Source organism: Symsagittifera roscoffensis, chromosome 3, assembly GCF_963678635.1.
Source record: "Symsagittifera roscoffensis chromosome 3, txSymRosc1.1, whole genome shotgun sequence".
NCBI classification, from domain to species: Eukaryota; Metazoa; Xenacoelomorpha; order Acoela; family Convolutidae; genus Symsagittifera; species Symsagittifera roscoffensis.
Window position 1 is genome coordinate 72,368,849 of NC_087064.1, and position 71,072 is coordinate 72,439,920.

The 71,072-nt window shown below is 35.6% G+C and overlaps 3 protein-coding genes across 9 annotated transcripts in view; all 3 read left to right on the forward strand.

Moving 5' to 3' along the window:
* The first annotated feature begins 6,821 nt into the window (after nt 1-6,821).
* Nucleotides 6,822-25,305, forward strand: LOC134842021 (ER degradation-enhancing alpha-mannosidase-like protein 1). Of its 2 annotated transcripts, XM_063858160.1 has the most exons (11): nt 6,822-7,411; nt 15,025-15,266; nt 15,513-15,585; nt 16,110-16,213; nt 16,412-16,697; nt 16,929-17,296; nt 17,765-17,903; nt 18,552-18,796; nt 21,742-21,838; nt 23,738-23,923; nt 24,279-25,304. In XM_063858160.1, the coding sequence occupies exons 1-11, from the start codon at nt 7,295-7,297 to the stop codon at nt 24,369-24,371; spliced, it is 1,950 nt and encodes a 649-aa protein (XP_063714230.1). In that variant the 5' UTR covers nt 6,822-7,294; the 3' UTR covers nt 24,372-25,304. The 2 variants fall into 2 exon arrangements, with proteins under 2 accessions (XP_063714230.1, XP_063714231.1); XM_063858161.1 differs by lacking the exon at nt 6,822-7,411 and having other exon boundaries at nt 15,067-15,266; nt 15,542-15,585; nt 24,279-25,305.
* Nucleotides 25,306-27,496: 2,191 nt separating this feature from the next.
* Nucleotides 27,497-41,469, forward strand: LOC134842526 (uncharacterized). The gene is made up of 7 exons (XM_063858908.1): nt 27,497-27,659; nt 30,228-30,356; nt 36,465-36,550; nt 39,478-39,597; nt 39,897-39,989; nt 40,972-41,034; nt 41,148-41,469. The coding sequence occupies exons 1-7, from the start codon at nt 27,608-27,610 to the stop codon at nt 41,208-41,210; spliced, it is 606 nt and encodes a 201-aa protein (XP_063714978.1). The 5' UTR covers nt 27,497-27,607; the 3' UTR covers nt 41,211-41,469.
* An 8,777-nt stretch (nt 41,470-50,246) lies between these two features.
* The window catches only part of LOC134841138 (kin of IRRE-like protein 3), a 27,130-nt gene continuing 6,304 nt past the window's right edge, over nt 50,247-71,072 (forward strand). Inside the window, exons 1-11 of one of the 6 annotated variants that reach the window (XM_063856931.1) lie at nt 50,247-50,944; nt 55,359-55,577; nt 56,138-56,296; nt 56,561-56,746; nt 57,884-58,021; nt 60,719-60,886; nt 61,863-61,958; nt 62,349-62,606; nt 62,877-63,030; nt 69,842-69,993; nt 70,429-70,467. In XM_063856931.1, the coding sequence (XP_063713001.1) occupies nt 50,881-50,944; nt 55,359-55,577; nt 56,138-56,296; nt 56,561-56,746; nt 57,884-58,021; nt 60,719-60,886; nt 61,863-61,958; nt 62,349-62,606; nt 62,877-63,030; nt 69,842-69,993; nt 70,429-70,467 (1,633 nt within the window). In that variant the 5' untranslated portion in view covers nt 50,247-50,880. Of the gene's footprint in view, nt 50,945-54,923; nt 55,578-56,137; nt 56,297-56,560; nt 56,747-57,883; nt 58,022-60,718; nt 60,887-61,862; nt 61,959-62,348; nt 62,607-62,876; nt 63,031-69,841; nt 69,994-70,428; nt 70,468-71,072 lie in introns of those variants that run through there. The other 5 variants (XM_063856930.1, XM_063856935.1, XM_063856933.1 and 2 more) reach the window with 5 other exon arrangements.

Below are 71,072 nucleotides of genomic sequence, written 5' to 3' on the forward strand. Positions count from 1 at the left end.
CTAGCACAATATGATGTTATCAGTCAATTAAAAAGATAGTGTACTCACTACCTAATCAAGCACAAATTATGTTGATTTAAAATCAGAAACAAAAAATATATATAATGACAGAATATGAACATTTCTATAAAAAAACGTATGTTTATTGTACTTTTAATTGGTCGCAGTACAATAGTCGAACTCGTCTGTTAAAGAAAAAGCTTTCCCTGCTCGGTGCTGCACCAAACAGACAACACTTTGAAGGCAGTAATTTTCTCAAGTGGGCGTCGATTGCACCCACCGAGTACTGTGTTACCTATCTGCCTTCAGACTGCCCGAGCTAGACCTACTAAAATCCTCAGGGCAGTCACTTTTCTCGAAAACGTTTTGGGTTTCAATCCACACCAATGAGTTACACACTCTTTTTATAGTTAGACTTAGTGTCGCGAATATCCGAGTTTGGACCTGTTTTGTCTTGGTCTGGTTTTTATAGAAAGGCAAGTTACCAGTGCAGTCACTGATTCCTAGCCTGTCTGCTAATAACCTAATAACTCTCACCGTAACCTTTCTTCTGTTTACCTAAGTCCTTTAATAAAAAAAAACATATCCCTCCGGATTGGCAAAAATAGAACCCTTCCGGATCGGCAAAAGTAGGACCCTTCCGAATTGGCAAAATTTAGACCCCTCCGGATTGGGACCCCGCTGAGTTAGCAAATATAAGACCCCTCCGGATTTGTACCCCTCCGAAATTTGAAAAATTTTTGACCCCTCCGGATTGGGAGCCCTCTGGTTTTGTAAAAGTAGCTTTTCGGAGATTTCCTTCTTTCAACCTATACCCCTCCGGATACGTTCTCCGATGCTATTTTGCTTTTTCAATTAACTAGGAAGGGTATGTAATGCTATCCTAGACCCTTCCGGATTGAAGTTAAGCCTCTTATTTGACAATTCACGCTAACGGTGAAGGGTCTTATCGCTAGCCTAACTTCAGCTCGATTAAGGTTTTCCTGTGCCTTTAGCCTTCCCTTTTCGTCTAGAACAGCCTAAATTACTTTATTCAACCGCTGTTACCTTTTGGTAGGGGTGTAAGGGCTTTTCTTAAAAAAATTTATAAAACGTGAAGGGTCTACCCTCCATATTGATGAATTTGCTAAAAACAATCTCAAAAACTTTTCACGCTTTTTTTTTCGAAAAACTTTTGTCCTTATCAGTAAGCTCAGCTAATTTCTGATCTATTGGTACCAAGATCAACTGGATATGCCCAGTAGTTCCAAAGTTATTAACCAAAACGTCTTTTTTCTAAAGTCAAGAAATTTCTCTCTTATAGGTTCCGCCTAACTTTTTCCGCAATTCTGTTCTTTTCGACCTGAAAATTATTGATCCGAGCTCAGAAGGCCTATACTCTTCTATTTCAATGCAAAAGACCTGATCTAAAACGCTTTAGTTGAAAAAATTTGCAAAAAAACTATGCTACCTATACCCCTCCGGATTGATGAATCCACCAAATCAAACACGTTAAGTTCGATTTCTCTGCAACCCGGAAGGCTTTCGGGTAGCGGGTTTTAAAACTTGTAGATTCACTAGTGGACGTTGTCCGAACAACTATTTTTACTGTCCTAACTCAAAAATTTCAAAAAATTTTCTGAATTTATAATGTTCCGTTTTCTCAAAAGTCTCGAAAATTTGGTTTTTGGTTCCAAAATAGTTTCAACCACTTCCGAACTAAACTTAACCGGTTCTATCTATTATAGTAGTGCAGTTATAATGTAACACACTAATTTAGCGCTTTTTTCCGTTTCAAAAATTATCGATATCTCAAAAATCGCGATTTGTGGGGGGATCAAAATATCGCTATTTTGACCCTAAAAACCGGTCTACTTTCTGTGTTTTTCACTAAAACACGGTATAGGAGTATTAATATAGGCTATATAAGTAATAATATTAGTAATACTATACCCCTCCGGGTTTGTTTAATATCCGAATTAAGGTGCTTAACTCGGATATTCGCAGTTCGGTGAAGGGTCACTACAGCGCAGCACTGTCGAGCCCCCCACAGGTTACTATCTTAATTTTTGTACCAAACTTGTTAACGATACACCCTTCCGGATTGAGCGCAATTTATCATTAACGTGCTTAAATGCTCAAATCACCCTACAGTACAAGCCCCACAAACGGGCTACAAAATTGATCGTAACAATCCTGTCTGATATAAATGCCTGTAACAACAATATATCTATTAACAAAAAACAGGAGGGTCGGATCACATCTTGTCTGGGGGGATGATTTCTACTGATTTTTTACTTTTTTTTTACTGTTTTTGGTTTTTTTTCGGTTATTTTTTATGTTTTTTGTTTTTCTGGGGTACTATGCTACTTTTTGTTTGGTTTTATATACATCTTTAAGTGTTTTTGGTCACAAAACCCTCAGGGAACGAGGGGATGGCCGATCCCCCCACCCTTCCTGATTCGTGAATTTTCGGTCTTAACTAGGTTAAAAAGCTATTCACGGTAATCCGGAAGGCTTCCGCGTTCCGAACTACCCTTCCGCCCCGGCGATTTAGGCCTATTAAGGGCGATAGTGTGAGCATCTGCTCGGCGCCGAGTGCTCGTTAACGGTTCTGCCGGTCATGATGTTAAAAAAGAATAACACCCAGGAGCGCCATAAAAACATCTATGTAACATTCGCCCGGAAGATACATATCAATGGAAAATAATACTAAGTCCTCAGACGACTGGCTAACGTCTTAACAGAGCTTTACATGTTTTTAACCGTCTCTACCAAGCCAGTACTTTCGGTGGTCTTTCTAACATCGGGTCGACAAAAACGTTACTGCTTCCGGCTTCGGTCAAAACACTCAAATTAACTAGATTACATGCAGAAATAGTAAGCTCATGGCTGGGTCTCAGTATCCCCAGACCACCAGGTCACCCCTAAAATCAGGGCTACTACTATTTATTGAATTATTATTGTTTTTGTTCAGGAGATTAAAATCATCATCTCCATCGAAGACGGATCACCCTTTCCCCCAACTTCTAGCTTCTCATCTTAGTAGAATGAATTCAGATGTTAATTAAATTCAACTCCGGACATAATAGGGAAGCTAAATGTTTATATAAGTTAATAAAAGTTTCAGTCCCGAGACCCCTCCGGATTCCTGAGTCCGGGGAAATAAGGCTTTTATTCTCCTTCCGGAAGGCTGGTTTTCCACTCTTCACCGTTGTTCGCAACGGCCTTGCAACTATTGTAGCGACACAATAGTTGCAACTCGGAGCGGTCTCTGCTACTTCTGCAATTCGTTGTTGTTTTTTTTACCACAATCTTTGTTGTTTTCGCTATCGCAACTAATGTTGTTGTGTTTTTCTTCCAGTTTTCTGCCAACATGGCCATTTCTGACGTTTCTCAGAAATATGACGTCATACTTCGAAATTTTAAAAATTTGAAACACCGGAATATTCTGGCCTTCACCGTTTGGCCAATCGTTCCAATAACGCTCTTATTCCTTCAAAATCGCCAATTCGGAAGGTTCGCTGTTAAAAACTCGAATATGCCGAATCTGCATTTTGGTCCATTCTGGTCGAATGTCACACAACTTGGCCTGGATTTAACGAATACGTCTAGGTCGGCAAAAGTCCTGGTCGATTGTTGTTGTCGTTGAGCCCCTTCTTGTCATTCCTTGTACTGCTTGCCGGATCAGTCTTCTCCCAAAACACCTCCGGATTGAGCGCAAATCAGCTGACCCTTCCGGATTGAGCGCAATTTATCATTAACGTGCTTAAATGCTCAAATCACCCTACAGTACAAGCCCCACAAACGGGCTACAAAATTGATCGTAACAATCCTGTCTGATATAAATGCCTGTAACAACAATATATCTATTAACAAAAAACAGGAGGGTCGGATCACATCTTGTCTGGGGGGATGATTTCTACTGATTTTTTACTTTTTTTTTTTTACTGTTTTTGGTTTTTTCGGTTATTTTTTATGTTTTTTGTTTTACTTGGGTACTATGCTACTTTTTGTTTGGTTTTATATATATCTTTAAGTGTTTTTGGTCACAAATCCCTCAGGGAACGAGGGGATGGCCGATCCCCCCACCCTTCCTGTTTGTGAATTTTCGGTCTTAACTAGGTTAAAAAGCTATTCACGGTAATCCGGAAGGCTTCCGCGTTCCGAACTACCCTTCCGCCCCGGCGGTTTAGGCCTATTAAGTGCGTTAATGTGAGCATCTGCTCGGCGCGGAGTGCTCGTTAACGGTTCTGCCGGTCATGGTGTTAAAAAAGAATAACACCCAGGAGCGCCATAAAAACATCTATGTAACATTCGCCCGGAAGATACATATCAACGGAAAATAAAACTAAGTCCTCAGACGACTGGCTAACGTCTAAAAAGAGCTTTACATATTTTTAACCGTCTCTACCAAGCCAGTACTTTCGGTGGTCTTTCTAACATCGGGTCGACAAAAACGTTACTGCTTTCGGATTCGGTCAAAACACTCAAATTAACTAGATTACATGCAGAAATAGTGAGCTCATGGCTGGGTCTCAGTATCCCCAGACCACGAGGTCACTCTTAAAATCAGGGCTACTACTATTTATTGAATTATTATTGTTTTTGTTCAGTAGATGAAAATCATCATCTCCATCGAAGACGGATCAACCCTTTCCCCCAACTTCTAGCTTCTCATCTTAGTAGAATGAATTCAGATGTTAATTAAATTCAACTCAGGACATAATAGGGAAGCTAAATGTTTATATAAGTTAACAAAAGTTTCAGTCCCGAGACCCCTCCGGATTCCTGAGTCCGGGGAAATAAGGCTTTTATTCTCCTTCCGGAAGGCTGGTTTTCCACTCTTCACCGTTGTTCGCAACGGCCTTGCAACTATTGTAGCGACGGCCTTGCAAAAATTTGAAACACCGGAATATTCTAGCCTTCACCTTTTGGCCAATCGTTCCAATAACGCTCTTATTCCTTCAAAATCGCCAATTCGGAAGGTTCGCTGTTAAAAACTCGATTATGCCGAATCTGCATTTTGGTCCATTCTGGTCGAATGTCACACAACTTAGCCTGGATTTAACGAATACGTCTAGGTCGGCAAAAGTCCTGGGTTTGAAAATCAACAGTGCCTGTCTCTTTCAAGCTGGAATTATTCTGGAATTATAAAATTGTCGGCCAATTATTTGTTTGCTTATCCTTTGACGTCTGAGTTTCCACATCTTGAATCGTTTCTTTTGCTGCGCGGTTTTAAAGTTTTAAGTGTTTGATTTACTCCAGGTTGCTTTTTCCAGTTCGAAAAACTAATTCGCTGGGAATTTCGCAGAAAAATACTGAAATTATAAACTTTAAAATCAATACAAACTGAAAGGAAGTACCACCAGCAGGGAGGAGAAAATCACCAAAAAAGGAGAAAAAAGGAAGTTGTAATTTTATGTAACTTGACTTCGTATTTCCTTTTTGTTAATTCTGTTAAAAGTTTTCTTGGCGCACTTTAATTCAATCTATTTTTTATTGGCCCAATGACCTAATTTGGATCTTTTTGGCCTTCCCCTCTGCTATGTATGCGTTACTTGTTCTAATTTTACCACTCAGTTGGTTGAAATTTCATTTTTTTTTGGAAATTTTTTTCACTTTTTGCTAAAATTTCTCGGAAACTTCACTGATTTTCTAAAAAATAGTTTCAAGAGAAAGAACGCCTACTATCCTGTTTGTCCGCATATTCCCCTAGTCTGTTTCATTTTCCCCTCTGTCCATAGCGCCTTCGAAAATATTTTTTTTTGTGGGAGGCAGTTTTTGACCCATGTCTTTTTTTTTACTCGTTTTCTCCAGAACTACCCGTCTCAAATCTGTGTTTTTGGTTTAGATGAACACAAAAGATTCCCCTACGTAAGCGGCTACGTCCGGATTTTTTACTCATAAAGTTATTAGCCTTGGAATATTCAAGTCTTCGAATTTTTTTTACCCTTTTTTGAATCTTTTTGACCTTTCTCGAAAACTAACCTCTCAAATTCGAGATTTTGGGTTCAATGGAGATTAGGAGCAGTGAGACGTCCCACTGCATTAGCCGCCACTCACAAAAATTTTTTCTACGCAAGTCATCGCCCTCGGAAAAATCAATTTTTTGGTTTTTGATCATTTTTTAAAACTTTTTGATTTTTCTCGAGAACTGCTAGATTTTGGGTTCCATCGAAATTACAGGTTGCGTGAATCTGTCATGCAAAAGCGACTACTCCGTTATTTTCTACACAGATATGATTCTCGAAATGTCAAAATTTTTTTTACCGTTCTTTGTGCTTTTCTCGCTAACTATCGTACCAGTTCCGATATAGAACTTTTGACATTTTGAAAAACTTTTTGATTAACCCTTACAAATTGAAGGTGAAAAGTTCAATTGAAAGAAACGGTTGCGATAATTGTTCTCCTTTATTTTTTGTAAGAGAATTGTTATCTCTTGGGAAAATTGATTATCTCAAAGTTTTTCTTTCCTTCTGATTTTGATAGAGAAGTTTTTTTTTCCGAAATCACATATTTCGTCGCGAATAAGTAAAAACAATTTCACACAATATCAAACACGTACCTCCAGCTTTAGCTGGGCACCTAGTTGTTTTTTTATCGAGACATGTTCTCACCTAGTTTTTTTAAACTTTTAAATTTTTATTGTTTTTACTTGCGTATTAATGTTTGTGTCGTATCGCAAATGGTGCGAAGCTCCGCTTCGTTTTTGTTAACATATTCCAAACATATTTGATCTTCCTTAATCAAATTGTGATATCAATTTTTCTATTGATGTTTTTTTTCCACCACGAACTTGCATCAAGATTATGGTTTAGAATGGTTTCACGTTAAGTATGAAGACCAAAAGTGTTTGTCATGAATGGTTTAATTAGTCCGCGTGTCAGTTTTAACGAACATTGTGGACAAACATTTTACTAGTAAAATCCGCAGATGGGGAAACAGGAGCCATTGATAGTTATGTGAGGTTGAAGAAAACTGAAAAAGAATCCAAAATACTCAAATTATTTTGAAGGAGAAATTCGATAAAACAAATTATATTATTTAAAAAATTCTTGGGTCAAGGTGTCAAGAAATTGTTGAAATTACACGTTGCACGTATAGAGATTTCTGGAAGCACGTGAAGAAAAAAAATGTCTTGCAGAGCGATATGACATGACTGGACCTAATCCCTTGAAGAGGATGATGATATTCTTTGTTCTTGGTTTATGTGCTCGAAGACACCATGGGGAAATATTGAATTTCTGATGTTGACTGAATTTGGTTCTGTATACTGTTTTGGATTGTGTGTTAATATGGTACTGTGGAAGAAATGAATTACGAGCAGTTGATCGCGTGTGCAATGTTTACTAGTTCTTTTGCTCACTTCTTCACCAGTATGTTCTTCTACTGTGTCAACAATCCTCATATGTACAGCACTCTCTATAAGGTGAGTTCTACAGTCTGTTGCAACACAGAATCTTATTTTAGAACCCAACTATCTTTTTTGGCTGGGCTCTTCCTTCTCCCTCGCACCTGCGAGTTTTTACAAAAAAAAATAATTTTGCTCACGTAGCTCGATTGTTATAAAAACTGGCCTGTAGACTGAAGCTTATCGTTACTCCTTTAAATATATGCTTATGTTATACGGAAGGGGGACGCATAAGAGTCTGGCTCTTTTCCAGCCCCCCCCCCTCCCCCTTTGATCTATTCTGAAATTCAATAAAAGAAAGTCTATTTAAAATGACTTTTTATGTAATAAACTGCGTTAAAACGTGTCAGCGTGAACAGTTGAACAAATTTGTACAGCATTTTTAACATGCAAAATGCCGTGTGAACAAATTTTGAACAGTTGTATTTTGTAATTTTTTGAGGGGGGTGGGAAACTGGGAGAGAGCCAAGAGTCTTTGGAGCTTCTCAGTTTTCTCCAACATAACAAGTTTTTCAATTTTGTTCCGAGTTTTCTAGAAAATACGAAATATTTGGCTCTTCTCCGCTCCCCCTCCCACCTTCAAATTTAAATTTTAAGGCTCCTTTCAACTTTCCGGCCATATTTGAATTTCAGCTATGCAAAACTATACTAACATTGATAAAAAAATAAAAATTTGCTTAGTAGTGAACAAATTAAATATTGTGAGCAAGTGTGTTCTTCATACTTAATATCATAACACTACGCATTCAACCATTATAACACGAGAAACAACTATGAAAATTTTGAAATGGGAAAGGGAGTGGAAAATAGCCCGGCTCTTTTCCAGTCTCCCCTTAGATTTTTTCTGAAATTCTTTATATGAAAGTTTGTTTGAAATTACTTTAATTGTTATAAATTGCATCAAACGCTTAATTTTGCAATTTTACGAGGGTGTGGGATACTGGAAAAGAGCCAAGAGCCCAAAGTAACAATTTTGAACAGATTTTTTCTTTACCCGTGTCAAACCTTACTTCGTTACTTAACGTGTTGGCTCTTTTTCCTTTCCACCACCTCATATAACCATCAATTTTATGGTATAACGAGGTTTTTATAAGGTTAAGTTTGAAAACCAATTATGCTTTTCATGGCCGATTTTTGTAACAATCAGACAATGTGAACAGACAAATTACTTATAATAATTTGCAGGCGAGGAAAAATGCCCAATCGGCTAGCTATAATTGCACTTTAAACACGGAAAAATTTATACCATTTGATTTATATTGTTCAGAGCTGAAATTTAAAAAATCTGACCTAAATATTTATTTTTCGCAAAGTTAATTTTTGTTAAGATTAGAAATTGCTAATTTGGGCATTTTTTACATTCAGCGCGGTGTATTGCTTTCTAAGAATGCACGTAAGCTGTGGAATAAATCCTTCCAATTTATTTTGAGGCTAGTCTTTTGATCGTATTATTAGTTTACCTATTATTATAATACATGTATCCCTACGTACTCAAGAGGAAACAATCAATGTGAACTTTTTCGATAAATTATAGATCATTATCAGACTGAAATAAAGCAAACATTCAGGTGCTCAGGTGTATCTATACGTACTGAAAACACCGTGTGGGCTGATAAATTGAAGAGAAACAATTTTTTTTTTGGCTATTTTATGAATAATTCAGCCAAAAAATTTTTAATTAGCCGTTAAATGCAGTCAGAACCTCAGGGCTTTGCCCTGATTTACTTGTGCAGTCTTGTCTTTATTTTTATGCATACTTTTTTATAGCTAAATGCGCGATTTTAGGTGCCAAGAAGGTCTCAAGAACAGATACGTTTGCGATTAGCAAGCAATTGGAATATTGTCCTTTTTTCATGTTAAAAACTTATCGGCTCTTTTCCACTTCACCCTTTGATTGTTTTCTGAAATTCAGTTTACGAAAGCCTATTTAAATTTATCTCTGCTTTTCTGAAGTTGCTTTCTTTTTGAGCCTAATTAAGACACAGATGTGAAGTTTTGGTAGATCTTTTTTGCGCAGTTTTTCACAGTTTTACTGCGGCTAGTTTGTTATAATACGTTTGTTATATCGCTAGTAGTGTGAAGCTTCGCTTCGCTTTTGTTTTTTTTTGTCTTATACAGCGCTAACCATCTTTTTGTCTTTAATTGACTGTTTTTCTTTTATTCTCCGCAATCAGAGTTGTTACGTTCAAAATGTGGTCTGGTCTGTCTTTTTAGGCCGCTTTTTGTGTCCTTTTGATTTTAGAGATAATTTTAATGAAAGCTAGAGATTATTTAGCGTTTATATTTAGAGCTTATTTTGCGCCTAAATCATCAAGGATTTATCTAATCAAGCTTTCGAAGTGTTTTGAAAATTCTGCTTGTTTTTGTTGCATCTTCTGCTGCGGCTTTATTATTTGTTCGGTTCCATGAGCCTAACTTGGTAACACAAACATAATTATCACAAAACAGACGTTGGTCCAGAGGTACATTGATTGTTAGGAGCTTTTTGAATTTCCACTAGTGGCAGTTATGTCATAACAGTTATGTCATTTTTTTGAATTTTCACTAGTGTCAGTTATGTCCAGTAATGCCAAATGTGAAATTATGAGACCCCTCAATTTAAATGAAAAGTTTTTATTTAAATCGAACAATTTGAATTAAAAAAAATTTGCTCGGGTGGTATTCGATCCGACACCGAATTGCACAGTTTAGTTATGTCAATTATTTTCACTTTTCACAGTTCCGCGGAAAAGCAGACAATCTTAGTTTTCACGGCAACATTGATAAAATTTTGTTGCAAATAGATATGCTCAAATAAATTGCTTTCGATTTATTGTTTCAAAAGTGCAAAAAGTACCAAAAATGGCAGAAAAATTGCTAAAAACAGACTAAAAAAATTTATATTGCTAAAAATTTAAATGGTTTCAAAAAATTTTAAATTGATGCCAACACTTTTAATTTAAATTTCATTTTTAAAGCTGACATCACATCATAACAGCTTTAAATGTTGTTAAAAATTACCAACGTTGTGCGCGATCACAAAAAGTCCTCAATTGTAATTTCAGTCTTTTTCATAACTCTAAGTTTTTGTGATTGGAGAGCTTAATTTGCCACCCTTTCAGCAAATGCAGTTGAATTTAATTTGGAAACAAACGAGAGAACCAAAATTAAGCGTAACCTAACCTAATCTATGTCTACCTATTTATCTATCTATACTATATTTAGATGCGAGTGACAGCTATCTCCCATGTTTTGCATGTTTAACGGAAGAATTTTCTCATGTTTAAGCTATATCATATATTGCATTGCTTAAAAAATTTTCTATCAGTTTTCCGCAAGGTCATAAATTTTTGTAATTTTTTTCGAGGTCAAATTAAGTGTCTGTCTGTATACCTGCTTTTTATTAGTTTGGTTATGCCTCTCTACCCGTCTCTTAATTTTTTTATTTTCAATTTGGTTTCGACGATTCAGTTCAGAATAGTACTACTGTCAAACGGTTGTCTCCAATCTTTCTTTATCTTTATCTGGATTTTCTATCTTTTCGAGCCTTCTTTTTTGATCTTTTTTCTTTCTTTTTTTTCTGTCTTTTTTTGATCCCTCTTTTTCTATCTTTTTTCTATTGTTTTTTAAATTTTTTTCGAGCCTTCTTCGATCTTTTCTATCTTTTTCTGTCTTTTTTTCTGTCCTTTTCTTTTCACAAAACTTTCAGAAACCCAAACAAATTTTTTTCTAAATTTGAAATTCTCAGAAATTTTCAATCCTATAATTGGGGGCTATCAAAGTACTCTCAGGGGTTGCGAACCTGGCCTCCAATTAGGACTGCTCAAATCTTCCTAGTTTTTTCAGAAATGTAGTTTTTTGTGGTTTTTAAAAAAAAATTCAGAAAACTCAACTTTTGAATTTTTCAATTTGAAATTCCCAACCCTGTAGTTGGAGGCTATCAGAGTACTCTCAGGGGTTGCGAACCTTGCCTCCAATTAGGACCGCTCAAACCTTTGTAATTTTCCAGATATGATGTTTTTTGTAGTTAATCAAAAAAAATCAGAAAACTCAGTTATTGAATTTTTTAAATTTGAATTTCCCAACCCTGTAGTTGGGGGCTATCAGAGTACTCTCCGGGGTTGCGAACCTTGACTTCAATTAGGACTGCTCAAATCTTTCTAGTTTTCCAGATATTACGTTTTTTGTGGTTTTCCAAAAAAATTTTCAGAAAATTGAAACGATTTTTTTTTCTCCAAAACTTGAATTTCTCAACCCGTAGTTGGGAGCTATCAGAGTACTCTCAGTGGGTTGCAAACCTTGCTTCCAATTATGACTGCTGAAATCCTTGTAGTTTTCGAAATATGACTTTTTTTGTGATTTTTGCAAAAAATTTTCAAAAAACTCAAGTTAATTTTTTCTTCAAAGTTTGAAATTCCTTACCCTGTAGTTGGGTGCTTTCAGGGTACTCTGACGCGTTTCGGACCATGCCTCCAATAGGGACTGCTCAAATCTTTGTAGTTTTCCAGATATAACGTTTTTTTTGTGATTTTTTCTTCAAAATTAGAAATTCCCAGCCCTTTTGTTGGAGGCTACCAGAGTACTATCAGGGGTTGCGCATCTTGCCTACAATTAGGACTGCTCAAATCTCTGTAATTTTGCAGATTTGACGTTTTTTGTGGTTTTTAAAAAAAATTCTGAAAAAACAACCTTTGAATTTTTTTCATTTGAAGTTTCCAACCCTGTAGTTGGGGGCTATCAGAGTTCTCTCAGGGGTTGCGAACCTTGCGTCCAATTAGGACTGCTCTAATCTTTGTAGTTTTCGAGATAAGATGTTTTTTGCGATTTTTTCAAAAAAATTTCAAAAAGCTTGATAATTTTTGTTTTCAAAATTTGAAACTCTTTACCCTGTAATTGGGTGCTGCTCTCGAGGGTTGCTAGTCTTGCTCCAATCTTGCTCCAAAGTGTGTTTTCTCAAATCCTTTTAGTTTTCGAGATATGAGGTTTTTTTGATTTTTTCAAAATCTTCAATCATTTTAGATTTAGAAAATTTCACTTGATTTAAGTATCCCAACCCTGTAATGGGGTGCTGCCAGGGTACTCAAGGAGTTGTGAATCTGGCCTCCGAAAATGACTACCTAAATGTTTGTACTTCTCGAGATTTGACGGAAGGCAATTAAAAAATTATAAAGTATGAAATTACCAACCATGTAATTGGGTGCTGTCAATGTACACTAAAAGACTGCAGATCTGATTTTCAATATATGCGGTTTTTCATGAGTTGTGAAAATTTCAAAGCATCGGAGGTGCGTTACATGCAAGGATAATTTAATTTCAAAACAAACGAGAGAATCAAGTTTAAGCGTGATTAACTTAAACTGATTTTTTTTGGAAAAATATCAACACAATTTTTTACTTTATTACGAATTTCATCGAAATAACTCAAAGGTTTTTGTATTTTGAGATCGTAATTTGCCTCCTTTTCAGCAAATAAAGTTGAAATTAATTTAAAAAACAAATGAAAGAACCAAATTTAAGCGTCATTAACCTAAACAGATTTTTTTTTAATTTGAAATTCCCAACCCTGTAGTTGGGGGATATCAGAGTACTCTTAGGCGTTGCGAACCTTGCCTCCATTTATGACTGCTAAAATCCTTGTAGTTTTCGAGATGAGATGTTTTTTTTGTGATTTTTTCAAAAAAATTTCAAAAAGCTTGATAATTTTTGTTTTCAAAATTTGAAACTCTTTACCCTGTAATTGGGTGCTCTTAGGGTGCTCTCGAGGGTTGCTAGTCTTGCTCCAATCTTGCTCCAAAGTGTGTTTTCTCAAATCCTTTTAGTTTGCGAGATATGAGGTTTTTTGATTTTTTCAAAATTTTCAATCATTTTAGATTTAGAAAATTTCACTTGATTTAAGTATCCCAACCCTGTAATGGGGTGCTGCCAGGGTACTCAAGGAGTTGTGAATCTGGCCTCCGAAAATGACTACCTAAATGTTTGTACTTCTCGAGATTTGGCGGAAGGCAATTAAAAAATTATAAAGTTTGAAATTACCAACCATGTAATTGGGTGCTGTCAGTGTACACTAAAAGACTGCAGATCTGATTTTCAATATATGCGGTTTTTCATGAGTTGTGAAAATTTCAAAGCACCGGAGGTGCGTAACATGCAAGGATAATTTAATTTCAAAACAAACGAGAGAATCAAGTTTAAGCGCGATTAACTTAAACTGATTTTTTTTGGAAAAATATCAACACAATTTTTTACTTTATTACGAATTTCATCGAAATAACTCGTTCTTGTATTTGGAGATCGTAATTTGCCTCCTTTTCAGCAAATAAAGTTGAAATTAATTTAAAAAACAAATGAAAGAACCAAATTTAAGCGTGATTAACCTAAACAGATTTTTTTTGGCAAAAATCAACTCGATCTTTAATACTGTTAAATTTTAATGTTTATTGCTGTTAAATTTAAAATTAATTTAAATTTAAATTAAAAACTGATTTTAAAAAAGAATTCCCAAAAAATCAATTTAGGTTAATCGCGCTTAAATTTGGCTCTCTCGTTTGTTTTTAACTTTTGGTTTCATTGAGTTCAGATATGTTTTCCAACTGTCTTTTGGCTATTTTGTTAAGACCAGAGAGTTTGTGACTGTGCTAAGTAACGGTCAGTCCGCTTTTTTTGCAACGCAAGTCACATTGTAAAATGTAAAAGCCAGGGAGGAGAGATTTTCTCGAGGAGCGGGACGGTTTTTCATGAAATTTTGTCGATCTTTTTTTGCCAAAAAAAGTTTTGCATCACGGTGTTCTGATTTCGAGAAAGTATGTTTTTGTATCAAATGCTCATTTAGAAGAAAAGTTTTCAGGTTGATCAATCAAAATGTATGTAGGAAAATAGTAACAATTGAATAAACGTTTTTGAGGGGGCATTTCCTAAATGATAAAATATCCTAAATGATTCCTTTCCAAACTCAAAGTGTATTGGTCGTTTTTGAATTTTCAGTACTTAGAAATCTTTTTCTTTCAATGAGTTCTTCTGTATTTAGTTTTATAAAATCTTTTCATATCGGTTTTCTCTTGTCTGCAATGCGCAGCCTTCCGAAAGTGTATACTTTATGAACGCTAGTCAATCATAAATGGTTCTTGCAATTCAAAGCGCTTTAACGTGCTATAGTTTTTCTCCGAAATTCGTAAGTTGAAAAATGTTCAAAAATTTCAAAACCATTTAATTGGTTTTCTCGAGTTCATTTTACACTTTTCCAACTGTCTGTTTGCTTTTTTTTCAGGTTGCAGGATGGCACTCACTTCGTGGAAACTCGTTAACTAGTTTTGTTAATGCGAAGTTCAAGTTAGCTTAATAAAAAAAAATTTTGTGCTAGCACAATGTTTCGACTGCAACGATGAATGTAAAAAAACTCATAATTCGGAAAGTTGTTTTTAAAAAAATGTATTGCAATGTTTGAAATAAAATTTCGCCAAATTGTATGTTGTTTCGTTTCGGTAAGAAACGATTTAAATATGTCTAACGCTGCAAAAATAAGTTAAGTAAAGAGGAAAAACACTAGCTAGTCCATAGCGCCTTCCGCGATTTTCAGTGACATGGTCGGAACAATAAGCCAGTGACATGGTCGGAACAATAAGCTAAATTTATATCTAATTTTCTGTTTGTTTCAGGTTGCCGACAAATACTCGTGGCCAAATGATCAGTTCCTGGTTAACGAAGACAGATTTTATGCCAGCAATTTATCCAATATCTATTCGGACTTCGCTTACTTCCCTAGCTCGGAGAAAGAGGCGATGAAAGAGTTCGTGAAGGAAATGTTCTATCATTCGTACAATGGGTACATGGAGCATGCATTTCCATTGGACGAGCTCAATCCAATCAACTGTTCGGGACGCGGTGCTGATCCTGACAAGTAGGGTCTTTTCGCAATAGTATCTCATGCTTTTTTAAAAAATATAATAGGTTGTAAGTTTGCCAATCTGTATCCAACTTGGCCAGTCGTTTTTGACATGAAAGGCACTTTCAATTTTAAGATGGTGTGTTTATAGCCATTTTGGGACCAAAAAAGAGCCGTTTTAAGATTATTAAAAGTGACGATTTGAGTAATAAAATAGTGCAGTTTGTCTGTTGAGCTGATCCGCGATTATGACTCGTTTAGATCAAACATTCACCTCAACGATGCTTTAGGAAACTACTCATTGACACTCATCGATGCTCTTGACACGCTATACGTCAGTATAACATTATAGTTTTTTTTTGTAAGACTGCTTTTCAATGAAAGAAAGACCAACATACGAGCTATTTAGCTCTTTACGGAGAACCGCTGTTGTGCCCCTGGTTAAGATGTACATACAGTTTTTTTGGCTATTTTTCTGGGCTGGGTAATGTTGCCTCACCCTCAAGCAACGATCACGAATCATGGGGGACTCGAACACCCGGCCTTTTGATGTTAGCGGAGACTCAGCCTTGCCTCTTCCTGCCGCTCCCCTCACAACCGTTCTTCTCACCAATGCCCCTTGCTTTAACTAAGAAAATTTTTTGTACAATAGTTATGGTTTGAAAGCAGTGACCACTTTTCATTCGAGGAAAGACCGGGAAAAAGAAAAGACAATCATGAAAAACAAGTCTTTCTTTTTTAAAATAAGTCTTGAAGAACTTACAGAAATATAGGGAATTTTTTTTAAATGGTGCTCTTTTTCACAGAAATTCAAAGACAGCGAAGGGATATGATCCCAATTTGTTGATTGATTGTCAGGTCATGGGCGACTTGGATGAGTTCTCGCGAGGTGTGCGATTGGTGTCTGAGAATGTGGATTTCGATACGGACACGAACGTACAAGTATTCGAAGCTAATATCAGGTCAGTTTCCCATTGACGACAGTTTCTTTCTTCCGTAGAATATTGAAAATCATGTTATAGCGAGATCATTGAAAACACTAAAACAATATTTTAAAATCAAAGCCCTTGTTTAGGTAACCGTCGTAAATCCGAGCTAAGTTGACTTTTCAAAAGTTGCTGTCTATAGTTTAAAATATAGGTCAAACTTATCTGTTTAAGGGTATTGGGAGGTCTATTATCAGCACATATCTTAGCCAGTTCTGAAGCCGACTCACCTAAACATCACCATTCCAAAAAGAACAGGCAAGGAAGTTCTAAGAAGGCTCAAGCTAAAGAGCCATCATTACATAAATATAAATCATCGCGGAAAGCGTCATCGAAGTCGTCATCATCAGGAACGCTAGTGGACGGGTATAACAATGAGTTATATGACCTGGCCTTGGATCTTGCCTCAAGACTCCTGCCTGCTTTCCACGAGAGCCACGCAGGCTTGCCTTATCCAAGAGTGAGTTGGCTTCTTCTCTTCAGCTGCTTAGCTCCATTTTGTATAGAATAATTTAGGACTGTTTTTGATAATGTATATCAAAAAGCGATTTTAGCTTCAAGCAGGTTCTCCAAATTGTATATTGCGTTTTTCGGGGAGGCATTTTATATGTGGTTATTCGACGTGAATATATATTAAGGATAGCGTTTCAAGATACCGTTTATTATGGTTTATTGTTCGATGTTTTTGAAGGTGAACTTGCGTCATGGTGTGACGGAAGAGCCTTACTTGCGTCAGAATATCAACTGCCTCGCAGGAGTGGGTACCCTCAGTCTAGAGTTCGGACTACTCTCACACCTAAGTGGAGACCCAGTGTACGAACGAGTAGCTCGCAATGCACTGCGATCAGTTTGGGATATGCGCAATAACGAGACTTTTCTGTTTGGCAACTCATTTGACATCCATTCTAAGCAGTGGCATAGTGGTCTTAGTGGGTTGGGAGCTGGTATGGATTCGTTCTATGAATATCTCATCAAGGCATATGTGATGTTCAACGAGCAGGACTATCTGCTACTATTCAATGAGATGTATAGACTGGTTTCATATTTCAACAAAGAAGGGTAAGTTTAAGTGGTGCTCATGACCATCTCCTGTCTTCTTTGTTTATTGGCTTTTGTGTCTTGCCGTCTTCTGCGCTGTTTGGAAATTCTATGCTTTGAGAATATTTCTGTTTTCGGTATTCTGATTCACATGGAGTTGAAACAAGTTATGGTTATGAGTTATATTTTGGTATATACTTTGGCGATCATTTGACGGAGCTGTCATATTTGGTAAATTGACAAACTTCATTTTGAGTTGAGTAATTTAGTAATTTAGATAATGTGAACAAGTTTTCAGAACTTAACAAATCAACTCTAACGGACCAGAAATGAAAAATGATGGTGTGGTCTTTAAACCGAAAATGAAGATTATCTTTAGCTAGAGGCACTGAAACTCACTTAAACTTGAGAAGATATCGAAATTATATTTTCTGAGCATGAACGGGTCCGACATTGTTTAACCGAATACTCAAATGAATATATGTTTAGAAGGCACCGATGCCTGTCGCCGTCTCTGAGGAGTGGCGATCCCAGCGGACCTCCTATCTTCCGCAATGTGGACTACAGATCTGGACAACTACTCACTAACTGGATAGACTCACTACAGGCTGCATGGCCAGGAATACTGGTAGGTGTTCTGAAGATATTTCTTGAATTTCAGTAGAAATTTGAACAACAAACCTATTGTGTGAAGAAATTTTGACAATAGGTCTGTTGTTTTGTTTTACGTTATTTGGTTAAATCTTTTTGTTACCTATTTCAGAGATTTTTTTGTTACCTATGGTCGACATTTCACTCTGTTTGTAACAACCTACAGTTGCAGAAGGACGGTAAATGAGAAGGGTTCCGACATTGCTACTCTATCTTTGATAAGTTTTGAAAGAAAGAAAGAATGAATTTCTCCAGTATATGAAAACATCAAATTTAAATATACAACATAACAGATTCTGAGACTTGGAGATGACAGATAACGGGATCCTAGGATCCACCACGGATCTGCCAATATGTTTTTTTTTAAATTTCTTTTTTATGTTTCGGTAGATTCGATTAGATACTTAGTTTGTTGGTGACTGACACAGCTTTTCTTTCAGCATGGTTACTCTAGCTCAGTGGTTGGATTAGTTATCGTTTATCGTTTTTTTTTCTTTTTTTTTTGAAAACAAATTAATGAGAAAAAATTTTTAAAAATCTAAAAAGTGCGATATCTCGAAAACTAGCGGGTTCTTGAAGATAAAAGAAAGAATTAACTGCCATAATCATAAATGTCTGGCTGTAGGTGTTGTTTGGAGACATAGAAGAAGCCATCTGCCAGCATGCTCTCCACTTTGCAATCTGGCAGAAGTACTCTGCTCTTCCAGAGAGGTTCAATCTGGTGCACCAGACCAGTGAAGTCCACTTCTACCCTCTGAGGCCGGAGTTGGCAGAGTCCACTTACCTGCTCTACAGGGCAACAAAGAGTCCCTTCTACCTACACGTGGGAAGAATAATAGCAGAAGATATCAATAAATACACGCGTACCAGGTCAGTCTCTTGTCACATATAGTGATCAGTTTGCAGTCTGTGCCTAATTGATGAGGCATGAAATTTTTGCAGTAAGAATGGCAATCTGTGGGTGGCTGGCGGTTATGTTCAAAAACGAAATACTAGCCGAAATAAGAGTTGAGTATACTAGTGGAAACATGCGTAGTGCGATGATCTGATTGCGCATCCGAAATTAAGTGACAATCATGCAATATAATGAATTAAGTTTTTTTTTTGACGAAACCAAATGGTATAAGCATCGCCATGTTAAGCGTTAGTAAGAAGTACCACCGTCGTCAAAATAGCTTCTTTTGTACAGAAAACGCCCGTACTATACTAACGGAACTGCATTAACGAAGAAATTTTGGAGCTCAAGAGACCACAAAGTATCTGTTTTCTTGTGCTTGAGGGGGGGGGGGGAATGCCAAATCTTTTTTGGGGGTTTTTCGCTGTGGGTAACCGAACATCTGGTTCTTTTTTTGATAGCTTGATTTTGTTCTCCATTCCGAAAAGGAAGATATATACAAATGCACTAAACAGTTTTTTAGTCATTCATTTGTATGACTAAAAATGAAGGTATATACAAATGCACTAAAAGTTTTTTTAGTCATTCATTTGAATGAATAGTTTTTTTTGCGAAGTTTTTTTTGTCTAAATGTGTCTTTTTGCGATTTGATACAATTTTAATGTCAGGCACGTCTAATTGTGTCGTTTTGTCTGATGTGTCTTTTTGCAATTCGAGACTACTTCAATCTCAAAGCATGTTTCTGATTTCTTCAATCTCAAAAATCTTCAATCTCAAAAATCTGATTTCTTTTTCGCTGCGGGTTTATCGCTGTAGGCTTCAATGGTTCTTGTTGCACAGCCTAATTATGCATTGTATCAAAAAGTCTTCAAGGCGTATATGACCGTTTTTAACGTAGAGTATCAGAAACAAAACGTTTTTTTTATAGTTTCAATGAAGGAAGTGAATAAACATACCTTTTGATGTGTGATGTTTTTCAGGAAACAGTATTTGAAGTTGTTCACGTTCAAATATGATTTTTCGCGTGTTTACTATTTCCAATTACCCCATCCAATAACCGAAGTGCAAATGGTGCACTAATTGGTTGACTAACGAGTGTTGTTTTTTTATCACAAGTCCTCTTTTTTTCTAACCCAACTCGCAAATAGAAGTGCTCATTTGTTGGCTCGTTTGCTGCATAATACTGGAAATTTAATCGCATGTGATCATCCGACTTATTGGTGGCGGCTAGTGTTTTGATATGTTCAAGAGCACATGGTGTTGATGCGTGGACCTGAGACGCGTAATCTCCGGCCCATGGATGTTAAGCGTTGTTTGTTCCGGCGTTCATAGAGCTCCTTTTTGCCGTTTTTTGCTTTAATTAAAAGTCGACGAGCGTAGTTCAGACTCTTATATAGGTCGCGATTATTTTTTTGTTTTTTTTTCAGGAAAAGTCTTAAAATTTGGTTAGGCTCAAATGTACTTTTTTGCGGTTTGACTTATTGTTTTTAAGAGTAATGCACTTAGTGAGTATTCTTAAATAGGTCTTGCTGATTTTTTTTTGTTTTTTTTTTCAGGAAAAAGTCTTAAAATTTGTTCACGCTCAATTTTGATTTTTTTGCTGTTTTTATGTTCAGTGCATTTCCATTGTTAAACAGAAGGCAAACTACACTATCGAACAGCAAATGTATAAAGGACACGAAAAACGTGATCAACTTCTGATTTCGAAAATGGAAAATTAATTATCAGATTTCCCAGCGAAATAAAGTCTTACGTATTGATCCAGTTTTCTCAAATTGGGTTAATTTTAACAAAAAAGTGTCCATCATAAATTGTTCTACCAATTCAATGAGTTTTAGGGCGATCTATTTTTTTCTTCAAAAAACAAGTCAGTTTTTTCATTTTACTTGCGTTCATTACTCTTTTCCAACTGTTAGTTGGCTATCTTTTCTAAGTTCAGTTCATATCCTTTGTTAAAAGGAAAGCAAACTCGTTTATCGAACTGCAAAAGTATAAATATCACGAAAAACGTGATTGACTTCTAGTTTCGAAAATTGAATTTAATATGCAGATTTTTCTGCTTAATTAGAAATTTACCCATTGATAGTTTTCTCAAATTAGGTTAATTTAATCAAAAAAGTGTCAATCAGAAATTGTTCCTGAGTTTGAAAGAGCTTTAGTGACATCTATATGAAAATACTTGCGTTCATTGACTCTTTTCCATGTCTCCATTGGCTATTTTTGGGATAAAAGTATTTGGGATAAAAGCATCATTTGTGCATGCTGGAACTTGATTTTTCGCGCTTTGACGTTAACTATGTTTTAAAATTCAGTTTACATTCATTTAATTAATGGAAATTACATTACAATCTCAGACAACAAAGTTCAAATTGCGCGAAAACACGTGACTGAATTCAGTATCAAAAATGGAATTTTCTAAATTTTGAGCGGATTTTTAAAACCACCTATTGAACGAATTTTCTCTAAGTGGGTTTTTTTTAAAAAAAATGTTGGCTATTGAGGAGTTCAGAAATTCAAAGAGCTCTTTAACGTGATATATATTTTTTTCTGCGAAAATTGAATTTGAAAAAGGATTAAAAAAGTCACAATTTGTTCGGCTATCTTGAGAGTTCATTGACAATTATCTAACTGTCTATTGGCTATGTAATTCAATTTTTTGACATATTTAATTTTTCACTATTCGCAAACTATTGCGAAGGATTCGTTGGGCTTCTTTTTGTGAAATCTGGAACGCTTGCGTGAAGCCAGCGTCGTGATATTTAAAAATTTCAACGCTTTATGAAAACATCTGGTGCATGGGTTTGTTGCATCAGAAGTAACGCATAACGTCTCGCCAATTGTCTCGACACTGTTTTCTAAATTGATCGACAGAATGCTTGGATTCACATTTCATGGCGCTAATTTAAACTGTTCATTTCAGCTGTGGCTTTGCGACATTGAAAGACGTGAAGTCTAAGACACTGGAAGACCGAATGGAGAGTTTTGTGCTCAGCGAAACTTTCAAATACCTCTATTTAGTAAGTATAGTTAATTGAATAAATAAATATAAATTTTCCTCATCTCAAATCACTTTTTCAATAGAGTTACCAAAAGTTTTATAGACCCCCCGTTGTTTTTAAACGGGTTTAAAAGCGGTTACTTTAAAGAACATAAAGGGTCTTAAACTTAATTTGCTTAATATGAATAAATAAAGCAGATATATATCTTATATATTAAATGAAAGTCGGAATGCGCTATGGACGCAATATTTAACTGAACGAAATGTTTTAGCTTTGTCGAATGCAATGCTTAAAAGATTCTTTACACTTAATGTATAAGAGAAGGCCAAGAATATTCTTGAACTCTCAAACTTTCTTAAGTCTGGAATATTCCAGAATTTTTTCTTGACAAAAATTCAATTCTTTAGACAAGATGAACTCACTTCATTTTCAAGGCTAGACAGTGCCTGTCCATTTTTTTCTCCAAAATTTTGTCTTTTCAGATCAATTTCATTATGAAAGTTTCATCGCCTGAATGGCTTGCTTAAAAAAACTAAACCGGCTCGCCAGTCGTTTTGCTCTGTGAAACAACTTGTCATATTTCAAAGTTTCATCGCATGACTAGCGTTCTCAGAAAACTTTTTGCCAACCGATTCGGTCAATGAAGTAACTTAGAATATTTAAAAGTTTCAGAGGTCGAATCGCTTGCTGAGAAAAACATAAGCTTTTCGCAAAACGATTCGGTCTATGAAATAGCTTGAAATATTTCTTGAAAGTTTGGAAGAAAATTCGGTTTTATAAATAACTTGCCATCTATCAAGTTTTCATAACTATAGAGTAGCTTGCTAAGAAACACTTCAAATTTTCGCGAACCGATTCGGTCAATGAATTTACTTGTAAATTTTCTTAGCTTGAATAGCTTTCTTTAGAAAAACTTTTTGCGAATTGATTCGATCTATGGAATAACTTGAAATGTTCCAACTTTAATAGCTGCATTAGCAAGGTTAAGATGAGCTTCAACTTTTCCCAAACTGATTTTCTTTATGAAACAGTTTGAAATAATTCAACGTTTCATCAATTGAAAGGCTTCAATATCAAATTTTATAGAAATTGCAATCCGATTCGCTTCGTGAAGAAACTTAGCTCGAATAGCTTGCTTAGAAAAAATGAATTTTTTTAGCTAACTGATTCGCTTCATGAAATTGCTTGAAATATTTGAAATTTTTATTGTTGGAATAGCTTGCTTAGGAGAAATTTTTGGCATCCGCTTCATGCAAAATATTTCAAAATTTCAAATAGCTTGCTTAGAAAATCATGAACTATCGCCAGCCGATTCGCTTGATAAATTTACTTGAAATATTTCAAAGTTAACTAATAGCTTGCTGAGAGAAATTTAACTTCTTGTCATCCGACTAGCTCTATGAAATAACTTGAAATATTGCTTAGTTTTATAGCTGGAATAGCTTGCTCAAAAAAGGAGAACCGATTCAGTCTATGGAATGGGTTGAAAGTTTTTTTTCAAAATTTCATTGGTTAAATGGCTCCAATAAAAAAAATCTAAACCTACCGATTTAATTCATGAAATAGTTTGAAATATTTCAAAGAATCATGTCTTAAATAGCTTGTTCAGAAAAAGTTGATTTTTTTTTCGAAAACCGATTTGGAAGTTTCGTCGGTCGAATGGCTCCTATATAAAAACCTATTTTTTCGCTATCGGATTTCAAAGTTTTATTTCTGGTCCAGCTGGTGTAGAAAAATTTCATTTTTTCGCGGACCGATTCGGTCGTGATTTATTTTTTTCAAACCCATTTACGATATGGGTCAACTTGAAATTGTTTTGAGTTTCATAGCTTGATGAAAGGAAAAACTACTTTTTGCGAGACAATTGGTTGTTGGAGACGGGCTTGCTAGTTACTGTTATAAGGCTGACTGCTTCAGTTATTTGACGAAGAGAACGAGTTGCACTCCTCGAACATGGCTGGCAAGTTTCTGTTCTCGACTGAAGGACACATTCTCCCAGTCCTCAAGTACATCTCCCCCCACCACAACCTCACAAGTGCCTCCTGGTTCTCGCCTCCCCAGCCTCTGCCTGTGGACAGGGCATTCTCACGGCCAGATCTGACAGTCAGTATTTCCAAATTTATTGGATCGAGTTAATTCGAGAAAGAAAGTCCTTTTATGGGTTCTTTAAGTCTTTCTTTGTTTCATTTTTCTCTCCTTTAGCACCGCACCTTTGATACTACTTGTACCTTCATTTTAAGCGGTCCAAACTTTTTGACAAGTTGTGTTTTGAACTAATATCATAGAGAAAAGCTGATAGCTGTTTAGATATAATTTGTTGTTGGGCTAAAAATAATCATGGCTTTAATAAAAGCCTTAAAAGCTGTAATTTTTTGAAAAATGACTACATTACGTATTAGTTAAGGAAACTTGGATTCATTTCGTTTCGTCTCTCTGCACTTGGTTTGATTGTTTTTAGTGTGAAGCAGTTCCATTTCTCTACCAGCACTCCATGCCGCTCCCACCTCACATGCTCTACCAGATAGAAGGGATAGTCGGACTTCACTCCTAACACTCACTGTCAGTCAGTATCAGAATCAAACAAACAGAAGAATCACAGATACACTACACTGTGCAAATTAAATGTACAATTCTAATCAGGCCGCCTATTGTGTGTGCGTTAAGTAAGGGGCGGGTTAATACGGGTGGAACAATATTCGAAAAGGGTCTTTTTAAGGGCTTAGAAGATTTCTAAAATTCGAATGGATTTGCCTATTAAAAATCGAAAAGTACGCCCGCGTTCGTCAAATTCATAAGTCAAGCCTGGTTCTGGTGATTAAATACTGAGTATATATTTTTTTGCGCTTTATGGTGGTAGAATTTACTGCTGAATAATTAAACATAAAGTTTTCAAAGTAGACATATCTATCAACAAAAGCAATTTTTTTAAAAGTTCGTTTTTTTTTGAGAAAAATTATATTCAAACAAAATGCGATAATGCAGATTTTCATTGATTTCAAACTCTAATTGTTTTGCCACAAATAAGCTAACTCAGAATCTGGAATCCATTTAGATGTTCGTAAGTGCATCGACGTTTCTTGTTGGCGCTTTATTTTTATCTTCAATCAATCAATCATCGGAAAACGATTTAATCATCACTTTATTTTTGTTTAGGTAGTTGAAAATTCGTTTAAAGCTTTGTATATATTTAAACCGTACTTAAGGTTAATGTATTTTGTCGTTCAGCATTCAGAAATTAAATAAATGTTCAAACATTATTTTTTGTAATAAGTTTTTTTCACCAGGAGCGAAATAATATTTTAATCTTAATCTTATGTACATCTCGTTTTGTTGTTTATTTTTGTAATGCGACAACTCGCAAGAAAAGACAACTCGCAATAAAAGACAACTCGCATTAAAAGACAACTCGCAATATACTCACCGCCGCAGTCGCGCCAATGTGTTGCGAGCTTGCCAACAGAGGGTAGGACTTTGTACGAAATGTAGAGCAGGTTATCGCGGCGACGCGCGTGTAGTGCGCCCACCGGCGACCTTAAACCGAGAATATAAAGTTTCCAATTAGCTTCAAAAACTTGCGAGTTGTCGCTTTCCTTCAATTTTGCTAGTTGTCTTTTCTTGCGAGTTGTCGCGGTACCGTTTTTTAACCATGATTTTTTGTTGCGAAATCTCTTTGAATGAACAGAGTACTGTACAAGGTGCGATGATATTTTACGTTCCCAGCCTTTTCAAAAGTTTTTGCTCATCGATATCTGAGCTGAATGTGTAGTTTTTGCTCCTTTTTTACCGAAGTTTTTTTAATGAGTCGATGAACGTAGTGAGAACTTGAATACGCTCAAAATTTGCTCGCGCTCAAAATTGATTTTTCGCTGTTTGGATGCAGAGTTCTTTGGAAGCTCAGTTCAGTTCCTTTCTTAAATGGAAAGAAATTGCCATATCGAACAGCAAAAGCGTAGATATAAGCTTTCAGAATTCCCAGCGGAAGAAAAACTATCTATTGATTCAGTTTGTTATATTGAGTTAGTTTATTCAAAAAATGTCACTCATAATTTCTTCTTGATATTCAAAGGCCATAAATTTTAATTTGAAATTCGAATATTGAAGTTTTTTCCTGTTGACTGTCTGTTGGCTATGTTTTTTGATTAAGATGTTTAAGTGTTAAGAAATATGTATCTATGCGTGTCGGTTTTCAGTGTTGGTGGCTTGTTTTTTGGATCGATGAACTTGGTTCAGACTCTTGTATAACTCGTGATTTTTTTTAATGTTTTTTTTTTCAGGAAAAGTCAAATTTTGTTCTGGCTGAAATTTATTTTGTCTTGTGGTTTCGCGAAAAAAATGTATAAAGCGTTGAGAAATATGTATCTATGTGTTAAATTAGTTGTAATGATTTTGTAAGTCTTAAGGAATGAAAAGGAGTTTTTTATTTAATTGTTTTTTTTTAGCCCAGCCGCAAAAAGAGTGCTCGTTTAATGGCACTTGTGGTGCATAGCATTGAAATTTTAAAAGCAATTTTTCTATCTGCTTCATCGTTGGGTAATGTTTGCCCGCTCTCAAGCAACCATAGCGCAGCTGCGAAGGCTTGAGACTCTTAATCTAAACGTCGGCGTCTTTCCTGGCACAAAAGTTTTTTTTCTAAGAATAAACACCACGCACAAAAAAAATTCTAAATGGAAATAAAAACATGAAAAAAAAATTTCGTGTATCTTTTTCGAGATTGTGGTCTGAACATTCTGTGCTAGTTGCACAGCCACCGGCTATCTTTCTTATTCCGACCATTTGCAAAATGGAGACGAATTTTGTATTCAGGTACGTTTGTTCTTTTTTAGTGTTACACGCGAAAGCAGCTACCACAAATAGTCATCGGAGAGAGTTGCGTGTTATATCATATTAAAGCTTTTATATTTTTTCAATGTTGCAAAAAAAAATGGCTAGTAGTTTTTGATTTTTTCGTTTGAAGTCGAGCGAACGAGCAGCTTACAATAGCTTCCTATTTTAATGGCTTAAAAGCTTACAACTTAGTTTTACTGGAGTAAAGTTAGTTTTTTTGAGAATTTTAGCGCTTTTTTGGAATAAAAAATTCAAAAAAACAACAAAAAAATGCAAACTTTTTGATTTTTTTGTTCTACTAGTCTTTTTTCTACAATTGTTTTTCATTTTGCTAAGTTCACTATGACTGTCGAATATGCCGAATCTCTAATTTTACATTCAGCTCCTTTTCTCACATCACACGAAAAAAACACATCACACAAAAAACACATCACACAAAAAAAAGACACTAATTGGTAAAAAACTAGTGTAGTTTGTAAGACTGGTCGGAACATTCTGTACTACTTGCACAGTAATCGGCTATCCTTTTTTACTTCTAAATTTAGCATAGAAGAAGTCAGATTTAAATTTCGGTGTTGCTATCCCTTTTTTCTCGAAACAGCTGTTAGCGCTGTTTGGTTGCTTTTCTTTCTTAATTGTACAACCTCATCGCCTCTGTTTTTTTTGTTGGATTAAATTCGGTGTGTATTGTGGTACAAATTGATTAGACGATGAATATGAAAATAATAATAATTTGTTTTCGTTGAATCTTAGAACGATAAAATTAAAAAGCCTGTTCCTGTTGGTTGAGATAATTCAGTCTACTCTAATTTTGAGTTAACTATGTTTTCACCGTGATTTGTTTTCAGAGTATATGAACTTAATTCAAGTGGATGTTGTTACCTCTGACATAACTTATCGTTTCTTACACAGTTGATTTTAATCAGGTGGAAAAAGTTACTGGAGGCTGTAATTGAGTGACACATGGCAGAAGAAATACACGGAGGAGAACACAAGAACATCTTGATCAAATATGGTACATACATCATAATCACCAGTATGACGTCCATTATAAGTAGCTGTCATCTATCCAGATCTTTCTTCTAGTTTTCAGCTATACTCTTTAGCATCTGCTGCTTGATGCTTAAGAATTCTTTAATCAGCAAAATATAGTAAAAAAAAAGTTCAAATACGTGGGAATACGAAGCTAGTTTTTTGTCCTGAAACTGTTATCCTGAATTCATCGAATGAAGAAATTGCATTTTAAGACGTCAGCGCTTTTAATTTGAATACGCTGGATTTGGATGTTTTTTTTTGTTTTGCACGTGAAAATCATGTACCTTAGGGTTAGGAACCTAATCTATAAAATGCTGGATTTGGTGAGTTTCAGGGTTTATCCGAGCTTGGAAATTTTGTTTTTGAGCCCTGCATACCTTTCATTTGGAGATTTTTGGAAATGAAGAATTCATTTTGAAAGGATAATTTGAATTTTTTTTTCTAAAATCAGTTTCTATCTGTATGATTAGTTTCCCGCTCTCAGTGCGCTCCATCAAAATTAAATAATGAAGTTTTTTTGATAGTTTTTTTTCGATAATGTGAACTAATTTTTACTAGTCAAATTTCGCTGGTGGAGGGGGGGGGGAGGAAAAAGAGCCAAATTGAATTTCACTCGATAAAAACTTGCAAATTATTTGCCTGATATTTTTTTCGAATTGGTAGTGACTCAGTGCCTTTCGCCTTTTCTCTTCCTGCCAGGTGAGGTTCTATGTTTGAGTTGCATTGCAATTGGTGCGAAGCTCTGCTTCGCCTCTGTGTGAAAAATATTGTCAATCATAAATGATTTTGGAAATTCAAAGAGCTTTAATGTGCTGTATTTTTTTCCAAATCGAAATTTGAAAAAATCAAAATTTGTGAAATGCTTTGAAAAATCACAATTTTTGAGAATTTTCCAACTATCTGCTGGCAATGCTATTTTTGTCGTCAATTTTTTTCTCTTATGGGAGCAAGTGACGTGTAATCGGGAATTATACTTTTTTCCCGAAAAAACTTGCCCTACAAGTATGTCAGAAATTGATGTGTTATTATGGAACCCAAACACCTTCAAGGCTTCTTTTTATATGGTCTAGTGATAACGAGCGTGCCCTGGGATCCTCAAATATGGGGTTCTAATCTCGGCGGGACCTTGAGTTTTTGATACTTCGGTAATTCGAAAACTTTTACTGGTAAACTTTGAATAATCAGACGGTCGATTGTTTGGTAATTTTTCACCAGCGTATATTACAATACACTGAATTTTTTTCTGTTTTGAACTAATTTTATTATTACTGAAAGTCGTTCTTTCACTTAAGCTAACTAAGCCAATATATCATAAGTGAAAGAACGACTTTCAGTAATAATAAAATTAGTTCAAAACAGAAAAAAACAGTCTTTTGTCGTTTGAAGGGAAAAAATTTACGCAGTTTTTGTTATCAGGAGTTGAAGGTTGTTAAACTTCAAATTTTGAAATTTAGTAGCTCAAAAAACTGACTTTTTTTGCTAAGCGGTTGTCTTTTCAAGTGTTGCCGTCTTAGTGGCCGCTCGTTAAACAATACTGAATGCTTATTTAACACTGATGATTATGTTTGGCGACTGTGTCGATACAAAAATATGAATTTTTCTAAGTAATTTTTAAGAGTCGGATGAACGTAGCTTAGGCTCTTATATAGGTCGTGATAGTTTTTCAGGAAATGTCTTGAACATTATCCAGGCTCTAATTTGATTTTGTTTTGCACTTCAACTTTTTTTTCCTTTTCTTAAAATAAAGGCAAATTCCTTCATCGAACTAAAATAGTGTAAAGGGTCACAAAAAACGTGATCGACTTCTAATTTCGATAGTGGAATTTACTTTCCAATTTTCTCAATGGAATAAAAAGTTAACTTATATCCAGTTTTTCCTAATTGGCTTTTTTTATCAGAAAAGTTTCCATCATAAATTTTTCTAGAATTTCAAAGAGCTTTCAGGTCATCTATGTTTTGTCTCTGAAAGTATTTTTTGTGTAGTTGCGTTCATTGACTCTTGTCTTCTCTTCAGCTTGCACTGCTATGTTTGAGCTGTTTTTGAAACTCCGCTTCGCCTATGTGTGTTAATTTGGCACCATTAAAGTTGTTGACTGGATATTACGTAAAAACGTTCTATTTATATCTTGAACCAGGTCAAATAACTATGCGATGAAAATATCTAGAATAGCGCTGTATACTTCTGCGCTGTATACTTCGAAAAATAGATCTGAAGTCAATGCGCGGCACTTCAAGGAGTTTGGAAGCATGCGGAGTGCTCATGCTTTGGTTACCGGTGACAGCATTTTATGGCTATCTCCATATAACATAACTGTTGCTTCTTTCATAACCTGTCTCTCTACATCTTTTCGTTTCTTCTCTAACCTGTCTGCTGTCTTTTTCAGACTGGATGAGTATAAAGTGATTATGATAATGAAAGCGAACTTATTCAGTGTCTAATTCTTTCGAAGTTGATGAATGCGAAGTTGTTCTTCATAGTCATTCTCGTAGTCAGATCCAGTAGTGTTAATTAAGAAGAGTGAGTGAGTGGTGTCGTGTGCTGTTGTAGGCCCCGAGGAGCACCGAGTGATCCTCCCCCAGAAGTCTTCCTCCCAGCCCCACCTCTTGAGTGACTTGGCCCTCCTCATCGAGAAAGTGTGCTGCATTCCCACAGACAGTCAACGCATCATATTCAAAGGCAAATATACTTACACCAGGGGCAGTTTTCGGGGGTCTGTTGACCCCTCGGGGTTTTGACCCCCTCATCGCCCAAGGTGACCCCCATTCGCTGCTACTGTATTTAGGCCGACTGCCTCTGAAGTTTTTCTAAATGCACCTTTGGTGCCAATATAGACTAACTTTGAGGGGGATCGCGCGCTAAGAAAGCTATTTTTTTTGTCAAAACTGTGCAAAGTTCTCAAAAACAGCAGAGAGCTCGGAAAATCAATTTGGCCAACCTTAAGAATAAAAGATCGGCAAAGTTTACAAAAAAAAAGTTTTTAGAAGCCGCCCCCTCGAGAAGATCGTAGATTCACCACTGAAGAAGTCGAGACGATTTATCGACGAACGAAAGGACCGAGAAAAGCCTAGATCCTCCCGTCACTTAAACTAAAAATGTCGGACTCCTTAAAAATATCTTATTTCTTAATTAGATGAAAAATGTTCAGTGTAAATAGGACAATGTAAATAGGACGAATGTCCGATCTATTTCTCTGATTACTCTTATGGCAAATTTAAAACATACAATATGAGTTTATGTTATGATTGACATCACACGGACCATGTCATAGAGCTGGCGGGGGCTTGCTTACTACGATGCGTTTTTCTTTTATTGAAGGAATGGAGTGAAAATCTACTGAAATGTCACAATAATGAAAATTTTGAAGAGTTGAAGAAGTCATTTATTGAGATTAAAGAAGTCTGTATATGATAAGTATGTGTTGGTCTGTGACCAATTAAGCTTCTGAAGCAGACCAGCTGCTCTTTAAGCTGTTAACTTCCGGGTGTTGTTCATCTTGCGGAAAGGTGTTGTTGGAAAATTGCTTGTATTGGTGTGAGTCTGTGTGCGTATGTGTCTGTTGATTGTTGTAGAGTGTCTCGGATTAGTTCTTGTATCTTGGGGTTTGTCTGTGCAGCTCTTTTGAGGTAATTTGAGTTTAGTCTTGTTAGTTCTTCTTGAATCGTCTTCATCCTGGTGATTTTATGTACTTCGTCTGTTGGTGTTGTTACTGGTAGATGGTAGGCTATTTTTAGTGCTCTGTTCTGTAATCTTTGTAAGTGCCTTGTAGATGCGTTTACCCACGAAGGTGATGCGTATGTGAATACTGGTAGAATTGTTGATTGGTACAAAAACTTTAAGACTTTGGATTTGATGCCTTTGGCTCGTAGTACTAGTAGAAAATTGATTTTCCTTGTCGATTTGTCTTCAATTCTTTGTAGATAGTCTTTCCATGTCAGGTTATCATTTAATGTAATTCCCAGAAATTTAGTGGTTGTTGATGGTTCGATCTCTTCGTTCTGTAGCATTAATTTGCAGTCATTCTTCTTGTGTCTTGTAAAAAGTATAAAGTTCGTCTTCTCCGGGTTCACGTCTATCTTCCATTTCTGGCACCATGCTTCAAGTTTATTTAGACCACCTTGTAGTCTGTGTGTTGCATTCTTGCTTGTATTTGAACTTGTGTAAATTGCTATGTCGTCGGCATATTGTGATATTGTTGTTAGACCTGCATCTGGTTTGCTTACATAGATGTTGAAAAGAATTGGACTGATTACACTTCCTTGTGGTACTCCTGCACTGGGTGTGAAACTGTCGGCTTTGGCTTGGTGGTATACTACTGTTAACTCTCGGTCTGTCAAAAAACTCTTGGTCCATTTTACAATCCACTTCGGACAGTTGATTTCTAGTAGTCTGTAGTATAAGCCTTCGTGCCATACAGAGTCAAAAGCTCGTTGCACGTCCAGAAATGCTGCTGCAACGGGTTGCTTCCAGTTATTCTCATTATAGATTGTCTCTGTTAGACAGAGTAAATTGTCGGTGGTGTATCGTTCGCTTCGGTATGCACTTTGAAAGTGTCCGAAGATGTCGTGATCTTCGCAGTGTACTAGCAGCTGCTCTTTGACAAAACACTCGCAAATCTTCCCGATACAGCTTGTAAGTGAGAGTGGTCTATAGTTCTTGGGATCTTTGTGGTCTTTCTCGGGTTTTGGTAACATTGATACTGTCGCTTGTTTCCAGCCTAGAGGAACGAGCCACTTCTCAGCGATTGTACTATGATTTGTCTTAGTACTTCTAGTACGTTGTTGGGCAGGTTTTTCATCGCTTTGTAGCTAACTTTGTCTTGTCCTGGGGCAGTGCTCTTTCTGTGCTTGATCACGTCTTTGAGTTGCTTTAAGCTAATCTCTGTTTGTGCAAAACCTGTCTGTTCCAGTTGAAAATCTTGGATTTTCGCCTGGGACACCTTGTCATGTACTTCCTGTTCATGCGTTAGAGCTGCCTGAGAGTTTGTTATATTTGTCGTCATGTTTGCTTTGAGCATCTTAGCGAAGTGGTTCGCAGCGTCTTGATTTGTCATTTTCAGTTGACTCGTTCGTTTAGGTCTTGTGCCTGTGAGCTTTTTTACTGCTTTCCAGAAATTCTGTTGTGTTGGTGCTTTGTTCATTTCACTGAGTAGTTTGAGTTGGTCTTCTCCTTCTACTGTCTGTTTTAGCTGTCTGATGTCTTTCTTTGTTTTGTTTAGCTTTGTACACAGGTCTTTGTAGTCACTGGTGTCTTGTTGGTCATATCGTCTCATCTTTTGTTTTTGTCGTTCAAGTTTGTGTTTGTTTCTGACTAGTTCGACTAGTTGTGGGTTCGTGAATTGGTGCTTGTGTTCTTTTAGGCTGCCTTGTAGCACTTGTCAGTGTGTTTGGCTATCTGGTCAGCTTCTCGAGCTAGACCTTCGTCAGTTTTGATTGAGTCAGGGTTGAACTTGTAGTTCGTTACTGTGCCTCTGAATTTTCGCCAGTTTGGTTTTGTGCATGTTCTCTTTGGAACAGTTAGTTCGTACTCTGCAATTGTCATGTAGTGATCGCTTGGTGTTGTGTCTGACACTTCAAAGTTCGTGCATAGGCAAGCCATTTTTGGTGATGCAAAGTGTAAGTCTAGGACTGAGTCACTTTGGTGTGTTGGTTCGGAACCGTTCAAGATGAAGTAGTTGTGCATGAGAGCGTCTACAACTCTTCCGTTGCTGTTGGTTGCTCTTGCTTTTGGGTTGACAGATTTGATCTGTGCGTTGAAGTCTCCAACGATGATGTGTTTTGGATCTTTTCCATTGAAAGTCACGTTCTCTATCTCTGCGTTTGGGCTAAGGTAAACACTTGTTACAGTGATACCCATTGTGTTGATCTTGATCGTCTCGCATACTTTTCTGCATTCTCTGTGGTTTTGGTTTATGTGTTGTGCTTGTTCCAGTACTTGGTACTGTATGTTGTCTCTGATGTAAATTGCCGAGCCTGTGACACTGTCACAGATTGCTGCTGCAAGGTTAAAGTTTTGTAGTTTTGGTGGATATTTGGTTTTTGTTTCGTTGAAGCAGACTATAGTGATGTTGTGTTTCGCTAGAAGATCTTGGATCTCCAGTTTGTGCTTGTTTATACTTCTGCAGTTGAGTTGTGCTATCTTGAGTCTATTCATTTTGGTTTATTGTTGTTGTTTTGATTTCGGGAGTTACTATGTCTGCTGCTGCTTGCTTCTCTGTGTGTTTTTGTATTTTGTTTTGCTTTGATATTTGATGTTAACAGTTCAGTGTAATCTTTTTTCTCGAATTGAGTTTTAACTGCATTGCTGACTGTTTCGTTAATTTTCTCACATGATCTAGCGACGGCTGTGGTGATTGCATCGGTTATCTTTTCGTCCATGGCTTTCTGCACTGCTTTTTCGACTTGATCGGCTATTGTAGTTTCAACAGTTTCTTATGAACTGCTGTATGTCCTCTTTGCTCTTGGTTGGTTGTGTTTCGGTTGTGGTTGGTTGTGGTTTGACTACGGTTGTGGTTGGTTGTGGTTTGACTACTTGAGCGTAGCTTTGCACTTTTGGTTGTGCTTTTTGGGCTTCGACTTGAGCTGTCTTGTAAACCGGGCAATCTTTGTACTGCGCCGGGTGTTCGCCTCTGCAGTTGATGCATTTAACTTGCTGCTTTGGAATTTTGCAGTCTCTGACTGCGTGGTTGTCGCCACATCTGAGGCATCGTTGCTGGTTCGGACAGTTAATGGCCATGTGGCCGAAATTTTGGCATTTGTAACACTGTGTTACTCGTGGTTCTGTTTTGGATGCTTCGCATCGTTTCAGTTCGTTGCAGATGTAGACCCCATTGTCGATTGCCTTTCTGCAGGCGAGGTCATCATCTGTGAAAACTCTGATGAGTTGTGTTGGCTTGTCTAGGCTTCTGCTTTGGATTCGGAAGAGCTTTGCTACCTTGATGTTGTTGATCTCCTCAAGTTCAGATTGGATGTCAGCTTCGCTGAGTTGTTCACTGACTCTTGAGATAACAAAGCTGGAAGTTTGTTTCTTCTTGGGTTGGTTTGTCTTGTGTTGTCTGCCTCCGATTTTTACTTCTGTGTCGGGAAACAGGACTTCGAGGTTGGCTTGGGTGCTAATTTGGGCAATTTGAGGCGATTCAGGCTTGATTGAATAGCCTAGGCCAGTTTTGAGGTCCCTGGTTTGACCAGGATATTGTACTTTAGTCAGGTTACGTATTGATTTGGTGAAAGTCATTCGGCTTGGAATTTTGTCTTTGCAAAGCTTATGTAGATAATGTTCGTGATATTTAGTCTTTTGTTGCTTTGAGCTTGTGATTCTTCCGCTTTGCGCTTTCGATTAGTTGCTTGACTTTGCTCCATTGTCGGTTGCCTTTTAGGCGAAGCGTCATCAAGATTTCCTTGCCAGTTTTCTGAATGCATTGTCGGTTGCCCTTAGGGCACATTCTTGAACTGCTTTCGTTTTACTGTGATGTAATCAGCATGTTGATCTTGGTTTGGTCCCATTGTCAGTTGCCTTTGAGGCGAGGCCTTTTCTTGATCATTGCTTGTTGGTGTCAGGCTTCCTTCGATTATTAACTCGGAATTAGATTCGTCATCGCTTTGGTCGTAGTTTTCGATTGCTGATGCCATTTGGGAGTTAAGGGATGATGGCATTGTGGGGGGGGGGGGGGGGGTTTCTTCGCTCACTATGTGAGCAGGAATGCTCCTTCTTGCACCCTCTTCGTCTAGTACTTTCTTCTTCTTGCACCCTCTTTGTCCTTCTGGGCACTTTCTTCTTCCCTCTAGGCTCTTTTTCGTCGGGTTACTCTTGGTAGCCCTTCTTCTTGCACCCTCTTCGTCCTTCTGGGCACTTTCTTTTTCACTCTAGACCCTCTTCCGTCGGGTTACTCTTGGTAGGTCCAACAATAACGACAGAGTAGAGGTTGTCCAAGTAAGCAATCGCAGACCCGGTCGCAACGTATCTCTGCCTCCTAGAATGCTAGCACTGCTTTCGCAATGTGTTGCTTAGACTAGGGTGTTATAGGGACCAACCAACTTCTAGATCTGCGGCCGTGACACTATCTCCTGTCCGAGAGCCGGCACCAACACAGATATCTTGTTTTCTTGGGACAAAAAGTCAATCAGGACTGCGACCGATCCAAGTCAGAACCCAGGTTGGCTGCGCACCGTTGGGTTTGCAAGTGCCGGTTTGGGACTTGGTTCGAATAGCACCTTTATATAGGCTTTATCGGCCGACTTATGACTCTTGAAAAAGAGTGCTTTCCTGGGGCAGTTGTGTGCACGGTGTAGTGAAGGCAGTGGAGAGAAGGCTCTTGTACATCCGATTGTTGAGTTGTAGATTGTCGTTGTCTGTTTTCCAAGTGTTGTTGTTGTAGTGGTGTTGAGATTAAAGAAGTCTGTATATTGAGATTCTGCTTTTATTGAAAACGTGGAGATGCTTTCGGGGGTGTTAGTTTAAACCAATCAAATTTGCGCATGATGAACAAATTTTCAAAATGGCGAAAAGTCTAGTTTTTAGGCCGTATAACATAAAAGACCCGTCAGTTTTTAATTAGAGCAGCGAAATATTTACGCTTCTTCAGTACGCAAAATTTTTTGTAATGAAATAAGTAGCGCATTGAAACTAGAAAAATTATCCTGTCTATACTCCTATTTTAATTCGAAGAAACCTTGAAACAATTGGAAAAGTAAGGAAAAACTTATTTTATTTTCATTGTGACAGATGCTATGAGAAATTGGACAGTTTAAAGATGAAGTGAATTAATTTTTAGTGAAATCTGTGTTTAAGGTAAATCGCTGCTGGATTTGGACGCTACACTATTCAGTTATGGAATAAGGAACAACTCGAGAGTTATGGTAATCATGGGCTCGAAGGTTAGTCTCTTAATTGACAAATTCATTTAATGGTTTTTGTTCCGACGACCGAGTTTTTGCGTTTGGAGTCTAATTTTGAGCGAGTAATGCGAGCGAGGTTATAATCGAAAACATTCTTAGTTGGCCTAGAGGTAACGCCTTTGCCGTCTAATGTCTGCGGTTCGAGTCCCGGACAGACCTTGTTATTTTCAGCATGTACAGTGCTGATTTAGGATCAACCGTACAATCTCCCCCCCCCCCCCCCCCTAAGTGGCCTACCGTAGAATCTACCCGCTTGCCACGTATTAATTTTGAAAATTGATTCTGCTAATTAGCAGCTGCTCGATTAGGAAACAAAAGTATGTCAAATTTATCACTAGGTTTCCTAATCGAGCTGCTGCTTATTGCACGCGAGTGGTATTTAGTTTCACTCGCTTTCGAGCTTTCAATTTCAACTCAAAATTTGAATTGCCAATTTTTTTGTTCATTTAAGGGGGGGGGGGTATAACCGAAAAGACCCCTATTTTATACTGTTAATTCACTAAATCATTATACATAGTTATTTTTGACTTTTTTTGACGTATTAGCTCAATTTAGTATGCCCTCAAGGTCGATATATGAAAAACCAGTTATTTATCCCCCCTAAATGGATAAGGGGGGAAATTGTACGGTTGATCCCTGATTTAAATTAACCGGACACAACGAACAAAATTTGAAATTTTAAACGCGTTTTTCTCAAATTGGGTAAGGATTAGACAAAGAGTGAAGAGAACAAAAATTGCTTAGAATTCCTCAAGAATTGATATAGAGCATTTTTTTTTCAAAATTTGCAATCAAAATTTTTCCCCAAAAAAGGGTCATTTTGGCTTTTTTAAAAGTTAATCAAGAATTACGCTGAAACTACGAAGTTGTATGATGAGAAATTTATATCAAAAGAAGCCTCTTACACACCCCAACTAAGTACTAGAAGGGTAAAACTTCGAAAAATTTGCGCAAAACGTTTGAAATTTATTTTAGCTAATTATTTTGATTTTTATATAATTTAAAGGATCTTTTTTTTGGCTATCAACCAAAAATATATTCTGCTATACAGGTTTTTGAGTTCTTATCTTTCTAAAACTTTGTCGAGAAAACAGCCGTTGAAATCTCAAACTTTGTCCGTTTTGTCCGAATAACTTGAATCAGAATGAATGCAATTGATTTTCTGTAAAAAGTGTATTGTCGGACTTTCGTTTTGTCGGTTCAGGTGCCACATCCTGATTTTGCTTCTGCTTGAAGCAACTTTCATCGTAGTTGCAAGTGCAAGTGTTGTTCAATGTAGTTTCAGGGGGAACTGATATTTTTTTCCCTCAATTTGTCTGCTCAAAGATTGTCGGCTACGTTTTTCTTCGTAAGCTTTGTTCCGCTGCTAATTTAAATTCAAATATATGGTATATTTTCCTAGTGTGGAATTCTATCGAGACAGGAAATTTTAAAATTTGTTTTTTATTATTTCATTTTTTTCGTCTCATGTTTTTTCATGTTTCTGTTGTGTCGCGAATGATGCGAAGCTCCGCTCCGCCTCTGTCGTAATTTTTTGTCTGTCATCTAATTCTTCTCATCACACCACGCATGAAAAGCGACAAAATTTTTTTTAAACTAAGTGTTTTTTATGAATGCGGTCGGAATTTTCTTTGCTTCCATCTTGTAGCTCATCAACCCTAAGCGTAACAACATCAAAAGTATCATCAATTTTAAGCTCATCAACTTTTTTCAATATTTGCGCATCGACCGGCTGCTCTTGTTTTCTACACAAGTATAAAAAAAAGCTGTTTCAGTTTCAAAATATGTCATATTTTTTCTGTGTTTGATTTGCACAGGACTGGAATGAGTGAGAGAAATTAACTTTCTTTCTAATTGTACCGAACAATGAAGAGCTGTACTTGCCCCCAAATTGCAAGAAAACTACTAATTTGATTTTTAACAATTGTCTCAATTTCGGTACTCTTGAAATTTTGGTTACCTCTATTTTAGGTGCTTTACTTTAAGGTGAAATTAATTTAAAGTCGCATAAATTAATTACAAAGAGAAGTTGCAGATGCATGTTCTCTTTGTAAAAGAATTGAAATGCAAAATAACCTTATACGTTTCTAGTTTTCCATGTTTTGCCTTTATTTATTTTTGTTTACCTTGAATAGTTGGCCTAATGTTATTATTTTTAGACCATGTTTTGCTTACGATAGATCTTTGTCACTATACAAAATTTGATATTTTGGTTTTACCCATTATCAGGAGTAGAATAAAAAATTCCTCGCACAAAAACACACGAGAGATTCATAATAGCTTCGATTTTGTAAAAGATAAGGCGAATTTGTAGTTTTCTGTGACCTTATAAAAGTAAAAATACTCTTTTGAATTGATAAGCAATTTTTTGATTGAATATTCTGTTTTTTTTTGCAAACACCGATTTTTTGTTGTTAATCTGCTCTCAAATTCAAATTTTGCCGTTTGAATTTTGACTTTTTAAAGCAAACTTCAAGTTTTCTGTTGAAGGGAAGGCAAACTCCACTATCGAACAGCAAAAGTCAAAAGGTCACGGAAAACGTGATTGACTTCCAGTTTTGAAAGAGGTTTTAAATTTTGAGATTTCCCAGAGGAATAAAAATTTTACCTATCATTACACTTTTCTCAAATTAGGTTATTTTTTTAATCAAAAAAGTGTCAATCATTAATTGTTCATGAAAATCGAAGGCCATCTTTTTTTGAAATTCGAGATGCGGTTTTTTTTAATTTTGTTCATTTTCTAAATGATGTTATATCACAAATCAATCACATCAAAGAATCAGTCAAAACCGGAATGGAACACTCTGTGCTACTTGCACAGCAACTGGGCACTCTAGTTGAACGTTTTTGGTATCTTTATTCAACTGTAGCCGTATCTTCGTTTTAAAATTGTTATTTGATTGTAGCCCTCTAAGTCGCCAGTGGAGGCCAGTACTCTAGAACGTCTCAAGACAGTGCATGTGAAGAGCGAGGCGTTAGCAGAGGACCTCAACGAAATCGAGCAGAAGATCGCCAACGTACAAAGGGTGAGTTTAATTGAGCTCTCGTTCTTCTATTGGACTATTTTGAGCCATGAAAAGAGGTTACTTCTGATGCTCAGAAAAGAAGACTAATATCTGACTAAAAGTCTGAGTGGCTAATATCTGACTAAAAGGATGCTTTGGTAGAACTGTTGAAATTTTAGTTACAAAAAGGTTGTGGCAGATGATCTTGGAAACTGTCAAAATTACATGTAAAATTTGGGATGGTATCCAGCTCCTAATTTTTTGGGAAATAACGATTGAATGCTGGGTTGTGGAGTTGTATATCGTATGTTGTTTTACAGGGTCTGGTTGCCGAAGGCCCCGATACAATAAAGCGAATGCTGTTGGGAAACGCAGACGCATATATGAAACTATTAGAGTCTATGGATGCTCTGGTAAGAATGAAAAAGTTGGGTTATCTTATTTTAATTACATCATTTACTGAGTAATTATTGTTCCGACCAATGGAAATGGGGAGGAACTTGGTAATCGGGTTTTTTAGTTTTTTGTTTTCCACGCAAGATCAGGTACCACAAAAAATCATCGGACTGGGTTGAATAATATATCATATGAAAACCCTTTCAGTCGTGATTCGAACCCCAAAAAAATTTCGAAATTTTTTTTCTAGTATCGAGAAAAACTGATTGGAAATTTTTGATTTTTCGTCTTATTTTAAGCCGTTTACAATAGCTTATTTGTAATTAATTCTAAGTTTACTCGAGTCAAATTAGTTTTTGGAGTTTTAAAATGCCATTTTTGGAATCAAAAACCTCAAAATTAAAAAAACAAATTCTGCAAAAAAAATTTTAAAAAAAATTTCTAGTCATTTCCATCAAAAGCTGTTGTCCTGTTTGCCTATTTTACTATGATTGTCGAATATGCCAAAATTATAGTTTCACGTCAGATCCTTTGATCACACCACGCATAAGAAACTATTTTGCAGTTTTTTTGAAGACTATGGTCGGAACATTCTGTGCTACTTGCACAGTAACCGGCTGTCCTTGTTTTTTTTTACTTTTTTCCAAGTAAAATTAGGTTCCACAAACAATCAGGAATGTGTTTGCTTGAGGAGCATGAAAATTTAGTTTTTAAAGCTCCTTTAGCGCTTGAGTGGCAAACCTCAAAGAAAACTGTTGTTCAATATGGCTTATTTATTACTAATGTTTTGAGCTTTCGTCTTTGTCCTTTCATGAGAGCACACACCAAAAAAGACACAAATTTGAAAAAAAATGTTAGTTTTTTTAATGTGGTCGGAACTTCCTGTGCTACGTGAACACCAACTGTCTAATCTTGTTACAGTTTGGCGCCCTTGGAATAAAAATTTTTTCATAATGGATACTTTTACTGAAAGGGATATAATGAAACATGATTGTACAGGACATTCCCAGCAGTATGCCGGAGCCGAAATCCAAGAGAAAAGAATTAGTCAACAAAATCCAGGCAAGTAATGCTAGTCTACCGAATATAATTAAGGACTCGGTTGATGATTCGAAATAGCAGTAGCCTCAAGTACTTCGCTATGTCGTCATAATATATTGAGTGTTTGATTTCAGTCGTACCTCGACAGAAATGACAATCTCAAAATGCAGTTAGAGATCCTAGTTGAGAACTCCTGAGTATCCCGAAAACTTCCCACCGATTAATCGGACAGACCCAAATTCCCTAGAAGCATTAATTCCTCTCTACATTGATCAATTGAAGAATCAATCGCCCTTGCGAGCTGCCCAAATGAAATATGATGGACAATTAAGAGTCGTTTGATGTTGCTTCCGAAGTTGTCTTGAAACTGTCATTTTTATTTTGTATTCAGTTTTGATTATTTAATGCCTAATTATGATTTTATAAATTTATGCAACTTAATTTAGAATGCATATCAGAAACATCATGCTTTTTTCTACGTTCTCCCGACAAACAACAAGAAACAGCTTACTAGGTTTTTTCTATATTTCTAATTGCCAAGCGAAGTGTTGAATTATTTTGCTTAGCAACTATGTTCAGCTCTTCTACTATTTTCTAAATACGATTTTTTCTGTGAACAACTTTGTTCGCACAACTTATCTCCCGCGGTCCTCTGTTAGAAGTTTAGTCCAACAGATGTGCTTTGAACAAGATTGCCTTTTAAGTACCCGTTCTTGTCGATTTTTTAAAATCTTGGTTGAAAAATTGTTAACCTTGGCTTTGTTAATTTCCCTTTTTAAGTGTAAAAGACCGAAGTCACCGTCACTTATATAGGTTTTTATCTTTTTTTTTCAAGGAAAAGTCTCAAAATTTGATCAGTTAAATTTGATTTTTTTGCGGTTTGATTTTTGGTTTCTATTAAATTTCAATTCGTTTCCTTTGTTAAATAAACGCAAACTCCATCGTCGAATAGTAGAAGTGAATGAAGTCTAGTTTCAATGGTGTTGAATTTCAGAATTTCAAGCAGCTGAATAAAAAATACCTTGATACAGTTTTCTGTAAATATAATATTTTTTCCAATAAAGGTGCCAATCGAAAATGAAAGAGCTAACCTGGTATTTTTTTCGAAATATGAAAATTAATCAAAAATTTTCAATCATATTTTTGGTTTTCTTCTTTTACACTTTTCCAACTGTCTGTTAGCTCTTTTTTTAATTGAGTGTTTGCCCAGCTTAAAAGGGCACAGCTTAAATATGTTATTTTGGTATATTAGCTTCTTACTGCGTCATTGTTTGGTCAATAAATTTATTTTTTTGGTGAAGGGGACTCATGAAGTTCGATTTTCAATATTAATATATGCTCAGATTCTTAGCACATCGGAGCTGGCTGCTCAAATAGTGTTGGCTTAGTCACCGCTTTCTAAATATTGGTTTAAATCTATATGGCCGACATTTGTCCTTCTCGGCATGATTCTTATAAAATGAGTTTCATTCGAGCTAAACCTTGATACCAGAATTTTGGTAATTGTCTTTTTTCAGGTTTTTCACCTTGTTTTCGTGTTCATTTGCCAGCTAGCTCGCCATGCTTAAATGATGTAAATTGTTTTGGCTCCGGTAAAATGAAGTTTGTTCTGTTTTTCATTTTTGTCAGATTTGAAAGCAGAAAGGTGTCAGATCTTAAAAACAGCAAATTTGAAAGCTGTCAGATCTTAAATAATGGTTTTTAGATTTTTTTCTTTCTATGGTATTTAGAATGATTTTTTCGCTCGTCTTTTAAGTAATTGAATGCATTTCAGTCGAATATCAAGCTTAGGGTGGAATTAGTCGGAGTTTCTTGCTCATATATTTTTCTTCGACCATTTCTTGCTGAGTTTTCTTAAATTACTTTACAATGGGAAGGGCGGTAGAGGAGTCAATAAGTTCGCCTCTATATTCATTAGTAATAATTAATTAATCAAAAATTGTTAGTAGACTAGTATTAGTAGATATTATAAGTAGACTAGTATAAGATATTTGTAATAACTATATGCTATAACTATAATAATAACTATAATTGTTACATAACTATCTCATAACAGTTACGTATTTTCGGATAGATGATACTTTGGATGGTTTATGTACCACCAGCATTTTTACTAATAAGCTTTTCATTGTCGTAGTTTACCTCGGTAGCAAAGTATTATTAAAATTATGCGTTGAATATTCGTATTATTTATCATAAAGCGTATCAGTATTAGAATAGAATAAATTATTTTTAAAATTAAAAGTATCTAGTTAATGTGCTGGTTATTTGAGAAAACAATTTATTAGGGTAATTGCACAACACAGCCGAACAGACGTGCATTTCTATTTTAGTAACCCAAATTTTCTAAGACGTCAGAAATTATCAATGTTTACTTCTGTTGTTAGCCGCGTCCAGACAATTCGGCCACAGACAATTCAGCCGATTTGAAATTCAGACAATTCAGCCAAAATTATGCAGACAATCCAGCCAAAGACAATTCAGCCAATAATTGTGACCGCCGCAGTCGAGCCAACGTGTTGCGAGCTTGCCACCAAAGGGTAGGACTCTATACGAAATTTAGAGCCGGTTATCGCCGCGACGCGCGCGTAGCGCGCCCACCGGCGACCTTAAACCGAGAAATAACTCCAATTCCAATTTTTTTTCTTCCGAATCTAGCGTTTTGTAAAACTGGCTGAATTGTCTTTATAGTTCTGGCTGAATTGTCTGAATTTCAAATTGGCTGAATTGTCTTTGGCCGAATTGTCTTTGGCCGAATTTTCTGTGCGCCGTTGTTAGCGTAGAATAGCATAACATTTTCGTAAAGGTAAGAGTATTCATTTGAAAAATTTACAAATCGATCTAATAGCCGGCATTTTACAAAATTTCATTTTGGACTCGGCTCTTGAGAGGCAGAAGGTCGGGTGGGGACTGGAATTTTGGCATCTTCTGAACTATTGTGCTGCATCTCGAAAATATCCGGTAAAGCTTCTTTTTTGCTCAAGAGAGAGTAGTGTCATATTATGAACTTAACTTTTTTTCCAACCCAACCGATAAAAGTTTTCATTAAGTCACGTTGTTGGCGTGGCATTGGCATTTACAGAGTATCTGTTGTGTCGGCTATTTTGATAGCTAGCATTTTACGACTGTCAAATGACCATGGCGCAGATGTGACGAGGTGAGACTTAATAACCTGGGGGCGTTCGATTCCAGGACAATCCTAAAGTTTTAGCTCGTTTTAAATTTTATTTTAAAAAGGGTAAAAGTTAGATAGTTTTATTATTTGTTTGCGAAGTGCAGCTTCATCTCTGTGTTGGGAAATATGATTGTTATGATTTTGTAACTTTTAATAGTCGAATTGGATTTAATTTTATTTAGTTAATGTTTTAAACCCAACTCGCAAAGCAAAAAGAGTGCAGATGCGACGGCTTGAGACTCTTAACCTGCTGGTCGGGGTTCGGTTCCGGCACACAACAAAAGTTCTGTTTTCAAGACTTACTTTTAGCTCTCTTATTTCATTGTTGCAATCTTTAGGAACATTTTTTGTTATTTTTACGCTTGTATTTGCAAAGTTTAGTCTCGCCTCTTTGTAATAACTAGTGGTAGGAAGCTTAAGCTCTGCAGATACAAAAATGCAAATTGAGCTTGTCTTTAACTTTAATCAGTGCATTGATTGGTTTTTGGGGTGCTGCGAGTTTTTTTAGTTTCATCAGGAGATTTTAATTCAGAGTTTTTCCAGCTGATCACAAAAGTTTTTATAGCTCCAGTATTTTCAAATTTGTGAAAAATGTGTTCATTATAAGACACCCTATTACAAGTTGTAGCAATTTTAATCCCTTGTTTCGAGCACATGATTTCAGCACATGAAGTAGGGTACATTTGATTGAAATCCATTATTTTTTTAGAAATTTGTATTTCAGATGTTCGCGCTTTATTGCAGTGTTATGAAGGTGCATTTGTTTACCGTTGCTCAGTTAAGACCGAGTTTTTTGATTTTTTAACCTTCCAGAATTAGTATTGTTTGGTGGTTTCACGTTTGAAATTAGCATATCAAGTTTCTGCTATATGGTTTCGATAGAAATTGCTCTCTAAAAAAGCGGAAAGCTGTCCTATTAAGTGTAAAATAATGAAATTTTGCTATCCTAATCAAAACCATATTGCTTACCACAATCGTTTTATTTGGTATTGAGAAAGGAACTTATGGTTATTTTTTTTGCTTGCTTAACGCTATGAATCTTTTTTAAAAGTTGCAAGAACAAGTGCCTTGTAATTAGAAATTAGAATTTTTCATATTTCAAGTTTTTTCGAGAAACGTTCTAAACTTTATCCAGGCCCACTATTCTACTTAGGCGGGCTCGATGTTTGAGTTATGCTGCGGATGTTATGAAAACATCCATTTTTTTAAATTACAAATCAAAACATTTCTGAAAAACATAAAGAGCTACTAAATTCAATGCTCAGTTTTGGAGAAACATAACCGTCTAAGCTTGAATTAGACACTTGAATCAGCGCGCTATCTCACGCTCAATTTCTACGAGCTAATTATATTCGAGTATTTATTTTTTTCTTTTCGTAATCACGATCAATATTGAAGGTGAGCCAGCATTAGTCTTTTACGCATCTCATTGATTCACTTAAAAATCCCGTAGTAGCTTTATTCCCCGTAAACAATTTTTCTTACACATCTGTAAGAAACTTACTTCGGATTAAACAACTTCCAGAATTTTTTTGACTTGTTCTTGAGATAATGAGGCTTATGTTTTTTTCAGAGTATGTATGAGGTTGAATATTTTGTAGAAAAAAATGAGTTTTGGGACTTTCATGTTTTTGCTCATTTTGTCGGCTTTAACCACAAGTCATGCCATTTTTTTTTATTTATGGATTTTTTACCATAATTGGTAAGTTTTTCTCAAGTTAATTTTATTATTTTGAGTCTTTCAGGGTGATAAAAGTGAAAAGTGTACGACATCCATTGGTTATTTTTTTCTGACTCGACAGGCATCTACCCAAGTATTGTCTGCTTAGCAGACGCTTGCTCTGTAAATGAAAGCTTATTTAACGCAGTTTTTCTGAAATTGAATTTTATGTTCCATTTTTTTAAAAGTTTTTCATGAATGTCAAGAGTATAAATTAGTCCTGAAAATTTGGTGAATTTATGAGTATTGGAGTTGTTAATTTTGCGATAAGCAAGAGTGTTGCAACCGGATTTTAGGCTTTTTCCTGTTGATAACTAAAAATGATGGTCTTTCTCAAATCTGTATTTTAGTCAACTAACAATTAAGTTTTGAGCTTGTCTGCATTTTAATTTCTCATTGTTTTCGAAAGCGTCAAAGAAAGATGTGAAGACACATATATAATTCGTGATTTTTACGGGAGAGTCTTAGAAATTGATCACGCCAATATTTATTTTTTGAGGTTTGACTTTCGAGATCTTTTCAAGTTCATTTCAAATTCATTTGCTAAAAGGAAAATTAATTAATATTAAGACTTCGGAAATCGTGCGAAAATGTGTGAATGTCTTTTATGTTCCAAAGTGGATTCTGTTTTTTAGGCTTCTGAGTTGAATTTAGAAAAATCTATCCGAGCGGAAAAAAACATAGCCAAAAACATTTCGAAAATTGCCAATGAACCTAAGTTAAGCACAAAAAAATTGAAAAAAAAAATCTCACATTGAAGCTCAACACTTTTTTCATAAAACCAGATCGACTAGAGAAAACTTGGTAATTTCTTCAAAAGGTTTCATTGAAATTGATCATTTCTTCGAAATGGATTGAAGGTTAGCTTCATTATGAGATAACATTTCCCCGAAATTCAGAAAAAGTCCTTCAATTTTTTCTGTTAAACTGAGGTTAGTTTTTTCTGTTTAACTGAGGTTCTTTATTTTGCTTAAAAGATTTTGGCTTATAATATAACGGCGTAGTGGCCTCATTTGGAGTCGTTTGATGAGCAAAAAAGTAGTATCTAAGTACTTTGAGGGGGACTTAAAAAATTGTTTTCAGTTTCGAGGTTGAAAACAATTTTTTTCTGCTCAATGTGGGTTTCATCAAGAGATGCCGGTTTTCTTACCGCTTGGTAAGTTCAGTTTTGATACTAGTTTATCGTTCAATTGTTTTTTGTCTTACTTGGACTGTTTTTCTTAAATGAACTTTTTAAAGACCAATCAAGACAAAGATGTGTTAAGTGTAGTATATCAGTTTTTTTTTCAAAATTATTTTTTTTTCGTTTTTGTGCTATGTTTGAGTGTATCGCAAGTGTTCCGAAGCTTCGCTTTATCTCTGTCTCAAAATTTGAAATTTGCGAAAAAGTTACATTTGGCTGACATTTTCTCGTGAACATAACATTTTTGTCACAGTTTTTAAATTACGTTTTTGTCGTTTTTATAAATTACGTTTTGTCGTCTAAGGTCCTATCGGTTGTAGATGGCAAAATCCACCTCACGTAAGCATCGATTTCATGATGCAACGATTGGTTTTAAAAGGTTGAGTATGAAGACCAAATATGTATGTCATGGCCTAATTAGTCCGTATGCCAAATTTTATAACAATCCGACAAGGTGAACAGAAACTTTACTCTAAAAAATTTGCAGGTGGCGGGAAAGGAAAAAAGCCTAAAGAAACAATGGCTTTAGATGATAAATAACGGTTGTAGATGACAAAATAAGAAATGTTGTGGAAACTGGAGCTTTTTAAGATCTACAGTGTGGTATTATTATAATCATATTGGGTGATATATTACAATAGGTGGTAGGTTCAATTTCAATAGCTGGATCGCTTTTTTTGTACTTCGCACATTATCTATTTATCTACCTATATCTATATCTATCTATACTATATTTAAATGCTAGTGACAGCTATCTCCCATGTTTAAGCATAATAATTTTGCATGTTTAACGAAAGAGTTTTTTCATGTTTAAGCTATATCATATATTGCAATGCTTAAGAAAATTTTTCATTTAGTTTTCGGCAAGGTCGTTAATTTTTCAGTCATTTGTTTCGAGGCCAAATTAAGTCTGTCTGTCTGTCTGTCTGTCTGTCTGTATACCTGCTTTTTTAAATTAATTTGATTGTGTTTGTCTACCCGTCTCCTATTTTTTTTTAAAACTTTATTCTGTCAAAATTTTTATCTATTATAAATTTAAATGCGGGATTCACTATCTCGCCATGTTTAAGCTTTTTCAACGTATTTTTTGCATCTTTAACAAAAGAATTTTTTCACGCTTAAGCTATATCGTATATTGCAATGGTTAAGGTTTTTTTTCGGTTTTCCCGTTTAAATTCAATTTTTTTCATCAAGTTTGTAATTAGCAACCCAAACGTTGGATGTTGTCAGAGTTTTTTCCAGGTTTTTCGATTCTGGCCTCCATATATGAATAACCAAATCCTTGTAGTTTTTCGAGATATGACGTTTTTTATGTTTTTTTCAAAAATTTTTCAAAAACTTAGTTGAAGATCTCAGTCCTGTTGTTGGACTTTGTGAGGGTACTCTCAGGGGTTGCGAATCTTGCCTCTAATTATGGCTGCTCAAATCGTTGTAGTTTTCGAGATATGACTTTTTTTTAGGATTTAAAAAAAATTTCAGAAAATTTAGATATAAAAAAATGCACAAAATTTGATATTCCCATCTCGGTGGTGAGGCTCTGTCAGAGTGCTCTCAGGAGTTGCGGTTTTTGCCTCCAAATATGACTGCTCAAATCCTTGTAGTTTTCGAAATATGACGTTTTTTATGTTTTTCTTCGAAATTTTCAAAAAAAAAATTAGATGTTAAAAAATTACAAAATTTTGAAAATCTCAATCCTGTTATTGAAATCTGTGAGAGTACTCTCATGGGGTTGCAAATCTTGCCTCCAAATATGACTGCTCAAATCTTGGTAGTTTTTGAGATTTGAAATTTTTTCTGGTTTTCAAAACAAAATACATCTTTTTAGAAAACTTAAGGTGAAGTTTCTCAAAATTTGAATTTCCCAACGTTGTAGTTGGGTACCGTAAGAGTACTCTCAGGAGTTGTTAATCTTGCGTCCAAATGCGACTGCTCAATTTCTTTTAGCTTCCCAGATGTGACGTTTCTTAGTTCATTTTAAATTTTTCGAAGAACTTATATAAAACTTCACAAAATTTTATGGTTCTTCAAAATTTGTATAAAAAACTTGAATAAAATTTTTGCAAAATTTGTAATTACGAACCCTGTAGTTGGATGCTGTCAAAGCACACTCAAAGAATGCAGATCGTATTTCCAATATATGCGGTTTATCATGAGTACCGGAGGTGCGTTTTACGCTAGTTTAAAAATTAGCATTTCATTTGACAGAGTAATGTATTTACAAAACTTATTTTAGTCTTAGTACAAGTGATGAAAAATGAAATGACTATATTATGCATTATAGTTCTGAAGTTTAATACATGCACTATACTCAAAATTGCCACCTATTGTAACATCACCTCATATTGGACGTAATTCGGATTACATGTGTCGAGAAAAACTTGTCTTATTTTTTTTGCTGTTGAAATTTAGCAAAGTGTGAATAATTTAACCAAGATTCTTTATTTCTACGTTCAATATGTCCATTTTTAGAAAATAAATGTTTTATGATTATGATTTTCAAAACATTTTTATCTGCGGGCTTAACTTATACTGATTTGATCGCTTCAAAAACACATTTAAAGTTCTATAAAAAAGATTTCGAAAATAAGTATTTCATCCCTAGTGAACAGTACTCGGAATTGATACATATTTGACTAAAGAACCTAGAAAATTCTGATGTACAATCATTCCAGATTGAACGTTATTTCCACTAGATTGCTGAAACTGTCTAAGAATCTGATATTTATGTTTTAAAGCAGTAGAATATATACTGTAAAATTAAATTTTAAGAAATACTGTAGCGAATGATTTTAGAAAACCAAATTAGTTGGCATGAAATTGTTTAAAAAATGGAAAATATAACCTTTAAAAGAATCGAAGAATCTGATGTGATATATTGCTTATAAATTGTCTTCTGCGCCATAGCAAACTAATAAAAAGTAGTTTCCCCTACTCGGAAGAAATAGCAAGTTGGCGTAAACGTCAACTTCCAAAATAAACGATGATGCATGAACATAATTTTGAATATCCCAAAAAATTCGCCCTCCAAAAGCAAAACAGTCTACTTACGACGAATAAAAATGATTAATGTTGTTAGTCAGCGACTGTCATTAAAAAATATTTTTTTTTTCTGTGCTCATTGCGTGTTGATTCGTGTTCTTTTCATTCCATTAATCCCTGAAATGTGTGCGGCAGTTATAGCATGATTTTTATACTTGACTAGTTTGTTGATATTTTTTTATGTTTCCGTATTCTTTGTTTTGCTGCTCCCCCTTCCCCTAATTGAAAATAAACAGCCGCTGTTCGCAACTCTCCGTCCACTGTCTTCCTTTATTTTCCAGCCTATTGCGTCGCAGTATTTGCTGAAATACTATGCCGACCGTTTAAATGAGCTAAAGCCAAATAGAGAAATAGAAAATAAAATACTTACGCAACTGACTGAGAGAGTAGAAAGAAATAAAAGTATATCAAATTTATTCAATAAATAAAATAACGCTACTTTACTCCGCTTGTTCCTTCATTATTTTGTTGATTTTTTATTAAAATTTTTTAAACGACGTATTCTCGTTTTTAAGGCTGATTATAACGGCATACAGATACAAACAACCCAGCTACAGCTTGCTATCAAGTTTTCTATAAAACGTAATTTAAAACCCAATAGCTACATAAAATTTAACCCCAAAATTTAAATTTGGATCCAGTTTTTGTATAAAGCTGAAGTTCCAGTAAATTATATCTCAGTTTTCTTACAAATTTAGTTATTTATACCTTTTTATGCTGTGTTCTTGAGGGGTCTTCAGTCGTGGAAAAATGAATGGGGAGTTATCAAAATTAGTTGCCATTATCCAGCTCATATCTTCTCTTCTTCCTCTCGGTAATTATGTGTTGAAAAAATTAATTCAAAAGAGTCATTAGATTTTTTGAGATATATAGTTTAAAAATAACAACCAGAAAGAGTTGCCTCAGAGCAAAATGTTTTTGAGATGATTTTTCAAATTGTTTAATCTAAATGAGTCTGATAGGAACATGTTTTTAAAGTTAAACAGCATTCGGGTACTCTTGTGAGCCAGTTTCTTAGCGTTTTTCTTGATATTTTTTTCGAGACAATTTGTTAATGTTTTTCTGCGTTTACATTCAGGATTTCTTGGCCGGCTACTTTGATTTTGCTCTTGTTTGTGTGTTTTTGAATGTTTTAGAGCATAAAAGGCTAGCTGGAACTTACAAGTAACATCCTGTTCTCGTATTTTTTGGTTAATACCGTAGATTTAAGAAGAGTTCTTATAAGCTGTCATACAACAAAATTAATTATTATGACCGCGTCGCTCTAACTCATCGGAAGGAACTGTGAATTAGCTTGTGTTTTTTTCTTGTTTGATTTTGACTATTTCAAATAAAGCTCGTACGGTTTAACTGTGGTATCATATTAAAGCCCTTCGAAAGGTTACTCAGATTCCAGAAATATCTTAAAGGTTGTCTAATAAAACTTTTCAGACTGAAATGACGCAAAGTTTACGAATGATACTGAACTTTGAATTCAATTCTAATACAATTTACATTAATTTAGCTATAACGGATTCGATGTTTTAGGAGCTTAATACTTTATTCAATTGCCTTTAACTGAAAAAATGAATAGAAACTTTGGCAAAAAAATGATTTTTTTAAAACTTTATCCGATGTCTTATTGATTGCTGGAACGGCTTATGTTTTTTTAGCTAATTGGCGGAAGTTACGGGTTTATTGGGACGCTAATGCGCAGCGTAATGATGTTTGACAAAAATTTTCTAACCAATATTATAAATCAAGAGTTCTTCCGGAAAAGGGTTTTTTTTTTTAAGTTGACCAATTTTTTTTTCATTTACACTTACAAATTTGATATGGTATAGTTCGCTTCTTGTAGGTATCAATGCAATTTTTTAAATCATTTTTAGATAGTCCAGATTTGTCACATTCAAAACTTAAAGCTCTGTTTTAAACAGCTGTATTTTTCATTCCCCCCCCTATTTTTGTTCCGACCATTGAAAAATGGACAGGAACTTTGTATTCGGGTGTGTTTTAGTTTTTTTGTTTTCCTCGGAAAATCAGCTATCAGGAATAATTGTCGGAGTGAGTTGAGTGATATATCATATTAAAGCCCTTTCAGTCGTGATTCGAGCGACATTTTAAAATTTCCCAGTGGCGAGAAAAATAGGTTTGAAATTTTTGATTTTTCGTCTAACTTCGAGCAAGTAAAGCAAGCAAGCTGGCTTAAAATAGCTTATTTATGCTTAATTTAAGCCGTAAAAACTTAATTTCACTCGAATGAAGTTATTTTTTGAATTTCTCGGCGAAATTTTTTAAATGATTTTACAAAAACTGCTGTCCACTTTGCTTTTTTTGTTACTATGGCTGACGAATATGCCTAAGTGTTTTGTTCACATCCTTTTTTATCACACCAAGCAGAAAAAAAAATGACACTAATTTGAAAGAACAACTTGTTTTTGTGTTTTTTAAGACTATGATCGGAGCATTCTGTGCTATTTGCTCAGTAACCGGCTATCCTTGTTTTACAGTAATTTTTGATTGAGTTGAAATGAAAGCTAGATATTTTTTGGGTGATATGTCACAATAGGGGGTAATTTTGAGTGTAATGACGAATATGCCTAAGTGTTTTGTTCACATCCTTTTTTATCACACCAAGCCGGAAAAAAAACGACACTAATTTGAAAGAACAACTTGTTTTTGTGTTTTTTAAGACTATGATCGGAGCATTCTGTGCTATTTGCTCAGTAACCGGCTATCCTTGTTTTACAGTAGTTTTTGATTGAGTTGAAATAAAAGCTAGATATTTTTTGGGTGATATGTTACAATAGGTGGTAATTTTGAGTATAATGCATGTATTAAATTTCAGAACTATAATGCATAATATAGTCATTTCATTTTCAATCAAATGTACTGCTCTTAAGATATTTTTGTAAATACATTACTCTGCCAAATGGAATGCAATTCAAAGATGAAAATTTCGCACTTCCCCAGGTTGACCTCCATAAACCGAAAATAATTATCTTACATTTCCCCACACCGAAAATGCTTATCATACAATTGCCTACATCAAATGTATGGAAAATTGCTAATCATACAATTTTTAAAAACCATTGAAAAAAGATTCGATCTACTTGCTAGAAAATTTGGCTTTTGAAGCAAATTATAATTAATGTGCGAAGTATAACGAAAAGCAATCCAGCTATTGAAATTGAACCTGCCACCTATTGTAATATATCACCATTCTACTCTTTTTGTTTAAACCCTCATGAGTTGGGATTGAAGGTTTGTTTGGTTCAATGTGCCCAAATAGGCAGCATAATGATTGCAAAACAGACTGTTTTCTGAGGCGATTGGATATTTAAGAAAAATTCGAATATCTGATACGGAGTGTTTTACAATGTGCCTCCGCGTTGAGCGTCATAGAATTTGGCAATAAAGCGCGGATAACACAACTGGCAATTCAATTTCTTTGAGACTGGTTGCTGTGCAATGAGCCCGGACTCGTACAACCGGATACTTATCTGCATTTGTCAAAATAAAAAAACTGGAAAAAGTTTACACTTCAAAAACTAAGCACTAACAGCGCATAATTTAGTTGTTTTGCTTAATTTAATCAATTTAATGCTCTCCCTTAAAGTAACTAGCCTAATTGGTATCAGTCATCATTCAGTATCGCAGATCAAACTGATCAAAAAATGAAAACTTCAACCATTTTTTTTCTATAATTTATCCCATTTGACGTTAGTGATGGTACCTGAAATAGCGCGGACAAAACACCCAAATCTGAAGTCACTCAAAATGGTTCAAACAATAATTTATCTTGGAAAGTTTCTAGTATACCAAAATTTTTGCAGCCAACAGTCCAATTAAACAATCACGACATATTTCTTCCATTCTGAAGTTCCAGCACAAAAAAATATTTTTTCAAATAAGCGAATTAATAATTGCGACTTTTGAAGAAGTTTGCAGCGTATATAGTTTTTCGTGAGCCTAATCGAATTCATAAAAATTGTTTAGTCAAAATTGAACCCTTGTGCTGGTTGGGCTCAAACGTTTCGGGTATTTGATCTCCAATAAACGTTGATTCTGAACCTAATTTTTCAAATCCAAGTTGCCATTATGACATTGATCTCAAACAGTTTTTGACAAATGTTAGTGTTCGATGTCATTCATCCTCGGCAGTTGGCAGTTGCGATCAACAATATCGTCAAAGCAGGCTTTTGGCATTTAACGGGGAACCGGACAAATTATAAAGATGGTTTCAGTTTTCTTGAATTCTCAAAAATATCTCAAAAAAATAATAGCGTTTTGTGCTAGTTTTTTCACTTTTACATTAAAAATTAGTCTTAAGTATGTGCTGCTAGCTCAACAGGTTCTCGGGCTGTTTGTTTTTATCTTTTTATCTATTCGCCTTGGGGTGTAGCGACTTGCATGCGTGCCGCTTAGCATGCGCAATTAAAGTAGTCACTTTGATGCGGCATTTAATGAGTACTCTTAACCGTTGATTTAATTCTTTACAGGGTGGTTATTCTTTATTACGAACCATAAGAGATAATTGAAAAGATCTCGTTTTTTTTTCAAATTCAATTTTTCTTTTTTCCTATATTTCTGTCCTGTACATTTTTTTCATTTTATGTTGCGTTACATGAACTTTTGGTCGACTCATCATTTGCGACCAAAAATTAGGTCTAATTATTGCTGCATGGTTCTAGAATCTAGACTCAAAATTATTCAAGTACGCACAAATTTTCAATTAAGCTTGGTTAGGGTCTCGAAGTTGGCAGCCCAATCCACTAATGAAAATGGTTTTAAACAATTACCTGTAAACAAAGTCTGTTCAAAGCCTTGATTGTCGCCTCAATTAACAAAAGTACTCGTTATTGTTTTTTGCTATTCGCTCAAAGCTGACTAATGGTAATTTCGGTACACAGGGGGTAATTTAGAGGATTATTTCCAATTTGGAAATCTCTTTCCTATTCTTCAAATCAGACTTAGGAAAGTACCCCGGAAATAAACACGCGCGTTACTTTACCTTTGAATGAAAAATTAGAGTACCATTAAAATATACAAAAATATCAAAAACACAGTTTTCCGCATTCTGTCAAAATTTACAAAATTTGTGCTATATCTCTTTTTTATTTTCCCGTATTGTATCAATTTAAAAGTTGCCAAAGTCAAAATGTTCGGTGTCGGTTATGACAAATATTTAACTGTTAACTGGAATTGTCTTCTATCTCTGCTAAGTCTCTGTTCGGCTTACTTCTCAGGCGATACAAGCAAGATGTATAACAAACACGAAGTGATCACACGAGCTGCATTCGATAAGCCGATAGTGAAGAAGGACGACAGTGCTCGATTCGTGTGTGAGTACGGGGCTATGTTGCAATTTGGAGAGGGAAGGTACCATGCGGTCATCCAGTTCCCGAATAACAAGAGATATGTCTCAGATTTAATTGCGTATAAACCAGAAGGCGTCTCCGTAGATTGTAAGTAGAACACATCTTGATTTTCTAAAAGCAAAACAATCCTGTTGAAAAACAAATTCGGCTCACTTACGCAATGCAATTTTCCTCTAAGTTTCTGTTTTTTTTTCTTCAGTTTAGTAAGTAAAACATTATCCGAAAATGCAGAATATACTGAAGTACGAATGAGCAGAGCTCCATCAGAGAACTCAAGTCTCTTTAACAAGTGTTTTTTGATACAAAAACTTCAAAAAAATTGGGTGGTTTGGTGATACTTTGGCAAAATGGTACTTGTGTGTTTCACCATATGCGGTATTATTGGATAGTGTTTGCAAGATTCCTTGAGGTCACTACATCCTTGAGGATCCAACATTGATTGAGATATTCTGTTATCAAAAAATACCATCTGCTAAACATTCCCATACAACACACTATGTAAATTTTGTTCGATAACTATGAATAAGTTTTTCATAGTTTGTGTGGGACTGTTTTCCGTTTCGTACATGAGCACGAGTCTTTTACTCGTCAATTAATGCTCCAAATTTTTTGGTCGTTACTTTTTCTGATGTTCGATTGGGTTTCAGTCAACGAGGAGCGGAATTCGTTTGAGGTCAACATACCCCACGCCAAGTTGTCTGATGCAGGGGAGTATTTGTGCAGCTACACGGCAGGAAGTAACGCCCAGTACGACATCAAAGTGGTTGAAGACACGCCAGGCAGAGTGGCGTCTCTAAACGTCATAGGTATAGTAGACCCTTGTCTGATTTTTGCTGTCAGGTTTTAATATCAGGGAGGGTCCCTCATAATGATCCTTTGAAGAGTGCATTCAAAATCATGCAGTTTGTCGTCTTCTGATTTCTTTTATGCTCAGTTTTTTTGAAGCAAATCTAAGATTTCAAAATTTAAGAGATCCAAGATTCTCAATATAAAAATTGAGGTTTTCAAAAAATTTTGGTTATCTGATAATGATCTGTGAATAAATTTCATAGTTTTTTATTGTGTTGCAGTGGGAACTAGTCCCCCCATCATCCGTGGCAGCAGCACCCCCGAGGTGAAGGCGGGGGAGTTACACAACCTCACATGTGAAGTGAGACAGAGTTACCCGCAGGCGGACATAGTGTGGGAGGACGACAAAGGACACTCTCTGAAAATCAATCCCAACATGTACTTCGAGATTAAGACCAAAAAGAACGGTCAGTACGCTTCTGGCTAGTTTTTAATGTAATTACTGTATCTTTTTTGCTAGTTTTTAATGTAATTACTGTACACTTTTTGCTAGTTTATAGTGTAATTACTTTATTTGGACATGCATGATTTTCTCGGTTTGTGATCTGACAACTGATGCCTTGCTCTTGAACAACAAAAAAGAAGCATCATAAAAAAGGCGGAGATACAAACTTGTTCAGATTCGGCCGCGTTTCGCGCAAAAAATTTTGATGCAACCTTTTTTGCATCTAAGGATCGCTTTATGGGTCATGCTTGGACAACGATGCTGTTTGAACAATAGTAGGATTTAGATGTTATTCAGTATTGGATATTTGACGCCCGTGTTTAGGCTCCATGGACACTTGGATATTTCTTTTTGCCTCAGCAATAAAAACCAATACAAATTGAACTGACATTGTTCTAAAGTTTCAATAGATTGTTTGTTTCAGAGCAGTAAAAAACTTTTGTCGGTCAAATTGCAAAAGTAGTGCTTAATATTTGTTCAAGTGACAGATACGAGACGATTGGTACATTAGTAGTATCGTCATTGACTTATAGTATATAGATATGGTATATAGATTCTGATGGAGGGTAGTATGAATTCAGGGTTGTTGTCTTCTTGAGATGGTAGGGATTATGAGAAGTTTGTCATCTCCAGTGCACTTCTGCTTGTCCAGCTGCAGAGAAGATTATCTCTGGTCAATATTAATATCAACATCTCTGGTTATGAGTCATAGACCATGGTTAAGATGCAAGTTGTTTTTAACGTGGAGTATGGAGGCACAAATCAGAACAGGATTATATAATATCAGTTCTTTAGTTTCTGGTATAGTAACAGGAAGTATCTTTTACCGTTGTCTAAATAGGCTAGATTTAGCGAAGATAAAAAACGATAAAAAGAGAAACCCTCGAATTAAATAAAAGGCGATAATGAGACGATAAATAACAACAATAGGTTGAAAATCTATTACGAGACTAATATGAGTAGCGAGTAACATTACTAGACCAGAAGTTTTGATATCTGCTGGTGTTCGATCCACCAATTAGCAAAAATGTTCTTCAAAAAGTGATACTATTGAAATCCAGTGTCGATGATGCAATAACCTGTTGTTTGTGTTGTTTAGAGGATGGTTTAATCTCCACTACGAGTATCATGAGCTTCACTCCTGCGAGGGAAGAGGACAGGAGAGTGTATGTGTGCAAGGCCAAGAATGACGCCGACGTTGCATTCAAAAACGACTCCGTCACACTCAACGTCCGATGTTAGTAGAATTCGAACCTTTTAACAGCCCCTTCGAAATGAAATAGGAACATTCGGTACTAGTCTCAAATTGTGACACCTTAACCGCTGGATTAGCCCATTTTTTGATAATCTTTTCAGTTCAATTTTCAGTTTTCAATTGCGAAACTCAGGGCTTTTTGATTGAGAGATTGTACGGTATTTTTTTTGGTAAGCAATATAGCTTTTTCTGAAACATGGTTGGTTGTAGGTCGATACAATATATAATAATTTTTTTCCAAATTCCTTTCTTTGAACATTAAATTTCTATTCTATCTGAGCTGATTATGTCGACTTCGACTACCTTTTTTCTCTTTTTCTTTTCAAATGGAGTCCGATTAACTGTTTATTATTACTGACCAAGCCAAAAGCAATTAGTCCCCCTCTCCGACCCTTTTCTTATTGTTTCCAGGAGCATCCTTGGAACCCCTAGTCCACATTTTAGACGCTCTTTCCCCTTCCCCCCTTACCTCTAATCTAATCTATGACACTGTAAGGACGGACCACAAAACAACACCTTTGTTCTCTATTTCGAAGGGAGACAACAAGTGATTAGTTCCACTATTTCAATATTTTCCATGGCTTGAAAGTTTATTTAGCTATACGCTGTAATGTAGCGAACTCTTAAAAAAAGATATTATTTTAAAAACAGGTCTATAAATTTTTTTTGAGCACCGCACTAAATAGACTTTGTGTCCTCATACTTTTACTTTTACGGATCTAATTTACGGCCGCTTTAAAATTTGCGTAATATTTTTTCCTCCTTGAAAGCAAAAGTATTATTGTTTTTTTTACTGCCCTGGAAAAAAATCAAATCCCCGTAGCCGCAATCAATTTTAATTAAGTGTTTTTCAAAAAACTTTTAGCTGCAAAATTCATTATGTATAGCAAAGTCAATCAAAATTGATTCGGATTTTTGTGTCTACGACAAATGACTTCACATGACTACAATAAATTTTAAATTTTTTGATCAAAACCCTTTTTAATGTTTATTTTTACAGCGAGTTGCTTCAGATTTTTTTTCAAAAAAAAAATTCTGTCTCCATTGAAACTTGCACCTGCCAAATTTCAAAAGGACGGTTGCTTAGATCATTCAATATTAATTCGTTCACTTGAGAGAGTTCTCTTTCATTCAGTAGGAAACAGTGCCTGGCTGGGAAATTCCCTTTGTCGCAGAAAGTTCTCAGCTTTACTTAATATTTCATAGACTCAGATAATCTTTGCTGCATCGCCGTTTGATATGTATTTTAGCTCCCATTGCATATTTGCACTTGCACTTGTGCAAAATTAAAGGGATGGAAAAGTGATTTGATATGATGTACTGTACAACTGTTTTATTTTTTGTTTTTTTTTTGTTCACAGAGGCAGGCGCGTGACTTCAAAGGAATTGGGGAATTTGTTCAGCACTAAATGGAATAATTTTCCGTTTTCTCGTGTTTATTGCCCGTATGACTTAAAAGTGCCTGGAGATTTTTTGCTGGACTATTTTGTCCTTTTGTTCATTCCTACAATTCCACCTGTCTGTATGCATGCATAATTAGTGAATGATGATGGGATATACAAAGAAGATAGTACGGTTTTTTAAGGGGGACAGAATTGCAAGTGCAACGTATATGATTCCCCATTTTCATCATGAGATTGTATCATGATCATTTTCATGAGCTTACCTGCAGCGAAGGGCAATTAATATTTGAAGTGTTTTTAAATGGAAAAGTTGGTGCGATTTGCATCCTTAAAATAATAGTTGGCTTGTAGTTTTTTATTCATATTCGGATACATGGGTTTATGTTTTAAATAACAACTGTTTATACTTAACTGAACCAATGAGGTTCAAGGTGAACTGTTAATTCGCAATGACCGGATCATTGTGGGACGGTTGCATTGCAAACCAACATTTTATGCAGTACCCCTACATGTAATTTATGACTTTTCATGAAAGTGAAGAATAGCATAACGCTGTCAAGTGTTTTCGAGAGCCTCATTGCAGAACTAGATTGGCCTTGAAGTCTATTTATGTTTTTTGAAGTTTTTAATAAAAACAACAACTGTTCAAGTTCATCCTGGTTGAAAACAGACACACTGTCTAAACCATGACGAATTGTTCATCCTTTTGTTAACAAGTGACATAATTTTTTTATTAATATTTTTCAATAAATTGTGAGTAATTTTTCTTATGTCATTCACATTGGTATCCAGTGGTCTGTTAAACTAGAAAAACAAATGTGGCGTTAGTTTACCAGTATCATTAGCTTCATTGATGTGATGTCAGACTAATTCAGGCTCCAAGTCAAAACTGTGCCTTGTCTGCAGTTTCTGTTTATATCTTGAATTTTCTTAGTTTTAAAATCCTTTTTACCGTACAAAGCTGAGCAATAACTGCAATTTGATGACCCAAAACAAAAAACGAAGGAACTGGAGCTTTTATTATGCGTGAAACCATCTGAAGTTTCGATTGGCAATGACACCAATTTGATTTTGCGTTAAAAACAGTAAGCAAAAAGCATATTTGGTGTCCTAGAAATTCAAGTTATATATTTTTTTAAATGTTGGGCACGCTGGCCATGAATCAGTCACTAAGTACAAGTGGTGCAACTTAGTGATCACAAATCAATTGTCAACCCTTATGTTTCACTATACTTATGAAGTTGAAAGAGTTTGTGAGTGTGAGTGTGTGTTTTAGATGCCCCGATAGTTCACGTGGACATCTCGCCCCAGTTGATTGAGGAGGATTGTGATAGGGTTACTGCAGTGTGCAGGTCGGATGCGAACCCTGAAGTCGGCTCTTTCAGGTGGTATCTGGGACACCAAATGATTGAGAACGAGGAGTCTAACAACCTCATACTCACAGGTAAGTCAGTATCACCTCAATTTCATGTCAAGCAAACAGCCAATCATAAAAGAGGTGTTTTGTTTTTGAGCCTGAAAAAACCTCAGCACTTATTTATCTACTACAAAAACTTTAAAAAGTATATTATTAAAGCAAAGCAGTGCTTCAAATTTGATGGAATTTTTCAATTTATATGGAAGGCTATTTTTAATCAAAAGTTTTTGTTTTGTTACAAAACCAGATTTGAAATTCTTTTGTTGAACAAGAAAATTTTTTCATCTAAGATGCATAAATGAGCTGAAATTCTCCATGAGAGCTGAAATTCTCCGTATGAAGTTGAAAAACAAAGGGCAGAAAAAAGCTTGACTTGGGTTGTGATAGAAAAAAGCACTTGAGCCAATCAGTCTGAGTCTTTGACCCTTCGCAAAAGACGAAGAAACAATTATTAATCTGATCGATCTTTTTCAATGCAATCGGCTTAATTGCAAGTAGATTTATGAATAATGAAACCGGTGTGAACTCCTTTTTATCCCAACTGAACACTTTTCCAGCACCTGAACATAATCTCTCATCCTTTCAGTCTTACAGCTGCTCGTAAAAGCTTTTGTTTTCGCTGTCCAAGATTTTAAAATAAAAAGCTGGAAATTTTGAGTTTCAAAGCAATATGTTTTTGCAAAGAAAAATCTGTTCGTCATAAATTAATATATGGAAATATACAAACAGAAAACAATTTTATGCATGAGCAATCATCTGAAATACTAGCGGAAAGCTTGCAGATAGTATCCGGATTTCAAATAAATTCAATTCTATTACATAGAAATTTCCTATTATTCGAGGTCATATGATAATATTATCCAAAATTGCAAATTTCTCTTATCAATATTAAGTGAAATCTTTGTTGTTGTCTATTTGATGTTTTTCAGTTTTTTTATTGATGTGTTTTGCTTCCCATGGACTTTGAAGTGTTGTTCATTAATTTTGCTGTTGTTTGCTTCAGGGATCAGTGAAGATTCACATAAGGATAGAATGGTCTCCTGTGAAGCGAGAAATGCATATGGCAGCGCAAGAGCCAGTGCGAAACTGAACTTCATTCGTAAGAGCCAACTCACTTCTTTTTAAGACCAATGTGAAGATCTCATGTTTTTCATTTTTCCGTATTAAAAAAACGGTTTAGCAGAAAGCTTTCTAAAAGAGTTTTTCAAGTCATGTTTTTGCGGGGTGAAGGGTGGGCTTAGTGGCTTAAGGTGTTGACCAAGTTATGTGTTTTGCCCTCAAATGAAGTGTATATTGGCGCCTTCAGAAAAATTTTAAAATTGGTTAACCAAAAGCGGATGTCGTAAAATAGCACTAAAGGGGGGAACCTTTGGGTGGTCAGAGAATCAAGCCCCCCCCCCCGTACTCCCACTCAGCTACCGGTAACTGCCACAATGCTTCTTCAACAATTTCTACTTCGTTAAGTGTATTTTTTTTCTAAAATTGACAGGCAAGCCCGAGTTCACAAAGATCCCGAACGAGGAGTACAAAGTGATCATGGGAGACCAGGTGAAGCTGGAGTGTGAAGCGGATGGACATCCTGAGCCCCGGATAGAGTGGCTGAGAGAGGGCTACGACAGGGTGCTCTCCTATGGCCCCACTCTCATTCTGGATAATGCCGGGTTCAGTTCCTCTGGAGTCTATATTTGCAGGGCTGTAGTGACTAATATGTACATCGCAGAGACCACAGCAAAAGTCACAGTGTTTGGTTAGCGCTAGATTTCAAGATATTTGACCCATCGAGCTATCTTAAGTGGATCGAACAAATTTTAAAAACGACTTTTAGATCCCTAAAATCTTGACGTCATTTCAATATAGGAACCTGATATGAACTCACAATATAATGGCATAAGTTTAGGAATGGTAGTAGCAATCTGAAATATTTAATCAAGAAGTAAGTTTATAAACACAATCAAAAAATTTTATGCAGATTTCATAAGCGTCGCAGTCATGCATAAATTAGTTGCTATACTTCCAGGTCCCCCCTCTCTGCTGGCGAACCGGAAGAAGTATAGCAAAGTGGGGTCCATGGCCACGCTGGAGTGCAGTGTGAGCACGCGAGTGACCAAACCCACCAACATGTACTGGAAACACAACGAACTCAAATTCGAGGAGGGCCAATTTGTCAACAAGTGAGTCAGCAACCCATCAGATGTAAATTTCATATAATGTAGTGTCGCAATCAATAAACATTAAGGACAGCGGTAACTCGCAAAGCTTGAAACGCAGTATTGATCTGTAGGAAGCGCTTGCTCCGCTGCGCTGACCTTCGGCACCAGTGATTTAAAATATCTCAAAACTCTCACGGGAATTTAAGTATCACGGTCTAGCAGTTTTGTTTTGGCCAGAGTATGATTTTTCTTGGAAGCAATCTTGTGTTAAAGGAAGCTTCGCTATTAAACAAGCCAGTTTAAATCGATAGTAAAACACAGACAATCTTTAAAAAAAACTCACTTATGGGTTCTTTAGTATTGTGGCTCAAGGAAACAACACTTAATTTCAGCTGCGAGCTCTAGTGTATTGTAATTGGAAGCAAGACTTTTTTGCCCTAAACAAATTTTCTTACAAATCAACAAATTGAAGTTGCTTTATTTTGGAACCTCAACACCTTCAAACCCCCTCCTTTTTGTCGTGTTCTCACTAGCGTGTGCGAAGCTTCGCTACTGTGTTTAACCCAACTCGCAAATGAATGTGTTCATTAAAATTGTTCACTTATTTGGTAGCACGTTTGCTATAATAACTATCTGTAGCATTGGAAATTTCATACCACTTGTTCTCTGCTTTATTTGTGACTAGTGTTTGTGATTCATTAAGCGTCCTTGTCTGAGTGGTTAGTGCGTGAGACTCATATTTTCTAGGTCGCTATTTGTCGGAGATCGAATCCGAGATGTAACCGAATTTTTACTGATTCGAGGCTTATTTCTAATTTTTATTGCACATAATATAGCTGCCTTTGCCGTGTTCTCGCTAGTGTTTGCGAAGCAAAGCCTCGCCTTTGTGTAAAGCTCTTATTGGTCGTGGTTAATATTCCAAAAAATTCATAAGGGTTGTCTCAGTGTCGAAAAAAATGGTCGGAATCTTTTTGATGTTCAGACGAAATTTGCTGCGACTTACCTCGTCAATTTTTATTTTTCTAGAAGCTAATTTTTATTGCATTTTTTCATCCAAGAATTTTCGGCTTAGTGAACACTCGGTGAGCAATACCAAATGCTTAATGAACGCTGGTGGTTATGTTTTGCAACTGTGTTTTCCTCAAATTGAACATATTTGAGACGAGCTTATGAAGCTTCTGTAGATGTAGTTTTTTTAAATATATTTTATACGTAGATTTCCGCCTCATATTCTTTTAGTCAGCTTGGATTGTGCAGGTCTGCTTCGCCTCTATGTTGTTCAGCTCCGCTACGCCTCTTGTCTATCAAAGAGCAATGATAATACACACTCAAATACAAATAAACAACTTTCAACCAGTGGTTTTATCGCCGCTGCTGTTTCACACTTTACCAATCTAGGTTTCAACACACTTTTTATTTCACTTCACACATGTGAAAAGACTGAAGATAGTGCTTTCATCTGGGGCAAAAACTTAACGGGAAATTTTTGCCCGTGGTTATTTTTTCATTTCAAAAGTCGTAAATTGGCCTTCTTGAAGGACGTCTTTTACTGTTTACTGTATAAACTGCGAACTGAAAATCAAATTTAGCGGATTTTGGTCGAGATTGTTGGGCTGCCTAAAAATGAAGAGTCACTGAAAGCTGTCTAAAACATGGTAAATTGTTTCACGCTTTGTTACCTCTAGAACATAAATGCCTTCAGCTTCAGCTGAGATCCAATTCTAGAACCGGATTTGTATTTCAAATAGGGGAAGTTTATACGTAAACAGAGCCTTGTCTTTTTGTAGGCTTCTATTCTAAATCAGGAAAATGTGGGAAATTGGGTTTTATTCAGTTGCGGTATTTTCAGCTGAAACTAAACTCGAAACAGTTTGAAGCACTTAATTCGGACAAGTTTATATTGCTGCATGGACGCGTCAAGCTAGAACTCTTCTCTTAACGGGACAAGGTATATGGTGATAATTTTACTGTTTCTTCTCTCCGGCTGGGATTTGTAAGCGGTGTCACAAATACATGCTAGCAAGTGCAATAAATCGGAATTAGATGCCAAGATAGTTCTTAATCCTCAGGTTTACCTGTCAGAAATTGTGGGAAAACACTAACAAACGCTGGACGAACTGATATTCAGCTATATTTTATTGAGAATTTTCGCCCTTGTTCTAATATTAAGTAGTTAGACTCAAGTGATAAAACTCTAATTTTCAAATTGAGAATGATTCATGCCAATTTAGAACTTTCGAGAAGTGAAGGTAATCTGTTTCAAGTGGAAAACAGGTTTATTTTTATGAAATTTTTCGGTTTTGGTACTTTGGCGCTCTTTTATTACTTTTATTAAATCAGCGTGAAAGTTGAATTGTTTTGTGAAGTTTGAATTTAATATTGGTGACAATTTCATAAATTTAAAAGACAAATGTCAGACATTATTTACAAACGCGGCTACAAAGTATTCAAATATTGATTAAAAAACGAAATTGAAAATTAATTTTTCGTCAGTTGTTAAGAAAGGCAGCTTAATTAGGTCACTTCAATATGAATCAAAATCATAGAGCTTGTAGAATAGTATTTCGTTAAATGTCGAGTTTCCATAAAAAAGTGACTCCTTTTGCCTTCGCTTGCTTGACCGCTTTTCAAAACCATCTGCTTGGAACATGTGTGGGTGAAAAGAAAAAAGTCAAGCTGAAGAGTGTGAATAATTTATGAACTGATCTAGATTTCATCTTGGAATCAGATTCTTGCACATGAACTGTTGCTTATGAAGAAAAAAGATCAATAAAGATCAGATGATTTTGAAGGGTCTTAAAAATTTCAAAATTTGATCACGCCAGAAAAAATATACAGATCGGTAGTTTTGAAAAAAGTTCAAAGGGATTTTTTCCTTAAAATGTTTCCAAATTTTTTTGAATGACAAAATGGTACTCGTGTTCAAGTTGGAAATTTTGAAGACTTTGATCTTTGATGTTCAAGTTTTAGAACTTGAATACTTTGTATATATTACTTTGAAATTCTAATTTTTTACCATCATAAATGAAATATCTGTATTCTAGTTAGCCAGTATGATTTAGATCAATCGAATTATCCTCCAAGTTTCCTATAAAGGAAAAAACGGATTAGGCTAGGTGCGCTGATACAATCAATACAATCTATTCAAATACGAAGACTTTTTATCCCTCGGCGTGCATGCATGTATTAATCCAGGAGTAGGAGATAAAAATAACAAAAGAAATATTCACGCCGGGAATTTGTCAAAGCGACTTCCTGGGCTTAATTACATAATTAGAGTAAATTCCATCATACTAAATGAAATTATTGAAGACGGGCCTGTTAAAAAATGAACTGCCATGCATAAATATGAATCAAAATCAATGTGTCCAATTAATGGAATCTCGTAAAAAATATTTTTTAAACCAAAATTTTTTGAATGTTTTTATAATTACTTTTGCTATTTTGTTTGTATAAATTATTTCATGTTCGTGCATAAAATATTAACTGTGTTAAGCAAAATTTGACAGATTTATCAAAGAAACTGAACAAAATTGAACGCCTGTACAATAACAGTCAGCATGTAACATATTACTCATTCATTTCCCATTATTTGTTTATTCATGTCTAGTCATGTGATTTTTTGAGTGAAAAAACGAGGGAAATGAGCTCTTGATTATTTTATTGGATTTCATTGCAATTCGAGCTCTTATACTTGTCCGCTCGACCATAAAACAACAAAGACTCCTTCTTCTTAAAGTAGGATTTTCCCCTAAAATGGGCGTCATGGCGAGCTTAGTAAATCCTACACACAATTTTAAAACAGCCAGCTCAATTGAGCCATGTGGTCTGGCATGGAAAAATAAACAGCGGTTGAGATTTTTGTTTTTGTTTGAAGTTTTGCTCTTTTTCCGAATTGAATCTCAGTTTTGGCACAAAAATGAAATATTGGCTTTGCACATTTTGACCCTTGGTCGCAGGAAGATTTTTGATTTCTCGCAATTACCGAAATTTAGTTTAAATAACGCGTGATACAGAACAAAAAAATCTACAGAGTAAAGGAATTTTTGCGATAAAAGCAAGAATAAACCAAGGGTAGCTGGATGCTGTGCATTGAAAGTTAAGTCATGCAGAAATTATATGAAAGTGGAAAGAACCAATTTGAGTTTTTTTGGAAATCGAATTTTTTCAAAAAATATATATATGGTTGAAATGCAGCTCATTACCCAAGCAAGCTTTCGATTGTAGTGTTCGGTCAGTCACCGAATTTCTGTTTTTTTTGCTCGTATAAATTCCTGAAAAAATATAATCATAATAAGATGTAAGATAAATGAACTATAAGATTTCAAAATTTCAGTTTTTTTATTCTATATATTTATTTTATAGATTGAATATACAGGTGATTTTATAGGTTGAATTACCGGATCAAGTTAACATCCTCCCCCCCCCCCCCCCTCCTAATAGACCAAATTAAGATCCTCCACCCCAGCGCTTAAATTAAATTAAATTTGCTACGCGCTGCATGTAAAACGCTCGATTCTGATTGGCTGAAAATTCCCAACTTAGAACTAAGTTAACATCCTCCCCGCTAAACGTGTTTAGGGGGGAGGATGTTAACTTGGTCCGAATTACCTTCTGCGCTTGCTCAAGTTGGTGCTCATTCAATGATAAGTTATCTATATTGTTGGTTTTTTGCACAACTTACTAAACAAATTTATCATAGTTCACTAACTTAATTCCTCAATTTGCATAAATTTGCATTCGTTTTGTCCGCTTTTTTGGTGGCCAGTGTTTGGAAGGCAGCATAATAATATGGCATTATGACAATGCATTAGACTCTTAATCTGTCAGTCGAAGGTTTGAATTCTATATGCGGCAATTTTTTTTCCTTTGTAAAGCTCTTTTTTTTCATTTTTTACAAAAGTTCTTTTTTGCTTAAGTATTTAAATAGATCTTCTCAAATATTTCTTCACCTTTGCGAGAGCAAGTGTATTGAAACTGAATCTAGGGTTTTCCCCGTGAACTCAGCAGTTCATTCCCAGCTAGACAGACTTGCTCAGCAAAAGAAATTATTCGAGCATCTTTGATTTCAAATACCTCCTCTATTTGAAATTCAAATTCAGGCTACATTCTAAAAATAACAATTCCGCTTTTGCATAGTTTTTTTTCTGCATATTTTTTTGCATATATTATATCGGCTTATTTACTTCATATTGCTGTCTAGACAATGCCTAAAATCTGCTGCTTTATTTTATTCAAACTTGAGTATTTTTCCAATATTTTCTTTTAAGTTTTCAGATTTATATATTTTTCCTTGTCTTTGAAGATCTCAAATTTCGTCTTTCATTTGATAAAAACGGACAGTGCTCTGTAACCCAATTGGGTTCGTTAACTGCCCCCTCACTTTTTCTGATGCTTCATATTCAAATTCTCGTTGTATGCATATTTACCATTAACAATGAGAAATAAATTCTTCTTTCTTTCTCTTTCGTTCGCATGATAATGTATTTTATTTTAACACAGATTTTCATTCAGACATTATTTAAAGCTCAAGTTTTATGACTTTGGCTTTTTTTCGGCTCAACTAGCGACTACTTTACGAAATGCCGGTTTCTTACTGCTTCTAAAAAATTTTCAAGCTAATTTTTCACTTGATTTTGTTTTTTTTACCTAGTTTTCTCAAAATATGTTTCGTTCGAGGCAAATTGTGATTTGAAATTTTTGAGAGATCCAGTTTTTCCTTTTTTTTCAACTTAGTGACTGTCATCATATTTTGTCGACTAGTTTACCGTGCTAGTGTGAATCGCAAGTGGTCTGAAGCTTCGCTTCGCCTCTGTTTATGACGTCTGTTTTTTGAATCCAAATGACGCCCACTTGGTTTTTAATACGATAACTCATTTAAACTCCTTGGCGAAAAAAAACTCTCTACCTCTACGCCATAGTTCCTTACAGCTTCGTAAAGGAACAAGTTAGTTTATTCACACGCCTATTTTTGAAGAGGGCATCTAAGCAATTGACGTGGCACATGCATTAAACTCAGGTCTTTCTTAACCATATCCAATGTTTCAAAACATTTTTTGCCAACTGTAGTTTTTAAAGATTTTATGAGACGTTCAGGATAAAATTTTTTAAAGTTTATATGATCTGTCCGTAAGTGGTACCATTTGGGTCACAAGCAGGGGCGGATCTAGGATTTTCTCGAGGGGGGGGGGGCGGATTTTCGAAAAATTTTCCAAAATTTTGACGACCTTTTTTTTTTTTTAGGTCGACCAAATTGATTTTCCGAGCTCTCCCAAAGCACTGTTTTGCGCATATTTTGGTAAAATTTTCTGCGCCGCAGGCAAATTTTTGAAAAAACAGTCAAAAAAGCCGTTTTTGGGCACTTTTTGAAAAATTTTGACAAAAAAATTGCGTTTTTTTTGGCGCGCGCTCCCCCTCAAAGTTAGTATATATTGGCGCCGAAGGCGCCTTTAGAAAAATTTTAGGGTCGGTCCGCCAAAAATGGATTTCTGAAAAAGTATCAAGGGGGGACCCTTTGGGTCGGCAGGGGGTCGAATCCCTGAGGGGGGGGCGTCCGCCCCCCCCCCCCCCTAAATCCGCCCCTGGTCACAAGTACTTTGAGTCAAAAATATGAAAAAAAAAATTAAGTTGGAAATGTCACTCGAATGATCTTCTTATGAGTCTTTCCCAGTATAGTCCCATTCGAAATCTAGCTCCCCCACATAATACTTAAGTGACGGTGTGGTGGGGTTTTATTTTTTTTGCTACGAGGCTGTGCGGAGGGGCTATAATGGAAAAGATTGCTTCGTTTGACAATCATGACACCCTAAATGACGTTGATGTTGTTCTTCAGATACATAGTGGAGAAGCGTGAGTTGAATGACAGCTGGACTCTGTTGCTCACCATTCTGGACTTGAAAGAGGAGAACTTCGGGGATTACAACTGCACTGTGTTCAACCACGCCGGAAACGACACCGCCACTGTCTCACTCATGCAGTCCATGTGTAAGTATGAACAAAAAACTGAAAAAAAACTTCAGAAATATAAATTGAAGTTAATAAAAAAAATAAACTTAATAGTCTTAATGTTTACATGTTTTTGGGTGGTAGTATGGATAAACATGTTGAACAGAATGATTGATTAGGATTCAGATGAATCAGTTGTTTAAATCATTTTAAAATATTTTTGTGCTGAATTTAGCAATCATCAATTCGTTGTAATAAATTACAAAATCAAAGTTGATAAAATATAGAATAGAAAAGATTAGAAACAAAAACTGAATTAAGTATAGTTGCTGTTCATATAAAAAGCTTTAAAAATGTTTAAAAAATGCTAGCTTTTCACTGGTTGGTTAAAGTTTTCCCTGCTATTAACATCAATTTAGTTCATTGAATTCGCCCTAATCAAACTAAAAGTGAAATGGGAGTTTGAATTTTCAGCTGCAGGAAGTAGTTACCCAACGAACAAAATAGCGTCTGGTAAGAAAAAACAGAAACCGCTTAGAAAACCAAATATCGAACAAAACGTAAACAAAAAACGCGTCTAACTTGGAAGTTTTAGAAGTTTATATTGCATAGAATTATAACTGGTTTCTTAAATGTTGTTCCATTAATCGATCTGCTTTTCGTGACGACTGTTGTACACTAACATTCTTAGCTGCTTCATACTTCTATCCAATAGGCTGGTGATAGGTCTTTTCAATTGTTCTTTCATCTAAGCTGAATTTCACAGGGGCGGATCTAAATTTTTTTCCCGGGATAGGGGATTTTCATTTTTGTGAAAATTAGTCGACCTTTTTTTTAGGTCGACCATATTTAGTTTTTAAGATCTATTAAATCACGATAAAGATCCTATTTCGATTAAGAAAAAATTTGCGCTGCAGGTGGTTTTTTACAGAAACAGGCAAAAAAACTCTTTGGGGAGTTTTGAGCAAAAAAAATGCGCGCTCGCCCTCCAAATTTGTACATATTGGCGCCAAAGGCACATTTAGAAAATTTTTAGGGTCTGTCAGCTCAAAAAGGCGTTCTAAAATAGTACCAAAAGGGGTCACTTCGGGCGTTCGCTTCTGTCGTGTTTAGGATTC

What these genes read in the sequence shown, in the direction of transcription:
- LOC134842526 (XM_063858908.1), top strand. Translation starts at nt 27,608, where the DNA reads ATGGCAGAAGAAATACACGGAGGAGAACACAAGAACATCTTGATCAAA. An exon ending in TCAACGCATCATATTCAAAG is followed by an intron (nt 30,357 to 36,464) that starts GCAAATATACTT and finishes TCTGTGTTTAAG; the next exon opens with GTAAATCGCTGCTGGATTTG. An exon ending in AATTAGTCAACAAAATCCAG is followed by an intron (nt 41,035 to 41,147) that starts GCAAGTAATGCT and finishes GTTTGATTTCAG; the next exon opens with TCGTACCTCGACAGAAATGA.
- LOC134842021 (XM_063858160.1), top strand. Translation starts at nt 7,295, where the DNA reads ATGAATTACGAGCAGTTGATCGCGTGTGCAATGTTTACTAGTTCTTTT. An exon ending in GTATTCGAAGCTAATATCAG is followed by an intron (nt 16,214 to 16,411) that starts GTCAGTTTCCCA and finishes TATCTGTTTAAG; the next exon opens with GGTATTGGGAGGTCTATTAT. An exon ending in CAGGCTTGCCTTATCCAAGA is followed by an intron (nt 16,698 to 16,928) that starts GTGAGTTGGCTT and finishes ATGTTTTTGAAG; the next exon opens with GTGAACTTGCGTCATGGTGT.